The 72089-nt window shown below is 31.1% G+C and overlaps 1 protein-coding gene and 2 long non-coding RNA genes across 3 annotated transcripts; 1 reads left to right on the top strand and 2 right to left on the bottom strand.

Moving 5' to 3' along the window:
* Positions 1-18983: 18983 nt before the first annotated feature.
* LOC143078275 (uncharacterized) lies at positions 18984-23539 on the bottom strand. The gene is made up of 4 exons (XR_012979148.1): positions 23484-23539; positions 23033-23098; positions 22069-22128; positions 18984-19155 (listed from the first exon to the last, which is right to left on the bottom strand). It is a non-coding gene; the product is annotated as an uncharacterized LOC143078275 (long non-coding RNA).
* Positions 23540-24682: 1143 nt separating this feature from the next.
* On the bottom strand, positions 24683-30643 carry LOC143078274 (uncharacterized). The gene is made up of 4 exons (XR_012979147.1): positions 30518-30643; positions 30141-30210; positions 29389-29700; positions 24683-24813 (listed from the first exon to the last, which is right to left on the bottom strand). It is a non-coding gene; the product is annotated as an uncharacterized LOC143078274 (long non-coding RNA).
* Positions 30644-38881: 8238 nt separating this feature from the next.
* Positions 38882-69025, top strand: LOC143080153 (uncharacterized). Its single transcript, XM_076255881.1, has 10 exons — positions 38882-39035; positions 50723-51034; positions 54111-54174; positions 57085-57221; positions 58466-58546; positions 59148-59216; positions 61115-61330; positions 63716-64087; positions 66491-66615; positions 67941-69025. The coding sequence occupies exons 1-10, from the start codon at positions 38981-38983 to the stop codon at positions 67959-67961; spliced, it is 1452 nt and encodes a 483-aa protein (XP_076111996.1). The 5' UTR covers positions 38882-38980; the 3' UTR covers positions 67962-69025.
* Positions 69026-72089: the final 3064 nt, after the last annotated feature.

Raw genomic sequence — 72089 nt, 5'->3', positions numbered from 1 at the left:
TTTATAAGTGAAGCAGGATCTGCTTGCTATTCCAAAACAAGTGATATCATCCCGGCTTTTAGTGGGGCTGGTGTTGCTAGATTTTTACTTTTTATGTTTAGTCTTGAAGACTTAATCTTTTAATTTTTCATGGCCATTTTAGTTTTATTCGGTGATAATATTTATCAAAGGTACCATGATTATAATTTAGTACCCCTTTTGGTATCTTTCATTACATAGTTGCGTCATCATACATGGCCTATGTAAAGCAAAGACAAATTTTGGTAAAGTAGTGCAATTCAGTGTCGCATATTAGATATAATCGCTGTTTTAAATGATATAACAATTTTATTCTTTCTTACATAAACACACAAGATAAAACTACAAATTGTATCTTATACTAGTATCCTTATGTGCTTTGATAGTCTTACACAATGTTATAATGACTATTTATACATATATTAGGTTCTTTTGCATTTATATAGTAATGTATGCCTTGATACAACTGTTAAAAGAAACAAGCATGTCAAACTAGAACATACGATGACATAAATTAACACCATTGGAAGTCTTGTTTGTCCTGTCAATAGAATTTATAAAAAAAAGTACATATGATGTATACATAATTATATTTACATACATTATATTTATAAACATTGGTTTCGTTTTCAAAGTTGTGTACGACAGACATGCGTTTTGTCTACAAAAGACTCAACAGTGACGCTCGAATTATTCCACTAAAACACATTTGAAAGCCCAAACGCACTTTTGTGTTGTTAATGTCAAATTATCTCTAAAGATATAAAGGCGAATTCCTAAAGATCAAAGACCAAAATCTTGTCTTTTTTCATTTTGTAAATTATCTAAAAAGTTAATTATCTAAAAAGTTAATATGTGACCTAATCTGTAAACATTATATTAAATATTGATCAGTAAACCAAAAATAAAAAAATATATGAAAAATAACTGCTAAAAGTAAAAATCATCATTTTTCCTTTAATTGTATGTTAAAAGACTTAAACTGTAAACTTCCTATGTAAAAGTCAAAATAAAACCTGTAAACCTCCTTTATAAAAACACATAAAGACTTAAAAAATGTATATAGTGTATATAATGTTGTTGTGTTACGATTGTTAATTTATTCTTCAATTATTTTTTTGGTGGTGGAACTGTTCGACATACAAAGTATGGTTACCCTATAAAGGGTGTAAAGATCCAGAGAAGAAGAAGGTGTTAGACTTCATGGAAATGTAATTCTGTCTGATTGGAACTTCTGTCAACAACATTTCCGGATATTAGGGTTATGTCCCCTTGAAAATGGATGTGTGAGTTGTTTGTGCTCATCGGAAAAGTGTTATAAATTCCTTATATCTAAACTTTCTGGTGCCAATTTTCAAGATATTCTTATGGTATTTACCAAATGATGGATATGTGAGTAAATTTCGCAAACTTAATTTCAAAACAATCTAGTATTTGTGATATATATATATACATGTCTATTTGTTGACATCTTTGAACGGAACTCACAAAAATGCCAAAGATAAACAGACAGTTATCTATACATTTTTTCACCAAGGGACTCAAAGGGATATCCCATGATGATGTATTGTCAGAAATAGGTAATGTAATTGATATTGAGGATGTGTTATCAATTCAAATCACTGAAAAAGACTGCATACTAACCCTAAAAAAACCTGAAACTAAAGACAGGCTAGCGGCTCAAGGCATCGCACTAAGAGACAGACCTATTAAATTTTATGAAGTAGAGAGTTTAATTACTCAAATAACGATAAAAGACGCACCTTACGAACTAGAAAACTTATATATTTGTACTCAGATGTTTAGATTTGGTAAGGTGGTTCCAGGCTCTATAAAACGAGGCGTCATCAAAGGCACAAACATCGAAAATGGGTCTCGATATATTGATATTCTAAAATGCGATTCAGTGCTCCCGAATAGAACATCTTCTGGTCGTTTTTGCTGATAACAATCGCACTCCATGTATTTATTGTCATATCACAGGTCATCCTTCATACAGATGTAAGGACAAACCAAGTCTCATGAATCAAAAGAGATGTTACAATTGTTGTGGTATAGGTCACGTAGCTAACGCCTGTACAAGTGAAGGATACTGCTCTTACTGTAACGTCAATGGTCACGCCAGACGAGACTGTGAACAGTAAAAACAGGAAACAGAAACTAGAGGCTCTAAAGAGCCTGTGTCGCTCACCTTGGTCTATGTGAATATTAAAGGAAGCAGAAGGATTCATGACAAAATTGTGTTTTGGTGATGGTGATGTGTTTGTACATCTTACTTTACTGAACATTCTTGCTGCTTAAAATTATCTCTATCTATAATGAACTTGGCCCATTAGTTTCAGTGGAAAATGTTAGTAAAAATTTACAAATTTTATGAAAATTGTTAAAAATTGACTATTAAGAACAATAACTCTTAAGGGGGTCAATTGACCATTTCGGTCATGTTGACTTATTTGTAAATCTTACTTTGCTGAACATTATTGTTGTTTACAGTTTATCTCTATCTATAATAATATTCAAGATAATAACCAAAAACAGCAAACTTTCCTTAAAATTACTAATTCAGGGGCAGTAACCCAACAACGGGTTATCCGATTCATCTGAAAATTTCAGGGCAGATAGATATTCACCTGTTTAACTATTCTACCCGATGTCAGATTTGCTCTAAATGCTTTGGTTTTTGAGTTATAAGCCAAAAACTGCATTTTACCCCTATGTTCTATTTTTAGCCATGGCGGCCAACTTGGATGGTTGGCCGGGTCACCGGACAAATTTTCAAAACTAGATACCCCAATGATGATTGTGGCCAAGTTTGGTTTAATTTGGCCCTGTAGTTTCAGAGGAGAAGATTTTTGTAAAAGTTAACGACGACGACGGACGTTTGGACGACGACGGACGACGGACGCCGGACGCCAAGTGATGAGAAAAGCTCACTTGGCCTTTTAGGCCAGGTGAGCTAAAAAAGGAATTGGACCATTTTGGTCTTGTTGACTTATTTGTAGATCTTACTTTGCTGAACATTATTGCTGTTTACAGTTTATCTCTATCTATAATAATATTCAAGATAATAACCAAAAACAGCAAAATTTCCTTAAAATTAACATTTCAGGGGCAGCAACCCAACAACGGAATGTCCGATTCATCGGAAAATTTCAGGGCAGATAGATCTTGATCTGATGAACAATTTTACTTTGGTCAGATTTGCTCTTAATGCTTTGGTTTTTGAGTTATAAGCCAAAAACTGCATTTTACCCTTATGTTCTATTTTTAGCCATGGCGGCCATCTTGATTGGTTGGGCGGGGCACCGGACACATTTTTTAAACTAGATACCCCAATGATGATTGTGGCCAAGTTTGGTTAAATTTGGCCCAGTTGTTTCAGAGTAGAAGATTTTTGTAAAAGTTAACGCAGGACGACGACGGACGACGACGACGACGAACGCAAGACGCCAAGTGATGAGAAAAGCTCACTTGGCCTTTCGGCCAGGTGAGCTAAAAAACGAGATATGAGTTTTAAAAAAGTTTGATATTATTTGTCTTCAAGAAACACATTGTTCAAAATCTGTTTTCAAGGGGTGGGATTCCTTTTGCAAAAGAATTTTTCCGAGAATGTAACTTTTATTATTCACGATGAAAACGGAAGATGTCAAATGTGTGACATAAAAAAAAGATAATGCTGTATATCATATTATAAATGTATATACACCGAACAACGGTTCCGATAGAAAGACTTTTTACGAAAATTTGCGTAACTTAAAGTGTATGATGATGATAGCGTTGAACACTACACCGTATTATTAGGAGACTTTAATTGTACTTTAGATAAAAAAAAAAATAGACAGAATGCTATCACATCAAAATAATGACGTCGGTACAATTGAATTAAATAATCTTTTATTGAAAAGGAAGAGGAAGAGGAAAACCAAGTATCACCAATTCTAGAATAACCGAAATTGAAAGCGAAATTAAGGATATTTATACAAATTTAACAGAATCTGCGAAAATTAGGGCAAAAATTAAATGGTCAGAAGAAGGTGAAAAATCTACGAAATACTTTTTTAGTTTAGAAAAGAAAAATGGCCAAAACAAGTTATGGAATCGTATAAAAACAAAAACGGGTGAGTATAAATATGATATTGATTCGATATTAAAAGAACAAGTACAATTTTATTCCACACACATTTTACTGCTGAAGGGTGGGACAAACATAGCGGTGAAAAGCTTTGCCAGTTTATTGAAAATAAGGTAAGTTCAGACGACAAGGAGATGCTTGATAGTAATATAAATATTGAAGAATTAGAAAAAGTGCTCAAAGATCTAAAGACTTACAAATCGCCAGGTGAGGATGGCATTATATCTGAATTTTACATTTTGTATTGGGATATAATAAAAAATGATTTTTTCACACTCCTTCAAGAAATATTTGATAAAAATGCCTGAAGTAAATCACAACATAAAGGGGTTCTCACGTTATTACATAAGAGTGGTGAAAGAGAAAATATTAAAAATTGGAGACCTCTTACATTACTTAACACCGATTATAAAATCATAGCAAAACCTCTTGCAACGAGATTGAAAAAAGTCTTACCGAAAATAATACATCCAAATCAAAAAGGATTTGTTAAAGGAAGAAACATTAGTGATGCTAACAGATTAATTCAAGGTATAATAGACTATAGTGACAACGAAAACGAAGATGGAATAATAATATTTCTTGATCAACAAAAAGCCTTTGATAGAGTTGAATGGGAATGGGTGGATTTTGTATTAGAAAAGTTTAATTTTGGGGGGAAATTTAGACAATGGATCAACATGTTACTCTATGATGCTATTACTTGTATAAAAACAAATGGACATGTTTCAAAATATTTTTCGATAACACGTTCGGCCAGACAGAGCTGTCCAATAGCACCCCTTATATATATATTTTGCAAGCAGAACCAATGGCATGTGCAATACGAGGTAACAAGAAAATTGAAGGGATTCAAATACCTGGTGAGAGGGGTAAAAGTATAGAAACTAAATTATGCATGTTTGCTGATGACACTCAGCTTTTTAACAAAAATGAGAAATATGGCCGTGTTTACACCTCCAAAATTACTATGAGTACAGACAAACTGGTACATCCAGGAAAGTTTTAAGGCATGGCAGGAACTAGATATATAAAAGTTATATGAAGTCTACGTTTCAGAAAATTAAAAACTTACCTGGATTTTGATGTTCATTTTTTTCCAGTCTGCAGAAGATAGCAAAATAAACAAACACCCGAGTTTCATTTGATACGGTCCACTCAGTTACACAGTTTAAACCTGTTAAATAACCTATTGTTTACAGGTGTCTATTGTCCATCTATTGTCCATTTAAATCAATACTACTCACAACATTGATTATATGAGGGGAGCTTCTCAATCGTTTTCACTACTTAGTTAATTTTTGCACCTTCTGCAGGAACGAAAAAAAATGGATAGCAAAATCTAGAAAAGTTTATAATTTTCTGAAACATAAAATGCATTTAAAATTATATATCTAGTTCCTGCCATCCCTTAAAACTGTTGCAGGTGTATAGGTTAGTCTGTACTCAGAGTAAAATTTGGGGTGTAAATACGGCCATTTTAGCCAAAAGGTTATGATGAACCTTAATTTATATTGATTACGGTAATCCATGGTTTAAAGATGCACTCGATTATGTTATAATGTTATGTGAATCTGGTGTATAGGTGCACTCCTTTATGTTATAATGTTATATTATTTATCACTAGTATTACATTCTAGAAAGATATTTCTTTTTTCACTCATTGTCATATAAAAGAATATAAGTATTATTACATGTATATTATTTTTTTCTGATAATACAGTGCACTTTTTCAGCCTCCTGATTCCTGGACAGTTGGTTTAAATGTAAAAGGGAACCCACAGTTTGCATCCTAGGCAACTGAGGAAATTGTAAACAGGAAATATTTGGAATAAACAAGTATCAATTTAAAAAAAAACACACAATAAAAAACAACATTTCTGAAACCGTCAATTTATGTATACTAATTGCTTGCATTCACTTCATTGAGCTTGTCTTATTTTGTAATCATATGTATACCACATTTCCTTGTTTTCATATAGTATGCATTTAATTTGAGAAAAACTGAAACGTTCTAGTAGTTATGAAAGCGTAAACAACTCCCTGTGGTCTAAATTCGGGGGAACTATGAAATATGTGGTAGACATAAGCTCAAGTCGCTGCTTCAAGTCACTATTTCAAGATTCACAGCATATTCTAAGATTATGATATTTACATTTAATTCATAATATTGCTGATTATATCAGTTATCTAAAATAAATTATAAATACTGTTAAGACGCAATTAAAATGACAGTCAAAAATGAATATACAGATAGTTGACCAATCATTTTTTCACTTCATGAAGCAGAGTTAATAAGCTATTGGTCTATTTTTGTCAAGCAATATAATTGTATCGACAACCATCAATAGAGGTGCTGTGAACAAGGTCTACAAAGATACCCCAAAATGTCACTTGTATTTATAAAATTCTTGATTATTTTTTCCATAGTTACAGGCTATCAGCCTACAATTTTACACAGTGCTTCTAGAATTAATTTCAAATTTTCACGAGTAAATTTAAAATTCAATTATCTAAAATTTATTTCAATATCAAATAATATATTCCAATAATTTAAACGACAAAGCAGTGATCGGGTGTACATTGCAAAAACAAATACATTTGACTTCCATATTGATAAACTAGGAAGCCAAAATTCCTTCTGGATTTCAGTTAAACAATAAAAGCTGGTCGCCACGATAAGGCATATAGTGCTGAAATCAGAACTTAATTCAGTTTTCAGTAAAACGGTCTTTCAGCGAGGTAACTACTGAACAGGCAAATTATAAAGGCAAAATTGGTCGTTGTTTTCTTAGTTTCCTATTTGCCTACATGAGCAAATGCGACCAACTTTCATATTTCCCCCTTTTTTATGCCCTTACATTTTAATTGCCCCATGGTATTGTCTTTCTATTATTACCCTTTAGTAATTTTTAATCTTCTTTCTAAAAATGAAAGTAGCTGTGACTTGAGTATGTGCCATCATACCATTTTGACAGTTTGGTAGAGTTATCAAAATAGGAGTTTGCCCTCGATCACAAATTCAGAATGTTTACTGACATCTTTGATAGATTATCCCGGTTAAAATTATTGTCATTTTAAGTCTGAACAGGGATTTTTGGCTCGAAAATTGTAAAAACTTTTATGTAATCACGACAACAATCAGATATTTTCAGAAGTTTCAGATTCAACCGATTCCATTCTAATTCGTCCCGATTGTCTTATCCAACTTCTATCCTTCGCATGGTAAAAATTGTCCCGACACTGCCCCAATACCCTAGAATGCGATATGACAGAGATCCGGTAGTAATGACCAGACAGTGCGTAGACGGAAGACATTCGGTAAGATCTGGACACTATCTGGAATCAATCGCCAAAAGACGGTCAAAATAAGTTTCATAGATCACAAAAAATCGTAAAGGCACCGTCCAGACAATACAGGACATTGTTTCTGTTTTGATCCGATACAGCAAAATCTGTCACGACAGAGTCATGATATCTTTAATCCGACTAGACCAAATATGCTGAGCTTTCGAATGTTACGGGAACCACGTAATTGTCGGGAGTGCTGGACCGACCATTCCCGACTACTCCGGACCTACAAATATACGTTACGAACGTATACAACAGCGTGTAGACAATGATATGACATTCCAGCCGGGAAGCAAATCTCATAATGGCGTCGAAAATGCGACAAAGCTCACGCGCTTTTCCATTCAAAAAATGGCATTGTTTAGAAACGGCATCGACGTCACGAAAAAGGCTGCGTAAAGACATTTAACTTGTTTCCCTTTCTAAACCAAGTATACCCTTTGATGCGGAAGGTTCCAAACTTTTACTACGTTATTATTAAAAGGCTGAAAATACAATGTTTCATTGCAAATTAGGTGATGAAAGATGAAAATACGGGCCGCGGAAGTGATACTTGAAAATAAATAAATGTAAATTGAAATGACACACGTAATAGTAACGTATATTCATATAGATGAGATGATAACTATTTATATTTTGTTGAAGAAAAGCTCACTGATAGAAAATCTCGATAGGTAAACCGGCGGTGTGACGATTCAACAAGTCGAAAAATAGGACGTTCCAAGGGGAATAACTCGATCCTAAAACAACAACAATACGACGGTGATCATAAATGACAAATTGAACACATGCTTTCCTCTTATTATTGATTTGTAGGCAGTATTTAAATACTAAAAAAATATATATTGAGTTAATTATGAACTTTATCTTCCTTTAAAAAAAAATCCAGATGAAATAACTAAATTTACTTCTCAAGATTATATCTGACATACAGAATATTCTGCAAAGTGTTTATTTTTTCAATAGAAAATAATCAATTCCTTTTAACTGAATCATGAGCAGAACTCTTATTTATTACCACTTCAATTCATAACCTTTTTACAACCATTTAAAGGGAGAAAATGCATTTGAAAAATGCAATTTTATCTTTAATTATTGATTTTATCCCTGAATTAAAACTGGGACACAAATTTAAAAAAAAGAAAAACAATACATTTCAATAAATTCATTTGTTATTTGCAAATTAATCTAAATGAATTTTAAAAGTACTTATAGGAATAAATTTAGCCAATGCCAATTTGCCCAAATAATATGAAGTGTAAATCCATATATATTTTTGGATGCAAACTTTTAACCAAATTATTTATCATTTATTTTTGAACCTTTTAACTGAAATTAGTAATTTTATATCACTAAGTCTCTTATTTTATAGTTTAAAACAATAATATAAAGTATGTTCCCTATTGGAATTTTAAAAACAAAAGTTTAAAACAAGACTAATAATTAAAAAAAAAAAAAACTTTTAGTTACTTAATGTAAAAAAACTACTACATGTATTCACACGTTTTGAAATTGAGAAGGGAAATGCAATGGGGAGTCTGTCAAAGAGACAACAACCCGACCAAAGAGCAGATTATACAGCCGAAGGCCACCAATGGGTCTTCAATGCAGTGAGAAACTCCTGCACCTGGAGACGTCCTCCAACTGGCCCCTACACAAATATGTATACATGTACTAGTTCATTGAAAATGGACTCATACTTAACTTAAGTTTCTTAAAAGTGTAAAAAAAAAATCTTATCAAAATTACATTTTTAAACCAAATAAATTCATTAAAAAGGATTTCAAGATTTTGATTGGAATAAAAAATACATTTTTTTATGATTTAAATAATTTAAATAATTGTGAACAAATATGTAGTAAATCTTATTGATCTCATTTTTTCAGTAAAGAAATTATTGTTGTGTTAAGCACACAGACACTTGTCTCAGAAAAAAAATCCTACATACCTTTAATATAACAAAGTTCTACTCCTGGCTTTTACATTACAACATAGAAACCAGCAAAACCAGATCTTGTTCTTGCTATTTTTGGTTCTTTTCTAATTAGATTGTATAAGTTATTTTAATTGATTGCATGATTGTGTCTTTTTTTAAATTATACTTTTCAATCTTTTTCAAAAGAAGTAAACTTTGCAATTGCATTAAATTTTTAAAAGAAACCATTTAATATCATATGAATATAACAAACTGTAAAGCTACATAAAATTAAAAAAAAATAATAAAAGAAATATTAGTATCACCATTATTAAATCAGCATAACATAACCAACCTCTAAAAGAGGAAAACTTAAAAATTCTTGGTAATTTGAAATTTTATAATTATAAGTTTTATAATTGACCATGCAATGTTACGTGACCTGTCTTATGCAACTATAAAACAAAGATAATGTTGTAAACTAAAATGTAAAAATATAAATTAAGGAAATGAAGCCATACGAACAATCAAATTAAATAAATAAAATTATAAATGAGTAATAATAATAAAAAAAAACAGAAGTGAATTAATTAGTAAAATAAAATGCTTTGCTAAGCGCAGCTGGATATAAGGGCAGATGTCCAACCTGAAAATTTAGGGCCAGAATGTACACAATATTCACACGTAAAATTGTTTATATGACATGTATGATTTGAATTTATATAAAAAAAAATTTACACTATGCTGTTGTAATTTGAAACCCTCCCCCAAAACAATTTTGTTTTTTAAACTTTTTAGCTGTTGTGCAATACACTATGGTGTTGAATATTACAATGTACCCCCCCAAAAAAAATTAATAATAATAATACATGTAATACTTATTTAACACCCCCGCCAAAAAAATAAATAATTCTAATCCCCCCCCCCCCCCCATTTATTTTCACCTCTTGCCTTATTTAAAAAAAAAATCTTTCCCTCAAAATATGGGCAGAATCTCACTTCTATTTCTAATGGAGTTTGCAACCATAATTACAGGGTTTGACATTAGCAGGGGCCACCCACCAATGCCCCTTAAAATTTGGTGTGGGCTATTTAAATTTCTTCTTTTCTTGTATTTGACTATATATGGGAGCTACAAAATTTAAGCTGTTGGCTACCATGACAAAGTTTTAACTTCAATCCAGGGTATGAAATTAGCAGATGCCTAAGGCCAATGGCCCCTAAAATTTGGTGTAGGCTACTGAAATTTCTGCTTTCCTTTATAGGACTATATATCTTGGCTAAACAATTTAAGATGTGGGCTACCATTGCCAAAGTCTCATATAATTAAGTCCTATCCCTGTAATCCCTGTAATTAACCATTTATAATAAATAAAAGTCAGAGAATATAAAATGACATACATAGTCATGGCTATTGATATTAATATTAATTAATACTAACTGCTAAGAATAAATTGACAGCTAATCACCTCAAGACAATCATCATTTTTCATAATACATAATGTACAAGTAGTGCAAGGGAGGAAATCAATCATACACATAATTTTTCTTTAAATGGGATTGGATTTCCTCACTTACACTGTTTTTAAATTGTATTAATTGTCCTTTAACTAGAAACCCCCCCCCCCCTTATTCTTAAATGGTTTGACCCATAACCTCTAAAAGTGAATCCTAACCATCCCTTTGAAGTATGGAAATTTGTGGTATAATTTCAGAGACATTCATACACTTACACTTTATTGTCTGGAAACTAAAAAAAAATGCTTATTTGGGCCCCATTTTGTCCCCTTATTCCTAATCTGTTATCAGCCTAACCCCCAAAAATAATCCCAACCTTCCTTTTGTGGTTATAAACCTTGTGTTAAAATTTCATAGATTACTTTTTACTTATACTACAGTTATTATCTGGAAACCATCTGTCTTAAAACATAGGCAAGTGATACAAATATACGACCACAAAAATTTGTCAGTTCTCAAAAAAATATAACAGCTTGCTTCTTAATCACATGGTTACAAAAAAATACACAGATGGCATGATTTGTCTTGTCCAGTAGCAGCTTAAGCCCTGCTTGGCCTGTTCAAGAAAACATCCAAAATCATACTCAATTTCCCAATTTTTAGAACTTGAAAACATGAACATGAAGAAGGTGCTATTACAGGAATAGAACGAAAAACTTATATATATATATATTATCTTTAATTTTATCCATGTGAATTGTTTGAAATCCCCCAAAAAACTTTGTGTTCAAAATAAATCTAAAAAAAATTGTAAGAGTTGTCTTCCTTAGTGCACCTTTTCACTCAATTTACAACTCTTTATTTAAGGCAACCAGACTTACCTCCCATGTAAGTAATGTAAATTTTAGTGAAATTTAGACACTCCTTTTTTGGAAGATTTCACACAATATTTCATAATGGTATAAACATTTCAATGGCCATATTATGAAGCTCTCAACTTCTCATTTTTGTTTTAAAGAACCTGAAATTCTTAACAAAAGGCAGACAATTACAGAATATTGTACATTGCATACATTTATCATACATCTTCAATATTTATATGAACCTGAGTAAATACATACAAATAGAGGTATTTGTGAAATGGGAGAAACAGCATTATAAATTATGCATATATAGTTTTAATTATAAGAATGGTTAACAAGTGTGGACGCAGACCAGCATGGAAAGTATCTAGCATTCTGAGAGTATTGCCATCCTCTACCAGTTGAAAATATTTAATACTCAAACCAGATTTGAACTTGATATGTAAATTGTCATGTTAAAACTATAGATACCAAATATCATAGCAGTATAATGGTAGTCTGGCATGACTTAAAAGAAAAGTGCAGAAGATTAATAGTGTGATTTTTCTAGGTCTTAAACAGTATGCAAAATATTATCAAATCAGAACAATATTCAAACTTGATCTGAAACTTGTAAAGGTTAAACTATATATGCAGTAAACAGATAACTTATGTGATTTTCCTGAGTCCAACGGCCATAATTCTACAAAAACTCATTGGACCAGAACAAAATTAGACCTTGATCTGTAACTTGTCATGGTTATAATAATAAATATAGCAAATATCAAACCATTATCTTTTAACCATGACAAAAAAGTGTGGAAAGCTAGATTTGCCAGACGGATTGATTGACAGAAAGACTAATGGACAGGGTGCAAACCTAAAAGTCCCCTTCAACTTTGTTAAAAGGGGACTATAAACCTCAATTTAGAATCTACATGAGCATTGCAACATCATGAACATTGAAAAGTTTACATGAACTATACCATACCAGTTTTAAATGCTGCATATAATTATCTGAGCTCATAATTAATAGACTGGAAGATAACAAGATTAATTAATTGTCATGTGAATAAATTTCTTTAGCCCCAAAATGAGTATGATGGATGCCTATACATTGTACAAATTTTATACAATTACATGTACAAATATATCCATTTGGCTGTAAGGATGAAAATATGTTGGTCAACACTAAATGTAGAAAAGTCTATAAAGAAGTAACCTTAATTATTCAAGATTAATTGGAGAAAAAGTGAGTTATATCACCAGTCCTTTAGATACAAATATACATGTGCATGTTTCATTTTTCTTGAAATTATCAAAAAGGAAACCAAAAAAGTCTATAAAACAACATAAGATTCTGAGAAATATGGGTAATAGGCATTAAGTGCCCTTCCTAGCAATTTTAATTAAACCAGAGGCAGATTATAAGGATTATGAACAGAGGAAGAAGTGGAACATATAAAAATATATACTATTATCATCAAATTAGCTTGAAAAGGCGGTGCGGACGGGGCTGGTCCCTGTCAATCTCAACCTTTAAAATTCATACTTATTGTAGGATTTCTTGCCGTGTTGAAGACACATTGATGGCCTAGCTTAATTGGGTTGTTTTGTGCATTTTGGATTTGATTGGTTCGTCGTCTCAAACACATTCCCCATTTCCATTTTTTATTCTATTTGTATGCTATTTCATATATGGACATATGATCAGAATGCTGAGGATGATAACAAATTTCAGTATTTTAGGTGTTGGAGGAGGGCTACATTTTTTAATAAAATATTCATGGTCTGAATGTTGCCCCCACCCCAATTTCTTTTTTCTTTTTGACTTTAAATTTATAAATTAGTGTCTTGTAAGTTTTTAACGAGTCAGAAATACATTTTGCAGATGAACACGTGGACAATATTGTTGGTAAACAATCTTTTTCAACTGTGAACTCTGAAATTCAGACTACGTCAGTGGGGCAGAAAAAGGGAAAAATTAAGTAAAAATTAGCTTGAAAGGTTGAAAATTGGATAAAAAATGAAGATAACATAATTTCTGAATAATTTAACCAGTATTAACTTTCATTTGTTCAAAATATGGACGTATTTCAATAATAAGAAGAGGATTTTGTTTCCCGCTACCTACATTTATGCTTTGAGTTTGACAGGCCGCTTAAGTATTTTAAATCGACTGGTAACGTCATATGACCCTACTGTAGCTCTTCTCCATGCCTCAATGTATCAAAATATACCAGTCATATTTATTTTCACTAGGTAAACCGGCGGTGTGACGATTCGTTATGAGCAGAAAAATTGACCAGGGCAGTCGATGTTAAAAAAATGTCCGTTTCACAAAATGGAAAGAATCGCTTGAATTTATTTAAATGGCTTATGTCATCTCGCTTTTTTATAAATTTAATTTGCTTTAATACTTTAGATGAAATAATTTCAAGATCGGTCTATAATTCCGTGTATTTTAAATGAAATTTGCGATTTTTCGATGCGTCGATCACGGCCAATTTTCTTTTCATCGCGGAGCGACATCTGTTGACAGATTTTCCTTAAACTATCTCCACTTGATTCTCTTGCCGCATATCCGGGGTTTTAACGGACAAATCAGATGTTTGCGTTCCGGCTGATTCCAGTTTAATGAGGATAGTAATCCGACTTGTTCATTGTTTGTGTTGTAGCGTTATCTGATCGCAAACAGGAGCGCTTCTATGTGTCTTTCTGTTGGTTGATAAACTAGAGAGTTTAGTTTGTCACTTGTTATTGATTTCACCTTTTTGAATTTTACCTTGGAGTTGGGGGTCATAACATTTTATTCTTTCAAAAATCCAACCTAATAACAAATATAACGACAATGGGCAGATAATCCATAGAATAAAGTGTTCACTAAATCCATTCAATTTACATAAATGAACTTTGATGTTGGTTCTCATTTCCGCACAGTAAAATTGGAGTAGATGATCTCAAAGATTTTGGGAGGGTTTGATAATTCTAGAAATGATAAGCATAAATTCTACAAAACCAATAGTTGTGTTCGCCAAAGAAATCTTAAATCCCATGAAATACTTATTCAGTTATTTTCATAAACAATATAAAATGTCTTCGTATCTAGAAAAAACAAAATCAACAGCTTCAAATGAGTAATTATAAAAACATAATTACATTCTCTGAAGGTGAAATAAATTACGAATGTAATATAATTTGGTAAAAATTTCATCTATTATAAAAGTTCTTTTTTGCATCAAACTACATGGGCTACTTACATGGACCAATATTTTGATTAAGTTGTGTATCTCATCTATATACATATTTTCCTAATACATTTATTGTGGTCGAATAGTGTCAAAAGATTATTCATGTGGACATTAACCTATAACTTGCAACGATGTCAAACAAAACAATTTGCTAAAACTGGTAAATATGAAGTTTTTGGTAGCTATCAACATGTCTTACACATACAGTTAACAAGACATATGTCTCCTTTTTTTCATAAAAAAAGAATGGTCAACGTAGCTACAAGTATTTTGTCAAATGGAGGGATAACTCGTACTTTGTAAAAATATCACAATGGTTAAAACAAAACATTCTCATAAACTAACATCATAATATTGCATGATATTTTGATTGACAACATATTTTTTACGTTTCGAGAACATATTTTTTAACAAGAAAACAGCATTCCCATGGGAACCAACTGTTCTCCTCACTTCTTGTCGACTTAATATTTAATTCATATGAGGCTGACTTCATACTGGAACTTCTTAGGAAGATAGAAAAGAAGCTGGCATTATCTTTTAGCTTGGTTTTCACCTACATAGATAATTCTATCTCATTAAATTTTTAAAAAAAATTGTGGCTACACAGCTACTTTTGCATAGGTACTATTTTTGTACTAAAATATGAAGTACTGGAAATTTAATTTTAATATTTAGTACTATTTCTTTACTTTAAAATTATTGTAATATTTAGGTACTTGTATTTTACAGTACTTGATTAGTACTAGATATTTTCGACAGAAATAATACAATAATCCATGTTTGAAAATCATAATTTTAAGAGATTTGAAAAATGCTGAAAATGTAACGGTAGTAACCAAAAATCTGTAGTACCTAAATTTCAAGTACAAATTTAGTACTGTAAAAAACAGGTACCTAAATATTACAATAATTTTAAACTAACAAAATAGTACTGAATATTAAAAGTAAATTTCCAGTACTACAGATTTTTAGTACAGAAATAGTACCTATGCAAAAGTAGCTGTGTATATATATAGTGATCGTATCTTTCCCATCGAACTTTATGTAATATATTTCATTTCTATGTAGCAACATTCCTGCAGCGGCTGCATACAGAGTATATATCTCTCAGTTGCTACAATAATCCACAGCTTGTTTTTCCTATCATAATTTTCTTGATATCGGGTTCATGCTCACTAGGAAGATATTAAACCAAAGTTCCAAGTGGTACTCTTAAAATCGTCGCTTCGTAAATTTGACAGACGCCATCACGAGCTGATTGTTCTTTGTGTAATATAGATGACGATGTAAATGTTTAAATTGTTATGGCTACAATCCCCCCCCCCTTTCCCGAATATGACCTACCTAAAATTTCTTTGTTAACAACAGCATTATTATTTCATTTTCAAAATATGACTTTAAATGTTTCTATGTATATTCCGCCCTCTCTCTTACTGTGCATTCTTAAAATCATAAATATTGTTTTTAAGATAGGATTTTAAACAATTCAATTTTTAGACCGCTCTTGTCCTTCTCCTTTTTAAATCAGAGGTAAAATCTTCCCTTATTTTAATATCTTTGTGAAACTATACAAGAATTGTAGTCGTGTACGTCGTCTTTGTCCATTCTTCTCAGATTTTCATAAGGGTCGATGTTTTCCTCTCCATCTTGTAATACGATATGTCGATCACCTTCACCTGCCGGACTTCCGGATTCTGATATTTCAGCAAAGTTTACCATTGACAAAGAGTCTTCTTTGTTTGGTTTGCAATAAATATATACTTCGTCGTGACTGCATAATCGTTCATTACTGAGTTCACCTTCACAGTATGCAGGACAAGTGTCTAACGCATCGATATTACTGGTACTCACATTCGCGGAGGCTTCGGAATTTGTCAGATCTTTGGTACCAGCCTCATCCGTATAGGAATCAAGATCAGAACTGTTTTGATCTTTCTGTGATGCTTCGCCATATTCTGGTGAAGAAACTTTATGCATACTATCAGATTCGCCATTTTGTTTTGAATGCAGACAAGGGTTGATGTAAATGGTATCAGCAATGACTTCCAAGTACGATCTTTCAGACGTTGGGGAATTATTATCGGACTTATTTTTATGGGCATGTGCTTCTACAACAGACATACCTGTATGTAGTTTTGATACATTTGGGATCCTTTCATTTTCGCATATGGATTCGTAATTTGAAGAGAGATCTTCGGTATCTTTAGACGCATTGTGTGCATTTGCTTTCACAGTTTTGTTTAGCTGCATATTTAAGTGTCCTGTTTTGTATTTGTGAATAATACATATGTTACATGTAACTGACAAGCACAACACTAAGACAAGACCACCAGCTAACAGGCCATAGTACACTAGCTTTTCATTCGATGAAAAACCTGTATAAAGAAAACAATGATATGCATTTGTACACTTGTGGTTTTTTTTCTGTTTTATTTCAAAATTTCTACGTTTACATTTTTAGATATACGTTGTACACATAATTGCGAAACGCATGTTAACTTCAAAAATATGGTTCGATAATTTAATGCAACTGAGTTTCATATTGCATTGTTGACGTACATAAAATCCTATATGGATCAGAACAAAACATCAATAGGTTGTTTGTCTTTTCGTCGTTTTAATAGTTTTGCCACAACTTGTTTTGTCTCTTTTCAGATACATTTCTCCCTTTGGTATCTTCCGTCTCTTTTTTAGGGAAACTTTTAAATACATATTAAATAATTTTAAAGTAACAAAATAGTACTGAATATTAAAAGTAAATTTCCAGTACTACAGATTTTTAGTACAGAAATAGTACCTATGCAAAAGTAGCTGTGTATATATATAGTGATCGTATCTTTCCCATCGAACTTTATGTAATATATTTCATTTCTATGTAGCAACATTCCTGCAGCGGCTGCATACAGAGTATATATCTCTCAGTTGCTACAATAATCCACAGCTTGTTTTTCCTATCATAATTTTCTTGATATCGGGTTCATGCTCACTAGGAAGATATTAAACCAAAGTTCCAAGTGGTACTCTTAAAATCGTCGCTTCGTAAATTTGACAGACGCCATCACGAGCTGATTGTTCTTTGTGTAATATAGATGACGATGTAAATGTTTAAATTGTCATGGCTACAATCCCCCCCCCTTTCCCGAATATGACCTACCTAAAATTTCTTTGTTAACAACAGCATTATTATTTCATTTTCAAAATATGACTTTAAATGTTTCTATGTATATTCCGCCCTCTCTCTTACTGTGCATTATTAAAATCATAAATATTGTTTTTAAGATAGGATTTTAAACAATTCAATTTTTAGACCGCTCTTGTCCTTCTCCTTTTTACTTCAGAGGTAAATTCTTCACAAATTTTAATATCTTGGTGAAACTATACAAGAATTGCAGTCGTGTACGTCGTCTTTGTCCATTCTTCTAAGATTTTCATAAGGGTCGATGTTTTCCTCTCCATCTTGTAATACGATATGTCGATCACCTTCAACTGCCGGACTTCCGGATTCTGATATTTCAGCAAAGTTTACCATTGACAAAGAGTCTCCTTTGTTTGGTTTGCAATAAATATATACTTCGTCGTGACTGCATAATCGTTCATTACTGAGTTCACCTTCACAGTATGCAGGACAAGTGTCTAACGCATCGATATTACTGGTACTCACATTCGCGGAGGCTTCGGAATTTGTCAGATCTTTGGTACCAGCCTCATCCGTATAGGAATCAAGATCAGAACTGTTTTGATCTTTCTGTGATGCTTCGCCATATTCTGGTGAAGAAACTTTATGCATACTATCAGATTCGCCATTTTGTTTTGAATGCAGACAAGGGTTGATGTAAATGGTATCAGCAATGACTTCCAAGTACGATCTTTCAGACGTTGGGGAATTATTATCGGACTTATTTTTATGGGCATGTGCTTCTACAACAGACATACCTGTATGTAGTTTTGATACATTTGGGATCCTTTCATTTTCGCATATGGATTCGTAATTTGAAGAGAGATCTTCGGTATCTTTAGACGCATTGTGTGCATTTGCTTTCACAGTTTTGTTTAGCTGCATATTTAAGTGTCCTGTTTTGTATTTGTGAATAATACATATGTTACATGTAACTGACAAGCACAACACTAAGACAAGACCACCAGCTAACAGGCCATAGTACACTAGCTTTTCATTCGATGAAAAACCTGTATAAAGAAAACAATGATATGCATTTGTACACTTGTGGTTTTTTTTCTGTTTTATTTCAAAATTTCTACGTTTACATTTTTAGATATACGTTGTACACATAATTGCGAAACGCATGTTAACTTCAAAAATATGGTTCGATAATTTAATGCAACTGAGTTTCATATTGCATTGTTGACGTACATAAAATCCTATATGGATCAGAACAAAACATTAATAGGTTGTTTGTCTTTTCGTCGTTTTAATAGTTTTGCCACAACTTGTTTTGTCTCTTTTCAGATACATTTCTCCCTTTGGTATCTTCCGTCTCTTTTTTAGGGAAACTTTTAAATACATATTAAAGATTAAAGGGGCACTAGTTACGAGATATGAAAAAAACAAAATGGGATTTTGTATGGTTCAATCATTAATAAAAGGGAAATGAAAAATAATGATTCAATGCTGTTATAATAATAATTAAAAAAAAACATTACAGGTGAATTGTTCGACCTAAATTAATTTTCTATTCATTTGACCTTCAGTATAACCCATTACATTTGTAGCTTGAGATTGGTTACGCATGAATTACTCGTGTTTAGTCATCAAAAAAAAATAATGTCAACATTAAAAGTGAAACAAAGCTGAACTATTTTGTCATTCTTATACAGGTAAAAACGAGAATACAATGATTTTTTAACCTATAACATCAAACCAAACAGACCTAAAAACAAAATTCAATTGCACATGGTCACTAGTTTATTTCTAATTATGTTTATATCGGGTTATGTGACAGTCGACAGACTACGGAGGTCATATCGACAGTTAATTAGATGGCGTCTATTCTAAAATACACACGAAGTATGATTGAGTATATGCGTTGTTAACTGTTTATTTCAGACGTATTGTAATATGGATATACAGTTTAAATGTTGTAAATAAAATATGTTGTACGACTTTGCCCCCGCAGAGCTATAGAAAAACAGTACATTAACGGGTGTTACACGGACTCTTTTTAGACGATACACGGACTCTTTTTAGTTGTTACACGGACACTTTTTATGAATAGAATCACTCGTGCATGATCAGTGAGTTCATGGGCACTTTAACTTTCAATTAGATTTGAACTTTTTGGTTCACCGACTTATTTCTTGTCTTTTTATTGAACAAAATATTTACGTTAACATCAATATCTTTTTTCAAACATTTCCAGTTAAATGCTATTCACATCAGTACACTAAGGGATTAGACATTTAACTTCAATAGTGGGGGTATGGTTTTCTCCTAAAATAGATATTTTGATCCCAAATTTTATGAGAAAAAAATTATTATGGTCAAGCAGATGACAAATTAATGTTTTGAATGATTCCTGATTTTCCAAATACCGTTAATAGTGCTCATTGGCGGACCCAAAAAGGGGGGGGTCTGGGGTTGGCCGATCAATGCATTTGAATGGGGACATATAGTTGAAACCCCCCTTTTTAAAATGACTGGATCCGCCCCTGGTGCTAATTTAAACAAAAACATTTGGATGATGGCGTTGAAAAGTAAATAGTTAATATACTCAAAAAAGAACATACCACCCCCTTTATGAAGCAAAATATTCGGTCAATAAATGTTTTCTTCAATATATGGACATGAATAGTATTTTGGACAATGCTGAAAGTAAAGAAAGGATAATACTGACGTGAACATTTCAATAAAAATAAGACAGGAAATAAGTAAATAAAAATCAAATATAATATAAAAGATAAAATCCCTATCAACTCACCAATGCAGGATTGATCCTATAAACAAAAAGTGTTCATGAAATACACGTCCAAATAAGCAGCAAATCTAGAAGAAAATCATTCAACTTATGTCATCAATTTTGGGCGGTAAGCTGCGATTGGATCATATAGTAACACGTGTTTAATCCCAATCAACACTTGCAGATCTAAAGACGAGCATGAATTTAAAAAAAATCAAAGTATATTCCTGAATATATATAATATTCAGACAAAATCCAATTTTTTTCATAAATATTTCATTCATTAAGGAAGTAGGAAATTCATTCTTTTGATACCTTTATATTGTTATCGAATTTATATCAGTGGCGGATCCATGTCTAAATCCAGAACAAAACAGGGGGTCCAACTTTATGTCCCCATTTACATGCATTGATCTTCAAAAAAAGGGTTGTTCCAACCCCCGGGACCCCCACCACTGCATATTAAATTCATGTATTTGGCAACAAACGCGCGATTTTTACGAATTTTTTTAAGGGGGAATGGGGGGATTGAATGGCTCATCCTGCATTTTTTCATCAAAAATAAAGATCACAGCCTGTGTATTTTAAAATGAATTAGCCCCACTCCCCCTCCCCGCTTTCCGTTTTATTCATAAAAATCAAACGTTATCTTACTTACCACTAAAATATTACTTTTTACGAAGTTGCATTTTAAAAAGTCTTCAATGTGTACAACATTTATCTTTTACTTAAAATGGTTCTTTTTTTAATCAAATTATTAGATTCCTGATTTTTTTTCTTGAAAAAAAATCTCGGTTGAAGGAAATGAAAAAAAATGTGTTTATACTATAACTATACCTTACTGCTTTATGGCTATCTAAGTTTCTCAAATGTTTAGTCTTGCTTAAAGTATTATTACTTGAAACGTCGTACAAGTCAGATAAAAAACAAAAATAACAAAAGAAACAGGCCGGTTACAACCAGCCGAATAGTTTTTCTGCACTTGTAGTCAGGTCAAGGTCCTCGGCTATCGCCTCGGACCTTGACCTAACTACTCGTGCAGAAAAACTATCCGGCAACGGTTGTTACCGGCCTGTTTCTTTGTTACCTTTGTATTTTATCTAATATAAAACTTGAGTCAAATTGTTGAACATGGATTGACAGCTAATGTCCCTTTAAGTGGTCCCTTAATTTCAATATATCTTACCTGTTTCAGGTCGATCTGCTTCGATGGCTTTATTGTAAATGATCGTTGATGGCTTGATGTCTTCATATATAAGGGAAATAATAGTTCATTTGCTTAAATCGTAAGTTTTAATCGCAGAGAAGTCGAAGCGAACAAAATTACATTAAATACCGAAGTGATGAATATAAAAGTCGTTAAAGTATATTTGTTTTAATTTATGACGAACTGCTTACGAAGTAGATATATGCAGTATGATATAGAGAATCAACTATCACTTTATGAAATTCAAAGACAATAATTGACAATTAATTTGATTCAATATAATTATTAAAAGCTTGGGATTTTGCAAGCTTTTTTTTTTTTTTTTTTTTTAATATTTGCAGGTTGATTTAGCCCTAGATCTTCGATATGTCCCAAACGATATTTTACACGTTAAGAAAACAATTACTATTCACAGATGAATATCTTGCGTTTATCAATTGATCAAGAGAGGTTTACATTTATGGAAATATGAAAGTTTCGATTTTGGATATGAATGAATGAATGATGTATAACCATTAGCAACACAAGTAGTTGATCACAAATAATTAGCTTGTAAATGAATGACTGTGAGTATTAAATTTGTATGCAGAATAATGTATATAAGTATAAAGATAAGAAGATGTAGTATCATTGCCAATGAGACAACTCTCCAGAAGCGACCAATTGACGTAGAAATAAATACCTACAGATCACCGTAGGGCCAAATGACCCAGAAATCAACTACTAAAAGGTCACCGTATGGCTTAATGACACAGAAATCAACAACTACGAGTAAAACAATAAGCAAAGGTTTTTCTTTTGAACATTGTTTTTGTAGAGAGGTACATTAATCTGACAAGAATCTAATTAATAAGTAAAAAGACCAAAAACATATGTTATGTGCAATGTACACTGTAATTAACACTGTAATAAAAGCGCATATAGAGATTTTAAATAAACAAACCTGCCAGTCTTTGAGTTTGCATATCAGTAGTTATAACAGTTCCACTCACAGTATCGTACAATGATCCTTTAAATATATTAAACAGAAATGTTATATAGGGACTTGTATTGACGTGTGAGATTAAGTTCTGTATTGAAGGCTTCAATTCATGAAAATGTCTATACTATGGTTCATTGAAAACTATATATATAGACAAAATAAAGTAACCACATTTAAAGGACATAGCAAAGAAATTTTTAAGAGGTATTCTAAATCCAGCTTCAATGATAGTTTCTAATCTGATTGTTTTTATTCTAAAATGTTATATCAGTACATAACAAAGATAAACGGCATATCAAATAAAAATGTTTTCATTTTCAAACAAATAGTCTGCTGTGCAACTTTAAGAGCAAATTTAATCATTTAACCCTAAATTTTAATTTAAATCATTTGTGACATTAATCTCTCTTACTTTTCGTTGTATTTTGAGGCTCCGTCTTGGATGTGTTATCTGTTAGAGATTCTATATGTGAATATTTGATATTCTATCAAAACTTCAATATTTCAATCATAATGCACCATGTACTTCTTTCGAGTTTTAAGACAGAGGTTTACCTAGCTTTAAAACCAGGTTAAATCCACATTTTTTTACATTAAAAAATGCTTGTACCAAGTCAGGAATATGACAGTTGTTATTCGAATCATTCGTTTGATGTGTTTGAGCTTTTGATTTTTTCATTAGATTAGACACTTTTCAAAATGAATCTTCCTTGGGGTTTGGTATTTTTGTGATTCAACATGATTAGGGAGAACAACAAAGACCTATAATATATTTTAGTGTGAATCCCGGTTGATAATTATGTGGTCTTTACTTTTTTCGATTAAGTCCGACTAGCTGAAGATTGTCATCTTCCGGTTTCCATTTAAAGCTTTAACAAATAACTGTTCCGTCAAGATTTTTTCCTTCGAAAAACGAGCGCAGTCATAATAAAACAACCTATTTAACGTTTCATATCTAATTACATATATATATATAATCAGTGGCGGATCCAGAAATATTCTTAAGAGGAGGGGGTATAACTGACTTTTAAAGAGAGGGCTTGCTTAAGTCATGCTTCAGTGATTCCCTATATGATCAACAACAAAAGCGGACCCTCGCACCCAGCCCTCCCCTAAATTCCGCATCTGCTAATCATATAATCAACACCTCCTACTTGTTTCAGGGAATATTTCATACTTCACATGATGCTTGCACATACAATGCAATTATGAACCGGATTGTTTGACTTTGGAATAGATTGAGAAATACCTTTTTATTGTTCCTGTTCAGTGCCATTTGCAACAGATATTAATATCAAAATCTTCTACAATTTCAATTTCAGATCTCGTAGGATGTAAAACAAAATCCATGAAGAAAATTAAACTGGTCTGCTTTTTTTATAGACATTTATCCTAAATCGACTTTCACTATTGATTTCTAGGTGTAAATTAAGATGTGATGTTTAAACCTCGTAATTTGTTTAGGATCGTTCATTATACGTTCAATGAGACAATGATAGTTGGTGCACTTTAATAAGTCTAAATAACCCATATAAATGAAAAGACATTATTTATACAGTTGTATTAAGAAATTATCCTTCTTTCTCTTATAGAGATCGACTAGAAGAAGAGTACAGCAAGTTCCTAGTGGGTGTAAAACTTCTTATATCGCCAACCAAACAACAAATCATACATGGAAAAATATCTAGTATCTATACCTTTAGTAGTAAGCTCATCTGCAACTCGTGTGTCATTGATATGAGCTGTCAAAATGTATGTAAAGTTTGATTTAAAAAATATATTATGTCCTTACAATAAAATATGATTTTATAAAATATATTTTCAAAGCAAATTAGGTAAATAGAATGATCTTCATAAATTTAACATCTTTAGTTCATACAAGTTAAGGGTCAACTAATAAACAAAAATCTTTAGTATATACATGTTTACTGTTAACAATTAAAAAAATATTTACAGTTTTTCACTTAGGCCGAAAACAGATAATCTGCAAATTACAGCAAATGAATTAATTTTTCATCACGTATTTTACAAAATATGATATACATTTTAGGTTTATCGTTCAGATTACGAAAACACGGCCGACACTCGGCTAACCGAGAGATTGGTCGGTTAATCTATATTGAGTATGTGGCTATATCGGCGGTGGGTCTGTTAATCGGGTTGGCTAAAGTCTGTTAATCAGGTGTTATCGAGGAAATTATTGGAAATTCTGCATGTTTCATTGTATAACTTTTTAAATGTATGTTTATCATAAAAATTATTCATGTCTAACAAAACAATTCAATGTACTGAATCCAGTGGTGTAATTATTATTTTTCTAGCTTCGATGTACGATCTATAAAATGAAAAGGCGTGTTACTCATCAATAAATGTATACACATTTTACACACACAAAATGTACACAAAAAGACACGTTGGTTGAATTTACTTGCATGCGATATTATGAACATCGAACAAAGACAGGCATTATGTTTGTAAACCAAATTGATATCATTGTGTGAAAAATCTACACAAAAATCTGTATTTTGGTGACATAAATCAATCTTTATTTAAAACCTGGTCTGTTAATGAGTCGGATGTATAAAACCCGGTCTGTTAATTGGTCTGTTAAGAGTTATGAATTGCAATAAAAGGATAATTTTATTGCTTTATGGGGTGTTATCGGATCAAATGGGTAGGCTCAAGACGAGTGGCTAAAATATACGGAAACAACACATGAGCAATGAAACATAATATATACGGAAACACTGACATGAACAATGAATTTAGGCCATGAATATTGAAAACTGATATAAAAAAGTGTAATATTAAAGTATTATTATACGTCATGTTAAAATGCCATATTTTGATTGCCTAATACGAAGGTGTTAATTTACTCTATCACATGGCTGAGTGGGTGACAATTTTTTGGAATGTCACCCTCTCGGCTAGACCAATCAAAAATCGGCAGTTTAAACGACAATGAATTGAATCTACATCAAGTTATTTTATAGACAATGCTTAAAGTTCTAATTTACTATACAACGAAGCGTGGAACGACTCAAACTTATTTCTTTTGGGAAAACGTATTTCACTTGTTAATATCTTTACTTTAAAACCTATAAATCATTGTGTGTTATGCTTATTAAGGAATAACAGTACTGTAGTTGAAGAGTTGCCACCGTCAATTGTAGATTTGACGGTCGCAAATGCAGTTTTACTGGCGACGCGTAGCATTAATTGCATTAGAATTGTTGATATTAAACGCTTTCGTTCACCATCGATGGGTTTCAACTGGTGATGTACATTTCATCATGTTCATTGTGATGTATATTTCTCAGCCAGATATGAGGCCTTTTGAAAGGGGTATTTACCCAAAATTTAAGTAAAATAAATAACAATAACAAAATAACAACAATTGAAAATATTTTTTTTCTTGATAGCAGAGCTTTTTTCCCGTTTCGGGCCTAATCCTTGTATCGTTTATATGTCAAGTCAATGCACTACTATTGTCTATTTACTTCACATCTGAAGATTTTTCAAATACCCGTTACGCTGTCAAGTACGTGACTACATAGAAAATACTTTATAATAAAACTCATCTGTTAAAGAAAATGATGATAGGACATTCATTATAATAAATCAAATATCACATAGCTGAGAGGGTGATAGAGCAGATCGGTATCCCTCGAAAAAACATTGTCAACCTTGAGTTGACAATGTTTTCTCGGGACCCAATCTGCTCTATCACCCTCTCAGCTATGTGTTATTTATATCTTATCCCATAGTTGTTACGGATACGGATAAATTTTTAAGATTTACCTGTTACACTGCACTTAAATATGTAATAAAAAGCTTAAAGATTATAACCTGTTTTTCCATATTTGACCTGGTATCACCCCTCGACCCATATCGGCCCTCGGCTAAAGCCTCGAGGCCGACATGGGAGTCTCGGGATGATACCAGGGCTAATATAGAAAAGGGCATGTTATAATCTATACATATTGATTTCATCCAAGAATGGTCGCATATATCATGTGGATTCTGTTTAGGTTGTCATGAATGACACTAATTTGTATCTAAATTGGTATTAACCAGTATATAAATCAGAGATAAACGTCGTAATGTAACTAAACATCAGTAAGTAAAATATATTGGGATGCTAGAATATATAAAGAATAAAGAAACAATAATGAGTAAGATAAAATAAAATGTAGAGAAAAGTAACAGACAATTTAAAGAATATAGAAATAAACAACACCCCAATCCGGACCCTCATTGTATACACGAGAATCTGGATGGAAACACAGAATATATAGAATAATAGATAAGGACAGTAGGAAGTGATGCATTAATAAAAAAAGATAGAAAAAAAAACAATAACTGTTTGAGAATAAAGACATGAAACACCACTGGGTGTTGAAACAGTAACGGATTGCTATGTACTCATATTGGTAATAAATGCTAAAAGTTTACATGCGGACAACTGCAGTTCTCCTCTGCACTTATGTAGAAAGGAACTAAATGGAATAACATGAATTAAAACTTGAGATAACCAAATGTAGCTGCATTCGCTCCTTTCCATTTACTTCTTTAGACTGATTTGTAAACAACAGATGATTCAGTAATAGAAGAAAAGAACCAATCGGGAGATGTTGACGATTTAGAGTTTAACGTCCAGTGACAAATATCATGTGCATATGTTAACGACAACACGTTATATGTACCCTGTGTTGTATTAGAAATACACTTTCGGACGGATTTGAGAACGTGCTACTTTGAACAGACACAAAAATTAAAGCTGAAGAAAACGTTAATAATAGATTCATGAATATTCCAGCAGGCAATCCATATCCATATATTGAAGTGACACACCCCTTAATAAAATGCAAAGGAAGTCAAAATAAAAATGTTCTTACTAGAAGGATACTGTTGCAGCGTATTGTGATTTTTTTTTTACTCAAGAGCATCTCATTCTTAACTTTTTCAAAGGGAAAATATAAAGGTAGCACAACTATTGTCGTGGCTAAATAACTCTTAACTGACACAATTTCAATTGTCCAACCCATTAACAGACTTTATTCCCATAATGTTCACTAAAACGTGGTATTACTCACGTTATATTACAATTATGAAATATTTACTAATTTCAATTTAATTTTTAGAACCAAAGTACGATTTTGTGTCCTTTAAATGATATCTAAAATTGTTTTTTTCGCCTTTCATTACAAAAATTGCTATGCGTATAAGCATAAATACTACATACTTGCGCGACGCCTTTTAGTTTTACTGAAAACTGCGCAGACTATGAAATGTTTTTACAGTTGGAAAATGTTCTATGATATATATCATTTTGTCAGACACTTTTCTTTTTTTGATTTGATTCTTATAATGTACCTAAAATCTGTATATTAAATAGATTTTAATATTAAAATTGTGCGTTTTACTCTTAACAGACGTATAACCAACCCGATTAACAGACCAACCGCCGATATAGCCGCATACTCAATATAGATTAACCGACCTATCTCTCGGTTAGCCGAGTGTCGGCCGTGGAAAAGTACAATGTCAAAGCAATAAATGGGACACAAGAATAGTTTGTATGTAGAGAAATACATTTATCATGTTTATTGGTCTGGCTTTTTAATATTGAGTGTGAGCATCTGTGTGGTCCAGAAAATAGTTTCTGACGCATACAATTTATAAAGTGTTATATTCCCAATGTTTTAATGAGAACTTATGCTATATTCATTTCATAGTAGACACCCTACTCGTCTCATGGTGTTTCCGACGATAGATAGTGATCCCATTCTAATGTGTAACATACAACTTTTATCCATGGTTATGTGTTTATAAGCTTTGTGTCCTCTTGTTGTAAGAAGGTTGATGATTTTTTTAGAATTTTCAGAAAATCTTAATCAAATCAAGAAATTATGATTTTCGTTTTGACATTTACTGTAGAGTTAAATATTTATGTATTTCTTTACTTCATTTTGTTAAAAGTGAAACCATTTAATAATGGTGTGTAATTTGCTAAATCAAATTATGAAACAACTAAGTCTTATATGAATTAAGATGTTAAATGGTGGCGTGTACAAAATGAATTATGCATGCGACGTGGTTTTCCTTCTGGCTTGTGGGTGAGTTTTGAAAATTTGAAATGACGCAAAATATAAAAAACAGATATGACTAAAGTCCTATGTTTTTGCTACAGTGTAAATCGCAGGGTTTGTTTTATTGTGCATGGTTGACTGTCTGATTCTTGTGGAGACATTTACCTAAGACAAAAAATGAAAGATCTGTTGGGTAAACTCAATAAAAATATATTCAAAACTTACATTGCAATCTGAGTGTAACGTTTGTCTGTTTAGCAACTTTGTTGATTAAAACCTCGCACCAATATAAACCAAGGTCTTCTTCTGTTATATTTGAAATTTCTAAATTGTATTCTCCTTTCATTAGATCTTCAATTATCCTTAATCTGTCGTGGCCGTACGCACTTGGGTTTATATCTAAACCACTTGATATAAAGTAGTCTCTTCGTCGCCATAGTGACGTTGATGTTCCCGAACTAAGACATTGCAAGGTAATGGTCTCCGCAAGATTAACATATTCTGTCGTATATGTTCTTCCTCGCACAAAAAGAGCAACTTAAAATAAATAGAATTTTATGCAGTTTCAAAAAGTCACATAATTATAATAAAAAGATAAATGATTATGTTTATTTATTTTATCTGACCATTACATCCCATATCATTTGTTCTACCAGGGGTGATCTTGAATATGCATGAAATATTAAGACAGTATAAGCTTATGATAAACTATTTCACACTTTTATTGACCCCTTCATTTCTATGTAGATTTCACATAAAAGCGTCTTGCACACAGATCTTCATAGATTTGTTTTATATAGTCTATCCAAAGTAAAACAATATATCGGAATGAATAACTTTGTAAATATCTAATTAACAATCAGTTGCTGTCATTTTTCATAATCAAAAGAAACAGAATACGGCCTGTTTCTGAACACCATACCTTTTTTAATAGCAGTTCTGATTGATTTGACATACAGAAAAATATATGTACATACCATACTGTAAAGAAGCCAAAATAAACAACACATATGCTTTCATTCTACAGTCACTACGTCATTCTAGATCCTAAAAAAAGAACAAAACTGTGCTTTCAATTCATGTTCAGTACAATACCGCCATTAGAGCTAGAACGAACAGATGAATATTTTCAAAAAGTCATTCCGAAAAATAACTGATCATAATGAAGACAAATCAGTAAAAATGATCAGTAAGAACAAAATAAATATTAAAAGGCGTTAAGTTGAATTATATGCTATTCTAACTTTCATATTCATAATCATAATGTAATAAGAGTGCAAATATGATTTCTGTAAATGTTATATGTATTGAACTAGTTTAAAATCATTATCAATGAAGAAAAAAATATAATTACCATAGTTATGACTTATAACTAATTGTTGGAGCTTTTTGTATCAATTTTTGAGAGAAAACAAAACAAAAAAAGAAATATCCATCGCATGTGAATTCCTGTTACGCAAATGCTATTGATTTCCTGGCACACCAAATAACAATTGAGAGTTCAATTATACCGGAAAATCTATTTGCAATAATGAGGAAATATTTTGGAAACATCCTTTGTGTATTATTGTCATTTACTTATTTTTAATACACCAATAAATATTCTGAAAAGATTTAATAATGTTTTGTTTTAAGTTTTTTTGTACCTGCTTTTATGTTTTTTTAACTGCAATGTTCACAATGTTTTTGCATTTTATACCAATTTCCGATTAGGTACATTGTTTGAAAAGATATGGCTCAAGTTCAATAAGTTATAATAATGCAACAGTGTATCCATATACCGATACTATTAATTACATATATAGTGTGCTAGTGACCTAATACGATATACAGTGGGTCAGTAAATTCCATTTTCCAAAAGCTGCTAAAATCACCATTAACCTACATTCAGAATATTTAGCATTTCACTTGCCGGAATTTGCCATCCGTTTCTGTATAAAAAGATGTATTGACAACTATCCACCAGAGTTCAAATGATGACGATAAAAGCTATTACGGGCACCGCATGACCTTCGGTAATGTAACCGATACCGTATAGTCTTTAAAAAAAACTGCGACATGAAAAATATGAAACATTTCAAATGAGAAAAACAATGGTCTAATTTATACAATATAAATTATGAATAACATATATGACAGACAGGAACCAACGACAAGCACTAAGACCAGCTACTGCCTGTGAATAGACACATAAAGAATATGTCGGGGTTAAACAAGTTTTTAGCGCTCAAACCTCCCTTTACTATAAGGGCAATGGTGTTGACACGACATAAGAATAAACTGTAAAACTCAGTTACAAATGGCTTTACTCAGTAAATCGGAACAAAGCACCAATAAACCAGCTCAAATTAAAACAAAAGACACAAAGCACATATATAAAAGTACTCACAGTTACTGATAGCTATTGATGTTCGAAGCCAATTACAACTGATAAATAAATCATTTTTCCCATACTAAAGTATCAATCAATACACATTCAACTGGATTTAATGTAAGGATCCACATAAACAGTCTGAGAAACGCATGTATTTGTGCAATCCTAAAAAAAATCAACAAAGTGGAGGATAATGAGTGGTAATAACTTTACATGCATGTATTAATATATATGTAGGTATGTTTCAATTAATCAAAAACCAAAACAATGTTAGTACCGATTTAAACAACAATACAATACTTCACCACGGCGTTCAATTGTTAGCCATTTAAGAATTGAATATGCTTCTTTTTGTAACTTCATTGGGGTGTAAAAGCGTTGACCGAAGTACATTTTGTAGGAAACGCGGAAGCGCTTCATTCTTAAAAATTATGTGCGCACGGTCAACGCATTCAATACTTATAATTACTTTTTTTTAGCTAGGATCATGAAAACACGATTTTTATCAAGTTTTTATTTAATTTACCTGTGCACTTTATTGTGTGACCTCGTGTCATCATGAATGATAAATTTTGTTTTGTAATGAAGTTGATTAGTTAACATGGATCCTGTCTAGATTTACGAGGTTTATAAACAACAACATCGTAAAATGTATGATGTGATATCCTGTTTTTAAACGCGACTACAGATGTGGACATAACAAACAAGTTGTGAAATATACACATCGTAAAAAAAATCTTGGCAGTTTCCAAAAGATTACCAAGAGACTGATACGAGGACACTGTACCAATAAAATGTTGTATGGTGATGTCCAGATCTAACTCCGGAAATATGTCGTGAATACGATTACACAAAATATATAGACACATTTCATTATCGGAACACACTGATGATATCTGATCCACTGGTTTTGTGTGGATTTAAGTTTTGTAGTGATGTGTCTACATCTGCTGATTTGATTTCAATTTCTGTATACTGCATTTCTTGATGCACATTCAAAGTCGAGGCTAACTCTGTCTGGCTGAAAGTTGAGGTTACGTTGGTTGGTGATGTTTTTCAGGAGATTGAAGAATCTTATATAAGTGTAAGCATCTCGCTGTCGAAGCAAAGAATACACCAATGGAATCATGATTGTGCCAACAAATACATGAAAGAGTGCTGATCTCTTACTTTCGAATGTAGGCAGTTTTGGGGCAGTCTCCAGGGTCTGGGCATCCCATGGTGCATCTCTGAATTTTGTTATTTATTCATCATAAATTGATGGTATAGGTACCGTGTAGTTTCTGATCTGCATCTAGATCTAATTGATTCTAATATCTTTCGACTATTGACTGAATCAGATGCATGGTCTGGTAGGTGATTGTGTGGTTGGCAAATCTTTGAAGGTACATCATTTCTTGTGCATATTGTAGCCCTGCAATTTCTGTCTATGGACTTCCAGGAGATCCAAGTATCTCTTTTGTTGTTCTGGCGGTATGTGTAGCCATTGTATATCAGATGGTTTGATGGGAATACATTTTTTTTAACTTTTTGTGTTGCACGATGGGAAGGATAATTGAATTATTAAGAATTTTCTAATTGCATAAAATTCATACAACTGAAACTTTTATGAAATAAAGGGGAAAAAAACTTTCCTACTGACTAATGTTTTATTGTAGAATTTGTTTTGATTTCACAATTTTTTAAATCATAAAAAGTGTATTTTTATAAATAAATATTAAAATGGTAATCCAAGAGAAAAAAATATCCCTAATTACATATTGTTATAAAAACACAGAGGTTTAACTTGTTTATTTAATTTTTTCATCTAATTCACATTTCGCCTTAGTACATTTCCCATATCGCCTTAGTTTTTTTACCTTTTTTACCTGGAATTCACAACTAAGGCGAAATGGGAACACACCAACTAGTCTATATATCCTTCATATCATGTGTGTCAATGTCCCAGGAGCAATTAATGTAGTGTTTTGCATGTTTATATTTCGGCATCATTGTCACAAGTTTAACAGAGGGGATCTGACATTTTAAATTTTTTAAGGTGGGGGTAAAAAGAAATAGTGAAGTATTATGAAAAGGGGGGGGGGAGAAAATGTTATACGTTTCAAAGCCCCTCCAGCCAGATAGAAAATGATAAAATTCTATTTTAGCATAGGTGTACTGAAAATTCGATGTTTTAATTTAAATGGCCTAGCTATTAATAGACTTGTAGGAAATCAGGAAATACGAAACAAAGATTGAAAATAAAAACATAGATACTATTTTTTTGATCTGCTAACCGCGTTGCGTGTTTAAAAGGTGGTAATTTTAAGGGATGACATCAAAAGATCGATGTAGGATAAAAAAAAAAAAAAAAACTTAAATCAAATAGTTTGGGGGTGGGGGGGTCAACATTGCTGCAAGTTTTGTTAATCTAAAATCGATTTTACATATATCCCTATTGGTCAATCAATTTTTCCTAAATTAAGTTAAGAGGGGGGTCAGTGAAAAAACTATGTGAATTAAGTTTTTTATCCTTTATTGAACTTTTGATGTCGTCCCTAAATGAAAAAAAAACGTTACATTTTGTTTCGTTTCGGCATTCTGTTTCAACTCGGCCGATTCCGTACCCTGATAGAAGGAGAGTAGCGGATTCTACCGAGGATTGCCGAATGTCGTTTCGGTTCATATCGCTAATCTGGTTACCTGACACTGAGACTACTATACCATGTTGCATGTTGTCGTTCAGCTATACAAATGATCCAGTTTTCAGTGTCTCGTTTTCAAAATGGAAATTACCTAGTATATTTATAGAATAAGATGTGAACATGTTGACCTAATATTGCCATTATTGGTTGTGGACAAGAAGGTACGGTATGTGATATCAGAGACATATATTATGAAGATTTTGATGATTTTTGTGTAGAAAGGCACACCTTAATATTTGTTTAATATGTTTAAAACCTTTTCTTTCCAAATTAAAGTAACTCGCTATATTTTACTTTGCGTAATTATTATCTCATGGCATGGTTGGGAGAGGGGGGAGGTCGTTCTTCCTCAATCTATGCTTTTGAATTGGGCCTAATGGTTGGAACCCCTTTCTCTCAATCGGCAATCCTCCGGTGACTCCGCTACTATCCTTCTGGATGAGGTACGTACGGAATCGGCCGAGTTGTGAGGAATTTCTCTTTTTAGTATATTACTAGAAGTCTATAGATACACTGTATTGACGTATTCAGGTATTGCCTGTCAGAAATAGGCAACTTTTTTTTAATATTTATCCAAATGTTTCTTTCTTTAATCATGTATAATAATCAATTTGAGGTAATTATTACGCTTGTTCATAGGACATTATTTACCCTTATTTGAATGGACTCTTGCACTTCAATTTATAGGGAATTTGCACTTTTAAAAAAAGGACATTAGCGCTTTAATCTATATACAACATTTGCTCTTTTGCAATATTTTCTTCTAATGAATCTCCTCCTATTTTGTCTGGGGCATAGGACTGCTAGGTTTGACCTACTTATTATGTTAAAATATTCCCTGAGGACTGAGGTTGGAAATTTGTTTGGATGAACTTCAAACCCATAAGGTTAAGTAGTTGACTTTTTAGGGGAAATTCATCATCCTGGCTTTTAAAATTAAGTATAGAACAATATCACGAGATTGCTAGTTAGCCAATCAGAATAACGTACATTGTATTATAATGAAACATCTAATGTAATTATTAATTTTTAACAGATGAGGTGTAAAGCTTGAGTTGTTACATTGTGTTAGTTGACCATCATCCTCCTTTTATGGAAAACCTGTGTGATAAATCTATTTTTTCCTAGAAAAAAATTTCAGAGTTTGCATGAATGTTTTAATTTCCACTACTGGAACTTGTCTCTGAATTTTTTTTCCGATATACAGTACTACCTGTGACATTATCTTATTCATGGTGGCCCTTAACATTATGTCCACCATGGTGGCCCTTTATGTCCATCATTATACCCCCTGTTGCTTAATCAATACACAAGGTATTAATCATAAACTAGTCAAGGATAAAGGGAAATCTTGGGTGCATTGAAGTGTTAAAATGATATAACATACAGGTCATATGTCTCAGGTAAAATATACATACATGTATATGTGTTTGTCAAATTCAATAACTGTGATTATGTCAAAAAATTCAAAAACAAAATGAAATAATAAAACTATTTGAACAAATAGCTTTATATATTTTTTTTAATTGACTCATGACTATTTGTTTGACAATATACCTTTTAAATAGCTTTTAATCAATTTTAAAAGTTATTTTTTACATGTACTTTATGGTAAGAAGAATAAATGAATATCATCTTCTAATATAATGCAAACTTTCCCAATGCCTGCCTTTTTCTATTGAAAAGGTGTTATTCAAATTAATTTTCTTAATTCAAAATGGTTTATAATTAGATCATTGTAGATAGACTGATCTGCATTCAACACTGTTTTACAAATGTTAAAAAATGTTTTTAGGACTTATTCTAAATAAAATTAAGGCAATTCATTATTTCTCTATTGAATAAAAATATCCGAAATATTCATTACAACAATATTTCATAATATTTTTATTGTCATATAAACATATTGTATTTAGTTTGTGACAAAAAAAACCAATTATAATGCAAAGATATAGAAATTAACACATGGAATGTTTTTTTTTAGGTTTCTGCCCTCAGTTCTAATTTACGACTATTTTATAAAGGAGCCAATATTTTAAGCATGTTCATATATTGAGGTTTAGCATTTCTTTCATTTTATTATGAGAAGGTAAACAATTTTCAAAAAGATTATCTCAAGTTATTTTGGTAATTTTACAATTAAGGAAGGAGTGTTCTCCATTGTCCAGCAAGTGGCGAAGTTTACATATTCTATCCTTTCTAGGAATTATATATTGTCCACTATTTTCTATTTCTAAATTATGACCAATAACTCTCTACTTTAGGGACACATTTGAGTATATACAGTTTTTATCAAAGTTTTTATTCTTAAATCTATTTTTAAAAATATTCTTATATTTTTCTTTAAATTAATTTTTCATCAAGGTCTTTAAAAAGGTTTAATTCATTCAAGTCCCTGCAATTATTAACTTTATCTCAAAGGCCTGGGTTGAGGGAAATATTCTTTCCAAATGTATACCAAGAATATGTACATGTATCATGCCAGTCCAGCAATTTCAACAATATAATGTACACACAAAAAAATGATTTAATTAATAGACCATAAAAGTGTCACCATCTATATAAGTGTACTTTGTCAAATTTTAGCCTTAATAACTGACAGAAATTAGCCAAACCAAAGATAACATATTTAATTAGTTCATAGTTGTTTAAAAAAGCAAGACAATTTTTTTTTCATAAGATTCACTTCATTCAGAGATGGGAACATTTTTCATTATGATTAGCATTTTTAATGAGTTTTTATCAAAATTTGATGATAACTAAGTTGACATTTGGAAAATAAGTCTCTTCAACAATGCAATAATTGTTCATGCACAACTCCTATTTTCAGATTTAAATAAAATAAAGATAGACAAAAATGTTTTTTTTTCCTAAACTGTATAGTGATATTTGTAGTTCTCCTAAATGCTTATAGATGTTATCAAAATTAATTGTAAAAGGATTGATACTGATCAGTCTATTTTGTTAAGAAACAGGCTTGTTAAAAATTACTTGCCTCATGATTTCTTTAAAAATACCATTTGCTTGATTATAAGTTATTATTAATAATAATTCATTAAATAATGCAAACAAACAATTGAATAAAGAACATCATGTACATTTTTTTTTTACTTAAAATATAATTATTTAAAATCTGTTGTCTTTCAAATGCTAGTCAATAACTTTATCTTTGACTTTTTTTTGTTTTTTTGCTATTCAAAATTCTTACCAAGATGAAATTAAAATAATAAGAAACAAAAATATACAAAAATGAATATAAAAAAAAAATAAAAAATAAAAAAAAATAAATTTGAATAAATTTAAAGACAGATAAATCAATAAATAATGTAAATTAACAAAGAATAAAACAATATTTTATTCTACATTTTCAAAAAAAGGTGAAATGTCATTTTTAAAAAGAAACCTGAGTAACCTGTACAGGTAAATTTTAATGAAACATACAAGCTGAAAACTTCAACCTTGATTGATTTCAACAGGTAACATAATTAGATAAATTTAACATCAACCTTTGTTTTATGACCCTAATAAATGGCCAACATCTCAAGATTGAATACCCCAATAAATGGCCACCATTTGATGTTGACCATGCAAGAGGGTGGACATAATTAAGAGGATGTCACAGGCTGTACTGTACATTTTGTACTTTAAAACATGAGATATTAAAGTGGTAGAGAAATATAATTTTTGAAACTTCAATACTTTTATATGGCATGGATCTAATCATTTTCTGCAGAAATTAAGGGGGCTCGCGGGTCTAAATCGATTTTTTTTATCTAATATAGGATTTCGATATATTTTTCTATAAATGAACTTTGTCTTATACTTAATAGAAAAATCAAATAAAAAAATGGGGTCACCGTTCATTTACGCTCACAATCTCCCTTCGAAAGAAGCATACATTTTTGTAAATGTCCTTTTTTTCTGTTGAACTAATAGGAGAAATAGCGGTAATATCGAAATAAAAAAAGAACTAAATTACAGAAATCGCTTAAATTTTACAATTATTTAGTTTATGTACAGCTTATTCGAAAACAACAATAAAAAATATAGGTCACCGATGAGTTAAAAAAGATATTTCAATTTTAATGCCAAAAAATGACATTTTTGCACCAAAGGGAGATAATTTGGAGCTTTTTCAATGATATCTACATTTTAAAAGTCAGCTGGGGCCAACACGAATTGATTTTTTGGAATGATTTTTGTGCCATATGATAAAGTAACAACTACTTAAGGTAATTAATAAAATTTGTAATGAAAAATAAGTGTTTCATTTTTTTCTGAAAATTTTATACCCGTGAGCCTCCTTAAGCCATAGATAAACCAATGCAATTCTGCTAATATTAAAGGACAAGGTATGATGAGGGCCGTTTCTGCCCCCCTTTTTCCAGATTTTGAAACTTTGTAGCTGGAACCCAACCCGCCCTTGGAATGAACTGCAGTAATTTATGCTCATCCACATAGCACCTTACTTTATTGTGCTATGTGCTCAAATCTGTGCAAACTACGACCTTGAGTTGAAAAGGCAATAGCAATGTATAAGTGATGAATTGGCTATTTAATAAAACCGTTGCTAGGCAACCTTCCTTAAATTCACCGGAACACAAAAAAATCATTGTTTTGTCTAGTTTCTATACAAAGACTATCAATGATCTATCTAAACTTATTCCAGAAGGGGGCCAAAAACGCCCCTAATCATACCTTGTTCTTTCATGTTACCATGCTTATATATATGAAATCTCAATTATTTATTTACAGATAAATGGATAAAAGGATACTGTTTATTTTAAATGTTGTGGTCTTAATCTGTGCCAAAGGTAAGATTTAATTTATGTTAGAAGATATCTGTAAATTTGTTGAATGGCTAATGATTCAGATTTTTTTAAATGTATGTTATAATCTTGCAACCATTGTTGACAACAATTTGACCTGAAAAAAGTAAAACCAATCCACAAGATTCAAACGTGACTTGTTGTTTTTTTGCACACGGCACCATCATGAAACACCTCCTCTGATTCAAACCTAAAATGTAAGGCATATTTTAATGATCCAGAACAAATTTCATCTGTTCTTTGATTTGTTCAGTATGTCTATCTGTCTGAATGTAAAAAATAAATAGCTTTTTGAGATGGTGACTAGAGTATCAATTGCTTGATTGAAACTTGTACAGATTGATGACAAAGAAATGGAGAAGCCTATATATTGGTTTTTGGGTTAAAATTCAAAGTACAAACATGTAGTTCCTAACCAAATTTGGAAAAAGTTTCTTGGTGGTAACTTGAGTTTCCAATGATTTGTCGGAACAGTACAAAATGTACTTGTACAGTTCATCAGTCAGGGGACTTACTTAAATGAGTGATTTTTAAATCACTTATTTAAGTAGCAAATTAGAAATTTTGTCATAAATTGTGATTTTGTAGTTATACTAAAATTTTAAACACATAGGTTTAGATAATATCTTTTCATCAGTAAAATTGAACTAGAGGCTCTAAAGAGCCTTTGTCGCTCACCTTGGTCTATGTGAATATTAAACAATGGACACAGATGGATTCATGACAAAATTGTGTTTTGGTGATGGTAATGTGTTTGTAGATCTTACTTTACTAAACATTCTTGCTGCTTACAATTATCTCTATCTATAACAGTACTTTCTGTGGAAAATGTTGTTGAAAATCTTCAAATTTTAAGAAAATTGTTAAAAATTGACTATGAAGGGCAATAACTCCTTAGGGGGTCAATTGACTATTTTGGTCATACTGACTTATTTTTATACGACCGCAAATTTTGAAAAAATTTTCGTCGTATATTGCTATCACGTTGGCGTCGTCGTCGTCGTCGTCCGAATACTTTTAGTTTTCGCACTCTAACTTTAGTAAAAGTGAATAGAAATCTATGAAATTTTAACACAAGGTTTATGACCATAAAAGGAAGGTTGGTATTGATTTTGGGAGTTTTGGTCCCAACATTTTAGGAATTAGGGGCCAAAAAGGGCCCAAATAAGCATTTTCTTGGTTTTCGCACCATAACTTTAGTTTAAGTTAATAGAAATCTATGAAATTTTGACACAAGGTTTATGACCACAAAAGAAAGATTGGGATTGATTTTGGGAGTTTTGGTTTCAATAGTTTAGGAATAAGGGGCCAATAAAGGGCCCAAATAAGCATTTTTCTTGGTTTTTGCACAATAACTTTAGTTGAAGTAAATAGAAATCTATGAAATTTAAACACAATGTTTATGACCACAAAAGGAAGATTGGTATTGATTTTGGGAGTTTAGGACCCAACAGTTTAGGAATTAGGGGCCAAAAAGGGACCCAAATAAGCATTTTTCTTGGTTTCGCACCATAACGTTAGTATAAGTAAATACAAATCTATGAAATTTAAACACAAGGCTTATGACCATAAAAGGAAGGTTGGTATTGATTTTGGGAGTTTTGGTCCCAATAGTTTAGGAAAAAGGGGCCCAAAGGGTCCAAAATTAAACTTTGTTTGATTTCATCAAAATTGAATAATTGGGGTTCTTTGATATGCCGAATCTAACTGTATATGTAGATTCTCAACTTTTGGTCCCGTTTTCAAATTGGTCTACATTAAGGTCCAAAGGGTCCAAAATTAAACTTAGTTTGATTTTGACAAAAAATGAATCGGTTGGGTTCTTTGATATGTTGAATCTAAAAATGTACTTAGATTCTTGATTATTGAAGTTTTTTGGTCCAGTTTTCAAATTGGTCTACATTAAGGTCCAAAGGGTCCAAAATTAAACTTTGTTTGATTTCATCAAAAATTGAATCCTTGGGGTTCTTTGATATGCCAAATCTAACTGTGTATGTAGATTCTTCATTTTTGGTCCTGTTTTCAAATTTCAAATTCTACATTAAAGTCCAAAGGGTCCAAAATTAAACTAAGTTTGATTTTAACAAAAATTGAATCCTTGGGCCTCTTTGATATGCTGAATCTAAACATGTACTTAGATTTTTGATTATGGGCCCAGTTTTCAAGTTGGTCCAAATCAGGATCTAAAATTATTATATTAAATATTGTGCAATAGCAAGTCTTTTCAATTGCACAGTATTGTGCAATGGCAAGAAATATCTAATTGCAAAATATTGTGAAATAGCAAAATTTTTTTTAATTAGAGTTATCTTTCTTTGTCCAGAATAGTAAGCAAGAAATATCCTATTGCACAATATTGTGCAATAGCAAGAATTTTTTTTAATTGGAGTTATCTTTCTTTGTCCAGAATCAACTTAAATCTTTGTTATATACAATATACAATGTATATACACTTTTTACTACCAACTGATAAATTTAAATAATCTTTACCATTCAGTGATAACAAGCAGTTTTTTTATACGACCGCAAATTTTGAAAAAATTTTCGTCGTATATTGCTATCACGTTGGCGTCTGCGTCGTCGTCGTCGTCCGGCGTCCGAATACTTTTAGTTTTCGCACTCTAACTTTAGTAAAAGTGAATGGAAATCTATGAAATTTTAACACAAGGTTTATGACCACAAAAGGAAGGTTGGTATTGATTTTGGGAGTTTTGGTCCCAACATTTTAGGAATTAGGGGCCAAAAAGGGCCCAAATAAGCATTTTCTTGGTTTTCGCACTATAACTTTAGTTTAAGTTAATAGAAATCTATGAAATTTTGACACAAGGTTTATGACCACAAAAGAACGGTTGGGATTGATTTTGGGAGTTTTGGTCTCAACAGTTTAGGAATTAGGGGCCAAAAAGGGGCCCAAATAAGCATTATTCTTGGTTTTCGCACAATAACATTAGTTTAAGTAAATAGAAATCAATGAAATTTAAACACAATGTTAATGACTACAAAAGGAAGGTTGGTATTGATTTTGGGAGTTTAGGTCCCAACAGTTTAGGAATTAGGGGCCAAAAAGGGACCCAAATAATCATTTTTCTTGGTTTTCGCACCATAACGTTAGTATAAGTAAATAGAAATCTATGAAATTTAAACACAAGGTTTATGACCATAAAAGAAAGGTTGGGTTTGATTTTGGGAGTTTTGGTCCCAACATAATAAGGGGCCCAAAGGGTCCAAAATTAAACTTTTGTTTGATTTCATCAAAATTGAATAATTGGGGTTCTTTGATATGCTGAATCTAACTGTCATGACTGTGTATGTAGATTCTTAACTTTTGGTCCAGTTTTCAAATTGGTCTACATTAAGGTCCAAAGGGTCCAAAATTAAACTTAGTTTGATTTTAACAAAAATTGAATCCTTGCGGTTCTTTGATATGCTGAATTTAAAAATGTACTTAGATTTTTAATTATTGGCCTAGTTTTCAAGTTGGTCCAAATGGGGGTCCAAAATTAAACTTTGTTTGATTTCATCAAAAATTGAATAAATGGGTTCTTTGATATGCCAAATCTAACTGTGTATGTAGATTCTTAATTTTTGGTCCAGTTTTCAAATTGGTCTACATTAAGGTCCAAAGGGTCCAAAATTAAACTAAGTTTGATTTTAACAAAAATTAAATTCTTGGGCTTATTTGATATGCTTTATCTAAATATGTACTTTGATTTTTGATTATGGGCCCAGTTTTCAAGTTGGTCCAAATCAGGATTCCATATCAAGTATTGTGCAATAGCAAGAAATTTTCAATTGCACAGTATTGCACAATAGCAAGAAATATCTAATTGCACAATATTGTGCAATAGCAATTAATTTTCAATTGGAGTTATCTTTCTTTGTATAGAATAGTAGTTGATAATATATGTTGGAAATTTGCCAGACATGACTATGATGTCATTTTCTATTTTTATTTGCCAATAACTTTATGTAAATAACTTCATTGGAAATTTGCCAATATAAAATGTTGCTGATGAAGCTTTTTTTCCTTATCTTATCTAAAATGTTTTTAGATAATGTATGTTGGACATTTGCCAGACATGAATGACTATGATGTCATTTTCTATTTTTATTTGCCAATAATTTTATGTAAATAACTTCATTGGAAATTTGCCAATATAAAATGTTGCTGATGAAGTTTTTTTTATTGTTTTATACAATAAACAATGTATATTCACTTTTACTACCAACCAATCTTTACCATTCAGTGATAACAAGCACTATATTTTACATTTTAATATTTTATGATGTATTTAAAAGAGTAGTTATTGTTGCAAACTCCATTAGAAATTTGAATTGATATCAGTTTTGGAAAAAGGGAAACGGGGATGTGGAAAAAAAAGGGGGGGGGGTTAAATTTTTCTCATTTCAAATTTCATAAATAAAAAGAAAATTTCTTCAAACATTTTTTTGAGAGGATTAATATTCAACAGCATAGTGAATTGCTCAAAGGCAAAAAAAAACTTTTAAGTTCATTAGACCACATTCGTTCTGTGTCAGAAACCTATGCTGTGTCATGATCAACTATTTAATTTTAGATTTAAAAAGTTTGAAGAAGAAATCTTTAATTGATTTGTAAAATCTTGACATTTGTTGTGTGTAAAAAAAAACCATGTAATGTCAAAAATTTGATCACAATCCAAATTCAGAGCTGTATCACGCTTGAATGTTTTGTCCATACTTGCCCAAACTGTTCAGGGTTCGACCTCTGCGGTCGTATAAAGCTGCGCCCTGCGGAGCACCTGGTTACATCTTAATATTTTATGATGTATTTAAATGAGTAGTTATTGTTGCAATCTCCATTAGAAATTTGAATTGATATCAGTTTTTGAAAAAGGGAAACGGGGATGTGAAAAAAAAGGTGGGGGGGGTTAAATTTTTCTCATTTCAGATTTCATAAATAAAAAGAAAATTTCTTCAAACATTTTTTTGAGAGGATTAATATTCAACAGCATAGTGAATTGCTCAAAGGCAAAAAAAAACCTTTTAAGTTCATTAGACCACATTCATTCTGTGTCAGAAACCTATGCTGTGTCAACTATTTAATTTTAGATTTAAAAAGTTTGAAGAAGAAATCTTTAATTGATTTGTAAAATTTTGGCATTTGTTTTGTGTAAAAAAAAAACATGTAATGTCAAAAATTTGATCACAATCCAACTTCAGAGCTGTATCATGCTTGAATGTTTTGTCCATACTTGCCCCAACTGTTCAGGGTTCGACCTCTGCGGTCGTATAAAGCTGCGCCCTGCGGAGCACCTGGTTAGTTCTTACTTTGCTGTACATTATTGACTTATTTGTAGATCTTACTTTGCTGAACATTATTGCTGTTTAAAGTTTATCTCTATCTATAGTAATATTCAAGATAATAACCAAAAACAGCAAAATTTCCTTAAAATTAGCATTTCAGGGGCAGCAACCCAACAACGGTGACCGATTATCTGATTCATCTGAAAATTCCAGGGCAGATAGATCATGACCTGATCAACAATTTTACTTCCTGTCAGATTTGCTCTAAATGCTTCGGTTTTTATACGACCGCAAAATTTGAAAAAAATTTTCGTCGTATATTGCTATCACGTTGGCGTCGTCATCTGCGTCGTCGTCTGCGTCGTCGTCGTCGTCCAAATACTTTTAGTTTTCGCACTCTAACTTTAGTAAAACTGAATGGAAATCTATGAAATTTTAACACAAGGTTTATGACCACAAAAGGAAGGTTGGTATTGATTTTGGGAGTTTTGGTCCCAACATTTTAGGAATTAGGGGCCAAAAAGGGCCCAAATAAGCATTTTCTTGGTTTTCGCACTATAACTTTAGTTTAAGTTAATAGAAATCTATGAAATTTTGACACAAGGTTTATGACCACAAAAGAACGATTGGGATTGATTTTGGGAGTTTTGGTTTCAACGGTTTAGGAATTAGGGGCCAAAAAAGGGCCCAAATAAGAATTATTCTTGGTTTTCGCACAATAACTTTAGTTTAAGTAAATAGAAATCAATGAAATTTAAACACAATGTTAATGACTACAAAAGGAAGGTTGGTATTGATTTTGGGAGTTTAGGTCCCAACAGTTTAGGAATTAGGGGCCAAAAAGGGACCCAAATAAGCATTTTTCTTGGTTTTCGCACCATAACGTTAGTATAAGTAAATAGAAATCTATGAAATTTAAACACAAGGTTTATGACCATAAAAGGAAGGCAGTTTTGGTCCCAACAGAATAAGGGGCCCAAAGGGTCCAAAATTAAACTTTGTTTGATTTCATCAAAATTGAATAATTGGGGTTCTTTGATATGCCGAATCTAACTGTCATGACTGTGTATGTAGATTCTTAACTTTTGGTCCCGTTTTCAAATTGGTCTACATTAAGGTCCAAAGGGTCCAAAATTAAACTTAGTTTGATTTTGACAAAAAATGAATCAGTTAGGTTCTTTGATATGCTGAATCTAAAAATGTACTTAGATTCTTGATTATTGGCCCAGTTTTCAAGTTGGTCCAAATCGGGGTCCAAAATTAAACTTTGTTTGATTTCATCAAAAATTGAATAAATGGGATTCTTTGATATACCAAATCTAACTGTGTATGTAGATTCTTCATTTTTGGTCCTGTTTTCAAATTGGTCTACACTAAAGTCCAAAGGGTCCAAAATTAAACTTAGTCTGATTTTAACAAAAATTGAAATCTTGGGGTTCTTTGATATGCTGAATCCAAAAATGTACTTAGATTTTTTATTATGGGCCCAGTTTTCAAGTTGGTCCAAATCAGGATCTAAAATTATTATATTAAGTATTGTGCAATAGCAAGTCTTTTCAATTGCACAGTATTGCGCAATGGCAAGAAATATCTAATTGCACAATATTGTGAAATAGCAAATTTTTTTTTAATTAGAGTTATCTTTCTTTGTCCAGAATAGTAAGCAAGAAATATCTAATTGCAAAATATTGTGCAATAGCAAGATTTTTTTATACGACCGCAAAATTTGAAAAATTTTTCGTCGTATATTGCTATCACGTTGGCGGCGTCGTCGTCGTCCGAATACTTTTAGTTTTCGCACTCTAACTTTAGTAAAACTGAATAGAAATCTATGAAATTTTAACACAAGGTTTATGACCACAAAAGGAAGGTTGGGATTGATTTTGGGAGTTTTGGTCCCAACATTTTAGGAATTAGGGGCCAAAAAGGGCCCAAATAAGCATTTTCTTGGTTTTCGCACTATAACTTTAGTTTAAGTTGATAGAAATCAATGAAATTTTGACACAAAGTTTATGACCACAAAAGAAAGGTTGGGATTGATTTTGGGAGTTTTGGTTCCAACAGTTTAGGAATTAGGGGCCAAAAAAGGGCCCAAATAAGCATTATTCTTGGTTTTCGCACAATAACTTTAGTTTAAGTAAATAGAAATCAATGAAATTTAAACACAATGTTTATGACCACAAAAGGAAGGTTGGTATTGATTTTGGGAGTTTTGGTCCCAACAGTTTAGGAATAAAGGGCCCAAAGGGTCCAAAATTAAACTTTGTTTGATTTCATCAAAAATTGAATAATTGGGGTTCTTTGATATGCCGAATCTAACTGTGTATGTAGATTCTTAATTTTTGGTCCCGTTTTCAAATTGGTCTACATTAAGGTCCAAAGGGTCCAAAATTAAACTTAGTTTGATTTTAACAAAAATTGAATCCTTGGGGTTCTTTGATATGCTGAATCTAAAAATATACTTAGATTTTTGATTATTGGCCCAGTTTTCAAGTTGGTCCAAATCGGGGTCCAAAATTAAACTGTTTGATTTCATCAAAAATTGAATAATTGGGGTTCTTTGATATGCCAAATCTAACTGTGTATGTAGATTCTTAATTGTTGGTCCTGTTTTCAAATTGGTCTACATTAAAGTCCAAAGGGTCCAAAATTAAACTAAGTTTGATTTTAACAAAAATTGAATTCTTGGGCCTCTTTGATATGCTGAATCTAAACATGTACTTAGATTTTTGATTATGGGCCCAGTTTTCAAGTTGGTCCAAATCAGGATCCAAAATTATTATATTAAGTATTGTGCAATAGCAAGAAATTTTCAATTGCACAGTATTCAGCAATAGCAAGAAATCTTCAATTGCACAGTATTGTGCAATAGCAAGAAATCTTCAATTGCACAGTATTGTGCAATAGCAAATATTTTCAATTGCACAGTATTGCACAATAGCAAGAAATATCTAATTGCACAATATTGTGCAATAGCAAGAAATTCCAATTGGATTTCAATTGGAGTTATCTTTCTTTGTCCAGAATAGTAGTTGAATCAACTTAAATCATTGTTTTATACAATATACAATGTATATTCACTTTTCCTACCAACTGATAGATTAAAACAATCTTTACCATTCAGTAATAACAAGCACTTTTTTTACATTTTAATATTTTATGATGTATTTAAATGAGTAGTTATTGTTGCAAACTTCATTAGAAATTTGAATTGAGATCAGTTTTGAAATAAGAGAAAGGGGGATGTAAAAAAAAATTGGGGGGGTCAATTTTTTTCATTTCAGATTTCATAAATAAAAAGAAAATTTCTTCAAACATTTTTTTGAGAGGATTAATATTCAACAGCATAGTGAATTGCTCAAAGGCAAAATTTTTTGTTTAAGTTCATTAGACCACATTCATTCTGTGTCAGAAACCTATGCTGTCAACTATTTAATCACAATCCAAATTTAGAGCTGAATCCAGCTTGAATGTTGTGTCCATACTTGCCCCAACCGTTCAGGGTTCAACCTCTGCGGTCGTATAATGCTGCGCCCTGCGAAGCAACTGGTTTTAATTGGAGTTATCTTTCTTTGTCCAGAATCAACTTAAATCTTTGTTATATACAATATACAATGTATATTCACTTTTTACTACCAACTGATAAATTAAAATAATCTTTACCATTCAGTGATAACAAGCTGTTTTTTTACAACTTAATATTTTATGATGTATTTAAATGAGTAGTTATTGTTGCAAACTCCATTAGAAATTTTAATTAAGATTAGTTTTGGAATAAGGGAAAGGGGGATGTGATTAAAAAAATTGGGTTCAATTTTTCTCATTTGAAATTTCATAAATAAAAAAGAAAATTTTTTCAAACATTTTTTTGAGAGGATTAATATTCAACAGCATAGTGAATTGCTCTAAGAGAAAACAAAAATTTTAAGTTCATTAGAACACATTCATTCTGTGTCAGAAACCTATGTTGTGTCAACTATTTAATCACAATCCAAATTTAGAGCTGAATCCAGCTTGAATGTTGTGTCCATACTTGCCCCAACCGTTCAGGTTTCAACCTCTGCGGTCGTATAAAGCTACGCCCTGCTGAGCATCTGGTTGAGTTATAAGCCAAAAACTGCATTTTACCCCTATGTTCTATTTTTAGCCATGGCCGCCATCTTGGTTGGTTGGCAGGGTCACCGGACACATTTTTTAAACTAGATACCCCAATGATGATTATGGTTAAGTTTGGTTAAATTTGGCCCAGTAGTTTCAGAGAAGAAGATTTTTCTAAAAGATAACTAAGATTTACGAAAAATGGTTAAAAATTGACTATAAAGGGCAATAACTCCTAAACTGGTCAACTGACCATTGTGGTCATGCTGACTTATTTGTAGATCTTACTTTGCTGAACATTATTGCTGTTTACAGTTTATCTCTATCTATAATAATATTCAAGATAATAACCAAAAACAGCAAAATTTTCTTAAATTTACCATTTCAGGGGCAGCAACCCAATAACGGAATTTCCGATTCATCTGAAAATTTCAGGGCAGATAGATCTTGACCTGATGAACAATTTTAGCCATGGCGGCCATCTTGGTTTGTTGGCCGAGTTACTGGACACATTTTTTTAACTAGATACCCCAATGATGATAAGTGGAAGTATTTTTCCTGTAAAGTTCAAGGTTTCATCTTTCAGATTATGTAATAAAATTCTACTGTTCGTGATAAAAATTTCACTGTTCAGAGGTGTTGAAATTAGTGGGGGTTATTAGAATAATGATACTTAAAGAAGTGATTTTTTTAAAGAAAATTAAGGTACAAATGTATGATACTTAAACAAGTGATTTTTATGTCATTATCCTAGATTCAGTACAAGGTCATCACCTGACATGATCTGGTCATCCTAGACAACACAGATGTTGGTTCTGATAAGTTTAGAAACATAATTAGTCCCTGGATCATTAGTATTTTATATTTAAAACTACAATAAAATTAAATCACTTAGTCTAGTGATAAATTTGTACTACTTAAATAGGTGATTATTAAAGAAAGACAACTCTAACTTACAACCTTTATGAACATAATGTTAATTGAATCAGTGATTTAATAACCACTCATTTAAGTAAGTACCCTGACTGTTCATTCTTTGCAGTTGTGAGATCTAGAAATTATACATTGATCTTGGGGGTTATTGTCCTACAATGTACATGTAACTATTCAGGAACAAACATGTTTCTTGTTTCAGAACAATAACTTGTGTACAACATGTACAAGTGTATGGATTTCTATGAAATTGTATCACAAGTTTCCATACCTCAAAGCGAAAAATCAAATTGATTTTGGGAGTTATGGGCCAGACAAAACCTTTAGTAATTGAAATTGTATCATACTAAGAATTGAAACAACTCTCAATCCAAGTCACAATTTGTAAAAGTCTTGAATACTTGGGTTCATTTGAATCTAACCAATGTATTAAATTTTGATTTTGGGCCGTTTTAATTTTGAATTGGTCAACATTGAGGTCAAGAAGGTCTAAACTTAATCTTGTTTTGATTTCATCAAACACAATTAACATGATTAATCAAATTAAATCAAATCAAGTTTATTGTACAAAAGCAGGCCTCCAGCCACTTTTTTTTTGAAAGTGTACATAACCATTTCCTTCAAAAACAAAAACAAATTTTGTAAATCCTGCCATTTGATTTGTTGCCATGTTTGCTGTATTGACTTTTGTTTGCTTTATATCCTGTTCATCTATAAATTTTTGATTAAAAATGAAGAATTATTAATGAAGAATCACAAAAATAATTTAGTGAATTGGTAAATGGACAATTGCAGGTCTCACTTCATTTAACCATGTTAACAGTGAACACATCTCTGGTCAAGGTTTAGTTTGGACTGCTTTCTAAATTAATTTAAACACCTTTTTTATTGGTCACCCAGTACAGTAAATTATTTTGGATAAAAATTTCAGTTTAAAAGTAGAACTCACTATTGAATCAATAGTATTGATTTTCACTTTTCTGAAACACAAGAAAACAGGTAGTCAACATTTTAATAATTCAGAATTTTTATGTTTAAATATGTCTTAGTTTGTCGTTAAAACTTCTCTCAGCATAGCTAATTTGTTAATAACCAGTGTGTTTCCTCATTTGTTCATTTTTCAAAACCCTCCCTCTGGCTTTCCCTTAATGTGGAATAGGTTTGTATGAGGCGGGTATGAAATTTACATTTCATTTGTATCTCATAGAATTTTCAATTTGTTATGCTTCATTCTTTATATTTATTAAGATACTTCTTAGCCAGAGTTTATTTGTCAGTTATAATCTATGATTGATCACATGGTATTTCATTTTTATTATATTCTTGACATTTCTGAATTAATTTGCTTATTTTAGTGGAATGGAAAGTAGAAGAAAAAATTTCAAGATATGGAGAAGACTTAAGACTGCTTTGTACCACTGAAGAGTATTCTATTGATGGACACGAGATTAAAAGATGGGAAGGTGGACCTAAGCAGAAAATGCTGACATTAAATGGAGCTCCTGACGAAGAGGTTGTAATGAAATATAACATGTCCATGCGAGAAGATGGTTTTGATTTGATCATAAAGAATGTTTCAAGAGATGATTTAGATGTTGCATATGAATGTACTTATAGATTTAAATCATCAGGCAAAGTTATGTTGACAACAGACGATGCTTTTGAAGGTTTGTTGAAAACATTTAGTTGTAATCCTCTCAAATAATTGAAAAAAAAAAAACAAATGTGTATTCTTTGCAGCCATTTTCCTTGGCATTATATTTTTATACCCCACGCAACGAAGTTGGGGAGGGTATAATGTTTTTGACCCGTCTGTCAGTCCTGTTTCTTGTCATCGCAACTCCTCTCTAACCACACAACAGAAATTCATGAAATCTCTTTAGATAATAAGGACATATTATGTAGATGTGCATATACATTGTGTAGACAGGAAATTACGATTCAATATTTTTTATGACAATGTTGGGACGTGGGGTATGTGAGCGTGCTCACTAAGGTTCTTTAATAAGTAAAAGATTTAATTGTAATAAAGCTCATTTGTTGTAAAGTAACAAGAATACAATCTACTTTAAAAAACATTTTTTTTTAACAAACTGGTTAACTGTAACTGCATGTTTATATCATTGAAAAAGCTCAAAATTATCTCCCTTCGGTGAGAAAAATGCCATTTTTTTGCAAAAAAATTTAAATAACTTTATTAGCTCATCGGTGACCTATATTTTTTATAATTTTTTTTTCAAATATACTGTTTTTTAACTAAACTATTGTAAAATTTAAGCGATTTCTGTAATTTAGTTCTTTTTATACGACCGCAAAAATTTTAATTTTTTGGTCGTATATTGCTATCACGTTGGCGTCGTTGTCGTCGTCGTCGTCGTCCGAATACTTTTAGTTTTCGCACTCTAACTTTAGTAAAAGCGAATAGAAATCCATGAAATTTTAACACAAGGTTTATGACCACAAAAGGAAGGGAGTTTTGGTCCCAACATTTTAGGAATTAGGGGCCAAAAATGGCCCAAATAAGCATTTTCTTGGTTTTCGCACTATAACTTTAGTTTAAGTGAATAGAAATCTATGAAATTTAAACACAAGGTTTATGACCATAAAAGGAAGGTTGGGTTTGATTTTGGGAGTTTTGGTCCCAACAGTTTAGGAATAAGGGGTCCAAAGGGTCCAAAATTGAACTTTGTGTGATTTCATCAAAAATTGAATAATTGGGGTTCTTTGATATGCCAAATCTAAATATGTATGTAGATTCTTAATTTTTGGTCCCGTTTTCAAATTGGTCTACATTAAGGTCCAAAGGGTCCAAAATTAAACTTAGTTTGATTTTAACAAAAATTGAATCCTTGGGGTTCTTTGATATGCTGAATTTAAAAATGTACTTAGATTTTTAATTATTGGCCTAGTTTTCAAGTTGGTCCAAATGGGGGTCCAAAATTAAACTTTGTTTGATTTCATCAAAAATTGAATAAATGGGTTCTTTGATATGCCAAATCTAACTGTGTATGTAGATTCTTAATTTTTGGTCCAGTTTTCAAATTGGTCTACATTAAGGTCCAAAGGGTCCAAAATTAAACTAAGTTTGATTTTAACAAAAATTAAATTCTTGGGCTTATTTGATATGCTTTATCTAAATATGTACTTTGATTTTTGATTATGGGCCCAGTTTTCAAGTTGGTCCAAATCAGGATTCCATATCAAGTATTGTGCAATAGCAAGAAATTTTCAATTGCACAGTATTGCACAATAGCAAGAAATATCTAATTGCACAATATTGTGCAATAGCAATTAATTTTCAATTGGAGTTATCTTTCTTTGTATAGAATAGTAGTTGATAATATATGTTGGAAATTTGCCAGACATGACTATGATGTCATTTTCTATTTTTATTTGCCAATAACTTTATGTAAATAACTTCATTGGAAATTTGCCAATATAAAATGTTGCTGATGAAGCTTTTTTTCCTTATCTTATCTAAAATGTTTTTAGATAATGTATGTTGGACATTTGCCAGACATGACTATGATGTCATTTTCTAATTTTTTTTGCCAATAACTTTATGTAAATAACTTCATTGGAAATTTGCCAATATAAAATGTTGCTGATGAAGTTTTTTTTATTGTTTTATACAATAAACAATGTACTATATTCACTTTTACTACCAACCAATCTTTACCATTCAGTGATAACAAGCACTTTATTTTACATTTTAATATTTTATGATGTATTTAAAAGAGTAGTTATTGTTGCAAACTCCATTAGAAATTTGAATTGATATCAGTTTTGGAAAAAGGGAAACGGGGATGTGAAAAAAAAGGGGGGGGGGTTTAAATTTTTCTCATTTCAGATTTCATAAATAAAAAGAAAATTTCTTCAAACATTTTTTTGAGAGGATTAATATTCAACAGCATAGTGAATTGCTCGAAGGAAAAAAAAACTTTTAAGTTCATTAGACCACACTCATTCTGTGTCAGAAACCTATGCTGTGTCAACTATTTAATTTTAGATTTAAAAAGTTTGAAGAAGAAATCTTTAATTGATTTGTAAAATCTTGACATTTGTTTTGTGTAAAAAAAAACCATGTAATGTCAATTTGCCAAAAATTTGATCACAATCCAAATTCAGAGCTGCATCACGCTTGAATGTTTTGTCCATACTTGCCCCAACTGTTCAGGGTTCGACCTCTGCGGTCGTATAAAGCTTCACCCTGCGGAGCACCTGGTTTTATTTCGATTTTACCTTTTTTTCTCCTTTTAGTTCAACAGAAAAAAAGTACCTGAACAAAAATGCATGCTTCTTTCAAAGGCAGATTGTGAGCTTAAATGAACGGTGACCCCATATTTTTATTTGATTTTTCATAAAGTATAGGATAAAGTTTATTTATAGAAAAAAATAGCGAAATCCTATATTTAAAAAAAATAATGATTTAGACCTGCGAGCCCCCTTAAATACCACTATGACAGCAACTAGATCTCTCTGGGTTTTTTTACAAAATATTTTGACAGGTCATCGATACAGCTAAATTACTGGTATTTCCCAAGATGTTCAAAGCTGCTTGTTGAACAATACTTAAAATTAATATTTTTTAGAAGTCTCATCATAATTATACTGAAATACTGATATACTGAAAGTGGTTTTAAAAGATTATTAAGGAGATGATTTAGGATAAGACTCTATTTCTGACTTATGAACATATATAAGTTAAACTAGTGTATTTTCTGATTGTCTTTTTTTTCTCAGTACTTGTAAGACAGACTGTGAAGCCTAGTAAAGGAGAAAGAGAGGGAACTAACACTTCAAAAGTGTAAGTAAAAATCAAGGGGAAAACCTTTTAAATCATTTGGTCCGAGACCACAATTATTTTGTAGTGCATTTTTTTTACAACATAAATGAAAGTTAAAAAAAATCCCACATGCGCTTTCTCAATGAAATTTTTACAGTGTGTTGCACTACTTTTGGGACAAATTATATCAAAATTATAGAAACCTTCATCAGCTCTAACTCAAAATATGGACAATTTTATGTTTAGGGTGTCTTGAAATCTTTTGACAGCTTCCGAAGTGCTAATTTTTAACCTTTTTCAGCTGGACCAAATCACTACTTTCCTTTAAAATTCTGGACCCAAATTTTTTTACAGTGTAATTTCACATTATTTGCATATGGTCCTTATATTTTCATTAATCTGTTGTTATAATAACAGGGAATTTGTAAAGTAATTATTATACCCCCGCTTTAAAAAAGGGGGGGTATACTGTTTTACCTCTGTCTGTCAGTCCGTCCGTCCGTCCGTCCGTCAGTCAGTCCGTCCCATGAAACTTTCGTCACATTTTTCTCAGGAACTACACATCTATCCTTTCTGTAATTTGGTATCCACATTTATATATGTCAGCAACACCGTGTGATGCGTTTTCAGATTCATCACTTGACAACTTCCTGTTTACCGAACACTTGTCTGATTTTACACATGATAGCCAAGTTGAAAATTTTCCACATTTTTCTCAGGAACTACACATCCACCCTTTCTGTAATTTGGTATCAACATATATATATGTCAGCCACACCGTGTGATGCGTTTTCAGATTCATTACTTGACAACTTCCTGTTTACCGAACACTTGTCTGATTTTACACATGATAGCCAAGTTGAAAATTTTCGTCACATTTTTCTCAGGAACTACAATACAAGGATTTCTGAAATTTGGTTTCAGGATTTATATAAGTCAACTATACCGTGTGATGCGTTTTCAGATTCATCACTCAACAACTTCCTGTTTACCGAACACTTGTATGATTTTACACATGATAGCCAAGTTGAAAACTTTCGTCACATTTTTCTCAGGAACTACAATACAAGGATTTCTGAAATTTGGTTTCAGGATTTATATAAGTCAGCTATACCGTGTGATGCGTTTTCAGATTCATCACTTGACTACTTCCTGTTTACCGAACACTTGTATGATTTTACACATGATAACCAAGTTGAAAATTTTCGTCACATTTTTCTCAGGAACTACAATACAAGGATTTCTGAAATTTGGTTTCAGGATTTATATAAGTCAGCTATACCGTGTGATGCGTTTTCAGATTCATCACTCGACAACTTCCTGTTTACCGAACACTTGCATATTTTTACACTATTAATATTATCCACTTGCGGCGGGGGTATCATCAGTGAGCAGTAGCTCGCAGTTTCCCTTGTTACTTTGGGATCAAGCTCAGTTAGTGTAACTAAACAAATAGCTACCGATATTGCAAATTTAAATAAATGGCATAACTTAGTGTTAATTCTAATATGACAACCTATTATCGTCAACCAGTATAAATGCAATATATCTACCTTTAGTGCAAATGCAATAATACAGTAAAACGGCTGTTTCGCGTTACGACCAACTTATTTATACTGCCAGATATTCTCAATTTTCCAGATTACGTAGGCCAAGCTAGATTCAGATACAATATATTTATCTCTATTCTACAGTAAAATAAACAAATACGTCCATTTTAATTTATTTTTCATGGTAAAATTTCATAAAACAAAAATTCCGCGAAATGATATGTTATTGTCTTGGCATAGCAACGAAAAAAGGTGATGCTACAAGTATGTTTCCGTAAACAAAAAATCAAATGTGAATACCAGCGTTTTAAAGCTTCTTGTACGCCTCAGAACGAATAAAGTTACATTGGAAGAAAATATATAAGTGAAAAATGTGATTTAAAAAAAAAATCATTAAATAATATAATATTACTAATATTATCAAAATTGGGTAAAGCAGAACAGCCAAAACAGTATCGTATGTATAGGGCTTTCATGGTTAACAAAATTACTGATTGTGTCCTATTAGGGAGCTACCATTTGATTTTTATGGGGGGGCTAGGATGAAAAATTTTGTCCTGCCTTTTTTTTTAGCTGTAATCTCTGTCCTGCCTTTTTATTTTTCACTCTAATCGGTCCTGCCTTTTTTTTTTAGTTTATCCTGACTTTTTTTTACCTAAATTGTCGTCCTGACTTTTTTTTTTTGTAAGTGTCACATCCTGCCTTTTTTTTTACTCAAAACTCCTGTCCTGCCTATTTTTTTCAAATTTCATCCTAGCCCCCCCATAAAAATCAAATGGTAGCTCCCTTAGAATCGAAATAATTCATGGCAGCCGTAGATTTGTTTTCATTTAACCATGGGTTGGGCATTTATATTCGTATTTACCCCACACTATAACGCTCAGGGTAAAATAATTGAATATAAATGCCCAACCCATGGTTAAATGAAAACAAATCTACGGCTGCCATGAATTATTTCTTAGATATAATTTCATTGGATTATTTTACTATTTGTTGAATAGAATACTCATATTATTCAAGTTTAAACTATATGAAAATTTATAAAAGTTAATTTTAAAATATCAGCATGATCATTATGAGTGCTGCAAATTAATTATTAGAGAAAAGATATCCCATCTATCATGTCATGTTGATATCTTTATAAAATATAAAATGCAAAGCTACCCAATTCATTACTTAAATTTTTTAAATGATTATGATAATGAATGCTAATTGTGCTAATAAGATATATCTATATATATGAGAAATCAACTAATTGAAGGTCATTCAACACAATAAAATACAAAAACGCAAACAGAAAAAAAATGTTAAGATATATATGATACATGATATTGTAATTGTGTATAATTGTTGCTCCTTGACTGTCCTGTATTTTTTTCAGTTATGTTATCCCATTATCAGTGTTGGCTGTTGTTGCTGTCATGATTGTCATCCTGTTTATAATTTTACACCGTAAAGGAAAACTTAAAGGACTGAAAGGCAAATTATATGGTATCAGGAAAAATACAGAAAACACAAGTTTGTGTTTTAATGGATTTTTTTGTATTACTTATAAACAGCAATTAATGTTACATTAATCATATTTGCCATTATCATGATTACATACTTGTTATATGAATAACACATACTGTAAATTTAGACATTATTGCGATGATTTTATTATTGCCAAAAATCCAACAGGGCTATAATCTCATTAATTTAAACTGGCATTTTGATTTTTGTCAAGCCTCAACTTTAGTTGAAAAAGCAAGACATAGCGATCCTACATTCCTTCGGCGGCGTCGGTGACGTCCACAACTTTTCACTCTGTGGTTAAAAGTTTTCAAATTTTAATAACTTACTTAAACTATCACTTATTATATTACTTAAACTAGCTGTACCAAACTTGGACAGCTAGAAGCTTGTTTATGATCATGAGATAGTATAAAGAAGTAAATCTTGTAAAAAACTAAATCCATTTTTTTCGTATTTTACTTTTAAATGGACTTAGATTTTCCAGGAAACAACACATTCACTCTGGTTAAAGTTTTTAAGATTTTAAAAACTTTCTTATACTATTTTTGATTTGTACCAAACTTGGACAGAAGCTTGTTTCTGATCAAAAGGTTGTATCTAGAAGGAAATTTTGTTAAAATTTTGTACCTGTGTATTTGTATTTTACTTATAAATGGACTTTTTGCTGAACCGCTTTTGTTAGGTTAGGTAAACTTCCCTACTTTAAGAATAGACTAGTCCGACAGAAAACCAATCGATCTGTCTGTTGGACTATGTTACTTCGAAAGGAGGGTAGTTTACCTGACCTAATGATGACTTCACGGTTCAGCTAACAAGCAAGCTAACCAAAGATATTACCTTTCGCTTCACACTCAATGGAATCCGCTGTAAGGGAAACAGAGTCTTCCGAAATAGTATTTTAATTTATTAAGCTCTCAGTAGTCCTGTGACTATAATAATACAGGGATATAGGTTATAGGTAAATTATGTAGCACTGGTCTCACCCAGCTTGAAAAAATGATCAATATCTTTTTTTGGATAATTTAATACTTCTTTGCTTATTGTTTTCAAATCTTATTCATCTTTATTAATTTCATATACTGTCATGGTAAAGAGGCATTTGAACGTTTGTATATTTTAATTTTTAAACCTTCAAAAATAGTAAATTGTTTAATCATTTCATAAACAAATTTGTTTTATAACACTTTATTTATTAAAACTGAAATTGTACTTCCACACCAATAACTAAAGAGATTATCTTTTTTTAGAGTTAAGATTAGAAGAAAAGCAAGAAACAGGTCATTGTCTTCAACAGCCTAATGGATATGTTAGTGATCATTCAAATGGAGGTTTGTTACTAGAAAGTTGTTATTATATTATTTTGTATTTTGCTTATTCTTCAAAATCTGAAAAGAATAGATAATTTTAGAAGCTTTCAGATAGATGAATTAATTTGCTTATTAAAAGCTTTTGATAAAACAGTTCCATAAAGATGTAGTCTGTCAAATATTTAGATACTCTTAATGAAAACAAGTCTGGAATTGGCAGAGTGCTGTCGAAATACCATGTGATAACGTTATGGAAAGGCATGCGATTATAACTGGAAGCAGTTAATAAATTATTCATTTATAAAAGCATTTTTTTCTGAAGAAGGAAATCATGTAAATTTAATGTTATTATCATATTATAAAAGAAGTTGTTTACTCTAAGTCTATGATAAATAAATTTATTCTGATACCTACAATGATGATAACACTTTATAAAGTTTGTGCTTCTGAAATTCTTTATTTAGGTTTACCTACATTAAAACCCTTCAAGCCAAACCATTTGAAAACAAAGGAAATATAAAACGCAGATTTGCATGATAAAAGTTAAAAAAAAAAAACAAAAAAAGCCAGAAAAACATTTTAAAAAATAGCAATAAATAAAGGTTATTGTGTTCTATTTTAGGAACAAATGTTGCTAGAGAAGATGAAGAAGATGATTTATTACTCTCACAGTCAAATGAGGGAAATTTAGGTATGTTAAATCTTTGCATGTATAAATGACATGTATAATATAATTGTCTCCCTTGCAAGGGAGTTATGGAATTGAGACTTAGACATACTGTTTCTAACTTTGTTTTCAGGATTAAGTTGTTTTAAGAAAATAACTTTTGATAAGTCAATGATATTTTGCATGCATTTATATTTCCATTGACTTATCTCATTTCTTTGGAGATGATTTGGCCTTTTGACTTCAGTATTGGTTTATTGGCCGTTCTGAATTTAATTCCAATAAAGGTTATTTTTTAAGACTAATGATTGCTTATAACAGTATTTCATTATCAGTATAAACAAAATTTGGGATCTTATTCACATTATATCTAAAGCTTGCACATAACATATATTGGGTGTCTTCTTATATATAGATTGTAAAATAGCAAAACATAATCGGTCTCTTTTAAGACCTTTCATAAAAAATACAAATTTACAGAGAGATATGTATACATCATTTATTATACTTTTCATCTAAACAAAGACATTTATATGTTTTATTTTTCTTATCATTACAACTGTAATAAAAAATGTTTTGTAGGATTTATTTTTCAACCTTATAAGGGGAGATAACTAAGAAAACTTTACTTTTTAGAAAGAAATGTGTTTGAAATTTACCTTGTTTGTTTTGATACAAGAAAAAAAGTCCCTTGACTCCAAGTTTTATACTTCTATTTCCGAGAGTACAATATTGTAAGAATTATCGTTTCATATTTTATCTTACAGTTATATAGTTTAGATTCTTTTTCTCTCTTGCAAAATTGGTTGTTCCTTGTATAACCTATATAAAACTTGACCATCTTGCACAAACTGTAGCTCTATGACCTATACTTTGTATTAAATTTTAAAAGAAAAGCATATAATAAACCATGTTTTTGCAAATTATTCCAGAGTTCTTTTAATTTCCTGGTCTTCCTTACCATCATATATTATTGTTGAAAATACAAAATATCTAGTGACACCTGCTATAAAGGCCAGCCACCTCTATTGAGCAAAAACTTTCTGGTCATGTGACCCTCTTCTTGACAAGCTGTAGTATGACTTATGCAGGCTGGTCTATATTGATTATGGAAAGGATGCTATTGAATGGAAATTTAGAACATCTGAAATCATGGTTCTGTTGTCATGGGGGGTGTACATTATTTGATGATTTTGCATAAAGATATGACATACTCTACATGTTATGTTAAGTATTTGAATACACATCTGGTCCTTATAAATCCTGTACATAAGCACAAGTCTTATTTTATGAGAAACAATTTCAAAATTATAAATAATATATATCAAAGCTCCTCTAAACTGAGTAGCCTAACTGACTACCAGTACACAAATAGGGTAAACTGGTCTGTGTACACCTGATATTTTAATTATATTTCTAAATCCAGGAAAACAGAAATCAACAAGATTTTAACTAATTTCATTATATATATTAATATAATAAAGAAGATGTGGTATGATTGCCAATGAGACAACTCTCAACAAGAGACCAAATGACACAGAAATTAACAACTATAGGTCGCCGCACAATCTTCAACAATGAGCAATAGTCAGCTATAAAAGGCCCCGGAATGACAAATGTAAAACAATTCAAACGAGAAAACTAAAGGCCTAATTTATGTACAAAAAATGAAAAAAAAAACAAATATGTAACACATCAACAAACGATAAACATGTTAATAAATGATAATAGGAATTACCAAATATTTATGATAGTGCTGCAAATCGAACCAACAACTCTTGCTGTAAGAAAATAAAACAAACAACCACACCAGTTATGAACAACACACAGCTGAGATAGTCTTAAAATGTGTTAAATCAGTTTTACTTCCTAAATAGATGTCGTTGTTTAAAAAAAAAATGTTTTTTTTTTTCTTTTTATAGAAAGCATAATAGATGTTCCATTTGAGTCGTATCAAAGAAGCCAGACAGAATTAATTACAAGAACTTCTACAGTAGAGCCATGTAACACAGATCATAATACATCCAATTATACTTCAGTTAAAAGTGCTATTACTCCCAAAGACACTGCATCATGTTTTTTCACAGAAGTTAATGAATGTGACTCATTACCTCAACAACAAATTGGCAGACCTGAAGGTATTTGCTTCATGCATGTATGATATAATGGATAAAACATAGTATTGTAATTTTTGTCTTGCCAGTCCAAAGATGACTATATATTTGATTTAAAAGTAAAGAATAGGAAGGTTATTTTAGCAAAATAATTTGCGAGTATGAGTTTCCCACGTTTAATTTGTCAGTAACCTGTCATACATTTTGCAAAGGAGTAGGTTCAGTAAGACCCCTTTTTGGCCTCAAAATATAGCAGTTTTAGAAAATTGTGAAAATGTAATCGTTTAGATATTTATTGCAAAGTAGAATGCTTCTGCTACATAAATATGGGCTGTTTTTGACAAAACAATGCACATATATCGGGTACTAGCATCATTAAGTCATGCTAAATTACTGAAATCTTCACAATTGTAGCATTTTAGTTAAATTTTCGACGGTTTCCGTCTGAAATGAAAGTGGCCGCATTCGTGTTCATTCATAATATTGAAATGTAAGTTGTATTTGATGATAATACATAATATATATAAAGGTTAAGGATGAACACGGATGCGGCCACTTTCATTTTTGACAAAAATCATCTGAAAAGTGACGATTTTTGGCATATTTGATAGATTTTTCATATTTAAGCATGAATCGGGGCGTTTTAAATGACTTAGTAAGTTAAAATCTTCCCCATTAACTAATTGAATCAATTGAAATAGACACTGAAGTGTTTAGAAAGTGTCTAAAATCTTTCGTTTGATGAACTTGAAAATTGAGGCCGAAATCGGCCCTTGCCGGACCTACTCCTTTCTGAAATACGAAATTTAAACAAAATTTACATACATTTATGATGTAACAAATACATCAATAATGAAGCAAACCCTGGAATAAATGGAAATTTAGATTATACTGTTTTCATCAAATATTCAGAGCATTGTAATTGAAAAAATCTGATTTTTTTGGGACAAAATTTTGATACTAAATCATTCAAAAAAGTTTATAAACTACTACAATGATTTGAATCAAATTTATTAGAAAAAGTCCATAAGTTACTCTGAATTTTTTCAGTTGTTGTTTTATATAGGATTATGTTGTATTGCTGTTATATAAGGCTTTGAATTGAAACTTTTATCTATTTGTTCAACGTTATATATGGCATAGAATTTATGTCTTTCAAATACACAAATAACTTCATATAATATTGTCTTAAACCAAACCAGAAAGCAACAATCAGAATCAAGTGTACTTTATGAATTCTGAAAAAAATGATTTGCTTATCTAATATAATATTAAATATGTATCTTAAAATCCCAAATCCTAAAACACAAAAACATTTTGCAAGAAGCAAGTTTTTATGCCCCTGATGAAGCGGAGGGGGCATAAAATTTTACCCTTGTCCGTCTGTATGTACATCCTTAAGTTGGTTTATGTTCTCCAACTTCAGTTTGCCTCAATCAAATGTTATGAAACTTATACACAATGCTTAATCACACAAAACACATCTCAAGATTAAATTTTGATGGCCTCACTTTAACCTTTCTAGAGTAACGCCCCATTACAAATGAAATTAAATATACTGAATATTTCGTTTCTGTTCTCTAACTTTAGTTTGCCTCAACCAAATGCAATGAAACTGATACACAATGCTTATTACCACAAAATACAAATCAAGTTTGAGTGCTGGGGGCGTTACAGTAATCTTTCTAGAGTTATCACCTTTTACAAATGGAAAAATTGCGGATTTTTTTTCGTTTCTGTTCTCTAACTTTAGTTTGATTTTTTTTGGTGTTTTAACACCACTTTTAAGCACTGCATTTAGGCTATTTCGTGGCTGTCAGTTTTTATTGGCGGAGGAAGCCAGAGTGCCTGTAGAAAACCACTGACCTTCGATAGGAAAACTGACAATCCTAGTCAATTAAGATTGGAGTCGAGTGCACCTGCACGAGAGGGGTTCGAACTCAAAACCTCAGTGTTGACTGACTAGTGATTACAGTTGTAACTATTTAGACCACTCAGCCACCAAGGCCCCTTATTTTAGTTTGCCTCAACCAAATGAAACTTGTACACAATGCTATCACAAAATATAGATCAAGTTTGAATTTTGGTGTTGTCACTAAATTTTCTAGAGTTATGCCCCTTTACAAATTGAAAAATAGGTAAATTTTTCGTTTCCGTTCCCTTATTTAAATTTGCATCAACCAAATCTTATGAAACTTATACACAATAATTATTACCACAACACTCAGATCAAGTACAAATTGCTGTTCTTCAGTTATGTCCCATATAATTCATATGATATGCCAGCGGGGGCATGTCATCTGTGTCTTGTGGACACATTCCCCATTTATTTCCATATTCAAAAAGTCCATGTCTTTTAGTTGAACACGACTGTATATATATATAATTGTTTATTTTATTTTTTTATAGAGTGTAAAGACTTTCCAGTTGTACCTTTGACACCTCCTCAATCAGAATTAGTAATAAGTGTAACAGAAAGTAAAACAGAGCAATGCAATACTAACCCTGATGGAGAATCTGCAGATGAAACTCCACTTAAAAGTGTCACTGCTGTCCGAGACCCTGCATCACCGCTGACAGCAAGTGTTCCTGGTAGAGATTTCCAATTTAGTATATCAAATGAGCAAGATAATAAAAAGTGTACATCTGATCATGCTAAATATAATCCAGCATATAAAAATCAAAATACCAGAGAGAAAAGCTTCAAGTCACCACATTGCCATTGGACTCTATCGGAACCATCTATACGACAAATGGCCAAAGCTGGATTCTTCTGCAATGGTATTATTTATTAAATGGATTATAAATTTTTAATATTTCTCACAGGGATCACTGATTTTTTAACAGTCAAATGTTGAACAAAGCAAGGTACCAAACATTGCAAACAAATAGGGAAACATTTAATGGGTAAAATAATTTCAATAACATAATGCCATCATTGTTTGATATGTATTAAACATACTCACTAACATTTTATTTTAGTAAGATAGTATTATAAAAATGAATTCATTTGGTAATAAGTGTGACCTATAGTTTATTAAAATAATCTTAATTTTTGTTATACGACCGCAAAATTTGAAAAAATTTTCGTCGTATATTGCTATCACGTTGGCGTCGTCGTCCGAATACTTTTAGTTTTCGCACTCTAACTTTAGTAAAAGTGAATGGAAATCTATGAAATTTTAACACAAGGTTTATGACCACAAAAGGAAGGTTGGGATTGATTTTGGGAGTTTTGGTCCCAACATTTTAGGAATTAGGGGCCAAAAAGGGCCCAAATAAGCATTTTCTTGGTTTTCGCACTATAACTTTAGTTTTAAGTTAATAGAAATCTATGAAATTTTGACACAAGGTTTATGACCACAAAAGAACAGTTTGGATTGATTTTGGGAGTTTTGGTTTCAACAGTTTAGGAATTAGGGGCCAAAAAAGGGCCCAAATAAGCATTATTCTTGGTTTTCGCACAATAACTTTAGTTTAAGTAAATAGAAATCAATGAAATTTAAACACAATGTTAATGACTACAAAAGGAAGGTTGGTATTGATTTTGGGAGTTTAGGTCCCAACAGTTTAGGAATTATGGGCCAAAAAGGGACCCAAATAAGCATTTTTCTTGGTTTTCGCACCATAACATTAGTATAAGTAAATAGAAATCTATGAAATTTAAACACAAGGTTTATGACCATAAAAGGAAGGTTGGTATTAATTTTGGGAGTTTTGGTCCCAACAGAATAAGGGGCCCAAATGGTCCAAAATTAAACTTTGTTTGATTTCATCAAAATTGAATAATTGGGGTTCTTTGATATGCCGAATCTAACTGTCATGACTGTGTATGTAGATTCTTAACTTTTGGTCCCGTTTTCAAATTGGTCTACATTAAGGTCCAAAGGGTCCAAAATTAAACTTAGTTTGATTTTGACAAAAAATGAATCAGTTAGGTTCTTTGATATGCTGAATCTAAAAATGTACTTAGATTCTTGATTATTGGCCCAGTTTTCAAGTTGGTCCAAATCGGGGTCCAAAATTAAACTTTGTTTGATTTCATCAAAAATTGAATAAATGGGGTTCTTTGATATACCAAATCTAACTGTGTATGTAGATTCTTCATTTTTGGTCCTGTTTTCAAATTGGTCTACACTAAAGTCCAAAGGGTCCAAAATTAAACTTAGTCTGATTTTAACAAAAATTGAAATCTTGGGGTTCTTTGATATGCTGAATCCAAAAATGTACTTAGATTTTTTATTATGGGCCCAGTTTTCAAGTTGGTCCAAATCAGGATCTAAAATTATTATATTAAGTATTGTGCAATAGCAAGTCTTTTCAATTGCACAGTATTGCGCAATGGCAAGAAATATCTAATTGCACAATATTGTGAAATAGCAAATTTTTTTTTAATTAGAGTTATCTTTCTTTGTCCAGAATAGTAAGCAAGAAATATCTAATTGCAAAATATTGTGCAATAGCAAGATTTTTTTTTAATTGGAGTTATCTTTCTTTGTCCAGAATCAACTTAAATCTTTGTTATATACAATATACAATGTATATTCACTTTTTACTACCAACTGATAAATTAAAATAATCTTTACCATTCAGTGATAACAAGCAGTTTTTTTACATCTTAATATTTTATGATGTATTTAAATGAGTAGTTATTGTTGCAAACTCCATTAGAAATTTTAATTGAGATTAGTTTTGGAATAAGGGAAAGGGGGATGTGATTAAAAAAATTGGGTTCAATTTTTCTCATTTGAAATTTCATAAATAAAAAAGAAAATTTCTTCAAACATTTTTTTGAGAGGATTAATATTCAACAGCATAGTGAATTGCTCTAAGAGAAAACAAAAATTTTAAGTTCATTAGAACACATTCATTCTGTGTCAGAAACCTATGCTGTGTCAACTATTTAATCACAATCCAAATTGTTGTCTCATTGGCAATCTGTCATACCAAATCTTTTTATTTTTATATTTGCTTGCACAATTCTTTGTAATTTTGTATTGTTGGATAAAGGGAAAGTAATTTTTCAGTTAGCTTACATCAGGATATTTTAGATTTTTTTTGTCAGCTAGGTTCTTTGTTTGAAGGAGTACAGCATACTCCTCAAAAACTAGCATACTCTGCCACTTTATAAAGAAGGTAATCTTTCTTAACTTAATAATTATAATTTTAATATACATGTTATAGGATATAAATCAAAAGTGCAGTGCTATTCCTGTGGTAAAAAGAGTGATTGGCAAGAAGGAGATGTTCCATTTGATGAAATCTTCCATGAAAAGTGTCAACATTTGAAATACATAAAGGAAAAACAGGTTTGTTCTAAAAATAAAATAATCAGAGATATATGATGTAATTTCTTTACGAAATGTGACGCCTGTAAATGACACAGAAACCAAACTTTATTTGGCGTCTGCAGTATTTGGAATGCATGGCCAGCTGAAACTAGACATAAACCATAAAGTTGGGTATAATATTTTTAAAATGAGTATGCCTGGTCAACGAAAAACAGGCATATTATGCAAAAGAGTACTTCTGATCAATAAATAAACAAGGCATAAAATCCTTATATTATACTACACTTAATCTAAATCAGTGTATTACCCTAGCTGTGTACTTTGTGTATTTGATACAAACTTGTACTGTCGCTTAAATTTCTCATTGTGTGACATAAAACTTGAAATATCAACCATTGATCAGAAGAACCTAAATAAATAAATACATATTAGACAGATACTCAATTAAGTTTAAGTTTAAATAAGAATTATGACAATTAATTTCTCTTGGAATCAAACAAGTTGTTTAGAAAATTAAGTGTCATTTGAACTAAAAAAAAATCAATGATTATACTGCAAATTAAGTTAATGTGAAAGATTTAAATGTTATTATTCAAGAATGAAGGTTCAGAATACTGTTAAAAATAAGAGCTTAATAACTTTAACTCACATAATTATTTACCATGGATGCTTTACTTTCATTTCATACTTTCCATTTATCAATTTGATTCCATAATTCCAATTTCAAATTCTTCCAAAAATCACAAAAAAATGCTAATTATCCCTGAATATGTCAAGTTGCCATATGTCCAACTTTGTAAATTAATACCAGCTAGAGAGCTGTATTTTGAAAAATGTTCCCATGATCATTTAAACGAAGCATTAAGGGTATTATGATATAGGCCTTATCAACTGTTATGTCTGTATGAAAATTTACATCTTGATTATTACAATTAATTTTTCTACACCTGTAAGTGCTACAAATTTACTTGTCCTGCTCCATTATACCTGGATCTTGTAACATAACTACCACTTACGCCTGATTTATCCAGATTTCCGAGCATAATAATTGTAACGTTTACGATATACCCCATAATTTATCTCATTCAGTTCGTCTTCACAACAGCCTATAGTGAAAATTTATGAATGAAATTCTTCTCTCATGATTTTTTGAATAGTTCATGTCATATGTTGGAATTATTCCAACATATGACATGAACTATTCAATAGATATTATTTAGATATAAATAGAACGCATGTATAAATCAAATGAAGATCAAACAAACATGCTAATGTTTTGCTGAAAGTGAAAATATTGTAAGGTCCAACTTGATGTTTTATTCTTGTCTTTCATATTTTTTCAGGCTTCAGATGAAAACTCTTAGCAGGAACAAACTGCCAACTGAACTGCAGCTGAAACGTTAAAATGGAGTGTAATCAATAAAATAGACTGCATAATTTCAAATTATCCCATTTGAAAATAATCCTCTTTATACATATGACAATTGTTCCAAGGACAGATAGATGCTGATCTGATGATAACATTTTATATGGTTTGTTTGAAACAAGAATTAAGCTAATGGCTTGCAGGATAGTGTTCTCTTTTATGGAGAAGGCAGAAATATGTCCAACTTAGCATTGACCTCAAATACAACTATTTTATAAAGGAAGATATTTTGAAGTGCATCAACTGCATTTTTACCAGTCAATCATAATATTTTTTTTTTCAATTTAACATTTGACATTATTTATTTATTATTAAGTTAAAAATCATTGATCTGTTGTTATTTGATTTTTAAAGTCAAGATTAGTTTTTTTTATTACTTGTATATGCAGAATAATATTTGACTGTCTATTTAGCCAATATGCTGAATCACTTGTGCACAAGTCTAAATATGCAGTACTATCTGTACCCGTAATGTAAAAAAAATAATTTTAAATAGTAAATAAGTGAAATTGATAAAATATTACTTAAGTCTTTCAAATAATTTCCATGTCTTTCATTTTGATATATTGTGTGATATAATTTTGTGATATTTTTGTGTTTCATGTAGCTATAGTGCATTGCTCGTAGAACAGCTAGATTTATAGATTATCGTTGGTTATCTCAACAAGATTTATTTTCTTGCTTGAGCCGGAATGGCAAAGGTGAGAAAAGCAATCGCATTGAGATGACCAATGATAATCTGTTTATCGCTAGTTTACCTATGAAGACGTTGTTAATTTCATTGACAACCAGCACGTGCTCCCTTAGTTTATAGCGATAAATTTTCATATCACTGGACACCGCTGAGAAAGGAAAATATCAGTCAGTAAGATGAAAGGAAAATTTGTAAAATAGGGATAATAATGTTTTATCAAACAATTTTATATTCGAAACTTCTTAAACATCTGTCAATATTGTACATGTTTTATGATGTTACATTATTTTTAAAAAACAATGTGAGAATTCCATAAAAAATTAAAAGGAGAAAACAATTATATTGTTACAATGACAAAAAGGATAAAGCAAATCCAACATAGTTTCAAAAGCTGATTGTCATAACTTATATAGTCTTACAGACATGTAAAACATTGATGAGTTAAGAGGCTATTATTTTAAATGTCAGAGTAATAAAAGCAGTACATGAAAATAAAAAAATAAAGTTTTGGAATTTCTGGGTTTTATTGTTTTTTGATAGCTAAGTGCACTTATGGTTTTGAAAATTATCAAATAGATGTATCTTTACTTGTCCAATATGTGAAAATTTCATATATTTCGAGTTTCTTTTGCCATATTATTTAGTTAATGTACACAGCATGAATACTTAATAATACTTAATAATAGGTTTTTATGCAGACAATATACATTTTGATGACTCTAAACTACATGCCATGGTAAATATTCATAAATTCCTAAAGCTGCTCTTTATTATAAGGTTGTACTCATTATGTTGTAATAAAATGAATGAAAATATTCATCAGCCTTATATATGCCTTGATGCAAGATTTTCAATAATATAAAAATTTGCCAATAAATGTTAATGTCATTTGTATATATCATATTATTTATAGTGCCAACTTGTTAGCTCTCACCAAAAATATTTTGAAAATATTCTTGTATATTGTATATATATGTGAAACAGAAATCTTGCATTTGTCGTCACAAAAAAATGTTTCTGCGAACAATGGTAACATTGAAACAAAACTTTAACATGTGATTTGTAACTAAGCTTTTTGTGTTTTTTCTTCTTTATAGGTTTATAGAATATCTCAATATGTAATGTACATAAATCTGTTAAAATATAGTATGATGGCTGTTGTAAATTGTTTCACATTTATTTTTTCTTCTTCTGGGATCTAGAAATACTAAATCCTCATTGTTGGAATAAGTAATATTCAGAAAATTATACCAGTATTAATTGGGCATTTGTAGAATATTCAAACAATAGATTAAGAAAGGTTGTAACAATAAATTTAGATTAGGTTTGGTTATGATATATCATTAGGGTTGTAATATGAAAACATTTACAGTTTTTTACAAAGGACTGGTACAATATAAGGGCTTCATTTGGCTAAAGTCTTTACTATTATTTGAACCGTGTTTTTTTTTAAATTGCCATTTATGATTGCTTAAAGTTGAGATAAGGCAAAATTAAGAACTGATATCATTTAACCCTATAAGTAACAAGAAATACAGTTGTGTCATCAAAATAGGGCTCTTTCTTCACTGGTTTCCATGAAAAATATGATTATAATCTTGGATTTTTATCATTTTTCAGAAAGTTTTGGACACCCAAATAATTGTTTGATAAGAGAGTATGCAAGTACCAACCAAAAAGTTAACCACATTGTATGTCTTTATTAATTATAAGTTGTGCATTTTATGCTTAAATCATACTGTAAAAATTATAACTTGTGCATTTTATGCTTTAATCATACTATAAAAAGTATAAGTTGTGCATTTTATGCTTTAATCATACTATAAAAAGTATAAGTTGTGCATTTTATGCTTTAATCATACTATAAAAAGTATAAGTTGTGCATTTTATGCTTTAATCATACTATAAAAAGTATAAGTTGTGCATTTTATGCTTTAATCATACTGTAAAAATTATAAGTTGTGCATTTTATGCTTTAATCATACTGTAAAAATTATTACTTGTGCATTTTATGCTTTAATCATACTATAAAAAGTATAAGTTGTGCATTTTATGCTTTAATCATACTATAAAAAGGACAAGTTGTGCATTTTATGCTTTAATCATACTATAAAAAGTATAAGTTGTGCATTTTATGCTTTAATCATACTATAAAAAGTATAAGTTGTGCATTTTATGCTTTAATCATACTATAAAAAGTATAAGTTGTGCATTTTATGCTTTAATCATACTGTAAAAATTATAAGTTGTGCATTTTATGCTTTAATCATACTGTAAAAATTATAAGTTGTGCATTTAATGCTTAAGGATGTCTGCTTGTCATGTTTTGGAATTTTTGTCAGATTTTCGGAATCCTCTGGTTTTATCCATTTGAATGCCTTAAAAAATTTTCCCCATGAACCCCCATGTTTCTTTTTATAAATCTTTTACATCTATAATTATAAGTCATTTGTAAAAGTCTTATACAATTTTACTTATTTTTTAATAGTATTTGAGAACTTTAACTGGTCAATGATAAAGCTATGAAAAATCAAGAGAGAACATTTTCCCGCAAAAATTCCAATGGCTAATATTTCGAAAACAAGCATATTTATTTTTGTTTTTTTGATTCCTCAATTTATTCACTATCAATACATACTAGTTTTATGAAAAGTTATTTATTTTGAAACTGAGCAGCGAACATCCTTAAATAATACTGTAAACATTATAAGTTGTTTACCCTAAATATTAATGAAATGTTTATAATAATGAATGTAGATTCTTTATATTGGTGATTCATTATTAAAACTTATGTTCTTTTTTTGTATTGATTTATAAAAAATATCCTATACCTAAACTGAACATGAATTTTTCATGATAAAAGTTCAACTTTCTAATAGTTCAGTGGCAGCTACGCTAAACACTCTGTAAATGATCTTTCTGGTAATTTCTTTCAAATAATTGTTTATTTTTGAAACACTGTCTAGTCATTCATATGTTAAATGCAGCTGTAACTGTAGGGCAATTTTGTGTATTTTCATACTTTATAATTAATTAACCTCTATATTTTGTTTCTTGAACTTTTAATTTGTAGAAAAGATGCCTATCTATTCATTTAAACTATTTACATAAATTCAAGCATAAGAGAGATAGACTATGTTAAAATTTGGACACTTTGCATACCTTCAGTATCTATGTCATGTTGTCTGATGTACATTCATTACCCAGGCATTTGTTCTAATGTTTCAGTTAACTTAAATATGAATGTCAAAAAAAATTATTTAGGATATGTCAACATTCAGTTTTGGTTATAATTCAGAAATAACAATTTCTCCAAAATTTGGAGAAAACTGTGCTTACATCTTAAAAAATTTGTATGTATAAACCCACAAA

This window comes from Mytilus galloprovincialis, chromosome 6, assembly GCF_965363235.1.
Source record: "Mytilus galloprovincialis chromosome 6, xbMytGall1.hap1.1, whole genome shotgun sequence".
NCBI lineage: Eukaryota > Metazoa > Mollusca > Bivalvia > Mytilida > Mytilidae > Mytilus > Mytilus galloprovincialis.
The sequence above is the reverse complement of the archived record's forward strand: the minus strand, read 5'-3'. Positions and strand labels throughout refer to the sequence as shown.

What these genes read in the sequence shown, in the direction of transcription:
- LOC143080153 (XM_076255881.1), top strand. Translation starts at nt 38,981, where the DNA reads ATGGATAAAAGGATACTGTTTATTTTAAATGTTGTGGTCTTAATCTGT. An exon ending in GGTCTTAATCTGTGCCAAAG is followed by an intron (nt 39,036 to 50,722) that starts GTAAGATTTAAT and finishes TGCTTATTTTAG; the next exon opens with TGGAATGGAAAGTAGAAGAA. An exon ending in GTCAAATGAGGGAAATTTAG is followed by an intron (nt 59,217 to 61,114) that starts GTATGTTAAATC and finishes TTCTTTTTATAG; the next exon opens with AAAGCATAATAGATGTTCCA.